This window comes from Oncorhynchus masou, chromosome 25 (assembly GCF_036934945.1).
Source record: "Oncorhynchus masou masou isolate Uvic2021 chromosome 25, UVic_Omas_1.1, whole genome shotgun sequence".
Classification (NCBI taxonomy): Eukaryota; Metazoa; Chordata; class Actinopteri; order Salmoniformes; family Salmonidae; genus Oncorhynchus; species Oncorhynchus masou.
In genome coordinates, this window is record NC_088236.1 from 35462269 (window position 1) to 35524753 (window position 62485).

Sequence of the window (62485 nt, forward strand, 5' to 3'; positions counted from 1 at the left end):
CTGACCCATAGTACTCACATCTGTAGTCATCAAGTGATTTGAAAGGCTGGTCATGGCTCACATCAACACTATCATCCCAGAAACCCTAGACCCAGTCCATTTCACATACTGCCCCAACAGATCCACAGATGGCGCAATCTCTATTGCACTCCACACTGCCCTTTCCCATCTAGACAAAAGGAACACCTACATGAGAATGCTGTTCATTGACTACAGCTCAACGACATATTGCCCTCAAAGCTCATTACTAAGCTAAGGATCCGTGGACTAAAAACCTACCTCTGCAACTGGATCCTGGACTTCCAGACGGACCGTCCCCAGTTGGTAAGGGTAAGCAACAACACATCTACCACGGGGGCCCCTCGGGTGCATGCTTAGTCCCCTCCTGTACTCCCTGTTCACCCACGACTGCGTGGCCATCATTAAGTTTGCCGACTACAAAACTGTGGTAGGCCTGATCACCGACAGCCTACAGGGAGGAGGTCAGAGACCTGGCAGTGTGGTTCCAAGACAACAACCTCTCCCTCAACGTGAGCAAGACAAAGGAGCTGATTGTGGACTACAGGAAAAGGAGGGCCAAGCATGCCCCCATTTACATCGATGGAGCTATAGTGGAGCGGGTTGAGCGCTTCAAGTTCCTTGGTGTCCACATCACCAACAACCTATCATAGTCCAAACACACCAAGACAGTCGTGAAGAGGGCACGACAATGCCTATAGGGCATTCGTAAAGTATTCAGACCCCTTGACTTTTTCCACGTTTTCCCTCATGAATCTACACACAATACCCCATAATGACAATGTAAAACCTGAAATATCACATTAACATAAGTATTCAGACTAGAGGTCGACCGATTAATCGGAATGGCCGATTAATTAGGGCCGTTTTCAAGTTATCATAATAATCGGAAATCGGTGTTTTTGGGCGCCGATTTGTCTATTTTTATTTATTTTTTTACACCTTTATTTAATCTTTATTTAACTAGGCAAGTCAGTTAAGAACACATTCTTATTTTCAATGACGGCCTAGGAACGGTGGGTTAACTGCCTCGCTCAGGGGCAGAAAGACAGATTTTCACCTTGTCCGCTCAGGGTATCCAATCTTGCAACCTTACAGTTAACTAGTCCAATGCAATAACGACCTGCCTCTCTCTCGTTGCACTCCACAAGGAGACTGTTACGCAAATGCAGTAAGCCAAGGTAAGTTGCTAGCTAGCATTAAACTTATCTTATAAAAACAATCAATCACTAGTTAACTACACATGGTTGATGATATTACTAGATATTATCTAGCGTGTCCTGTGTTGCATATAATCTGACTGAGCATACAAGTATCTAAGTATCTGACTGAGCGGTGGTAGGCAGAAGCAGGTGTGTAAACATTCATTCAAACAGCACTTTTGTGCGTTTTGCCAGCAGCTCTTCCTTGTGCGTCAAGCATTGCGCTGTTTATGACTTCAAACCTATCAACTCCCGAGACGAGGCTGGTGTAACCGATGTGAAATGGCTGGCTAGTTAGCGCTCGCTAATAGCGTTTCAAACTTCACTCGTTCTGAGTGAAGTTCTGGGGTGGTTGTTCCCCTTGCTCTGCATGGGTAACGCTGCTGGTGGAGCGAGGAGAGGGACGGAAGCTATACTGTTACACTGGCAATACTAAAGTGCCTATAAGAACATCCAATAGTCAAAGGTTAATGAAATACAAATGGTATAGAGGGAAATAGTCCTATAATAACTACAATCTAAAACTTCTTACCTGGGAATATTGAAGACTCATGTTAAAAGGAACCACCAGCTTTCATATGTTCTCATGTTCTGAGCAAGGAACTGAAACGTTAGCTTTCTTACATAGCACATATTGCACTTTTACGTTATTCTCCAACACTTTGTTTTTGCATTACTTAAACCAAATTGAACATGCTTCATTATCTACTTGAGGCTAAATTGATTTTATTGATGTATTATATTAGGTTAAAATATGTGTTAATTTAGTATTGTTGTAATTGTCATTATTACAAATCAAATAAAAAAAATTAAAATCGGCCAATTAATCGGTATCTGCTTTTTTGGTCCTCCAATAATCGGTATCTGCTTTTTTGGTCCTCCAATAATCGGTATCGGCGTTGAAAAATCATAATCGGTCGACCTCTAACTCAGCCACTTTACTCAGTGCTTTGTTGAAGCCCATTTGGCAGCGATTACAGCCTCACGTCTTCTTGGGTATGACGCTAAAAGCTTGGCACACCTGTATTTGGGAAGTTTCTCCCATTCTTCTCTGCAAATCCTCTCAAACTCTGTCAGGTTGGTATGGGGAGTGTCGCTGCACAGCTATTTTCAGGTCTCCAGAGTTGTTAGATCGGGTTCAGGTCCGGGCTCTGGCTGGGACACTAAAGGACATTCAGAAACACGTCCCAAAGCCACTCCTGCATTGTCTTGGCTGTGTGCTAAGGGTTGTTGTTCTGTTGGAAGGTGAACTTTCGCCCCAGTCTAAGGTCCTGAGCTCTCTGGAGCAGGTTTGCACCATTCATCTTTCCTTTGATCCTGACTAGTCTCCCAGTCACTGCCGCTGAAAAACATCTCCACAGCATGATGCTGCCACCACCATGCTTCACTATAGGGTGATGAGCGGTGCCTAGTTTCCTCCAGACATGACGCATGGCATTCATGCCAAAGAGTTCAATCTTGTTTTCATCAGACCAGAGAATCTTGTTTCTCATGGTCTGAGAGGCCTTTAGGTGCCTTTTGGCGGACTGTCATGTGCCTTACTGAGGAGTGGCTTCCGTCTGGCCACTCTACCATAACGGCCTGATTGGAAGGTTCTCCCATGTCCACGGAGGAGCTCTGTTAGCGTGACCATTGGGTTCTTGGTCACCTCCCCTGTCTAAGGCCCTTCTCCCCCGCTTGCTCAGTTTGGCCGGGAAGCCAGCTCTAGGATGAGTCTTAGTGGTTCCAAACTTCTTCCATTTAAGAATGATGGGTGCCACTGTGTTCTTGGGGACCTCCAATGCTGCAGAAATGTTTTGGTAACCTTCCCCAGATCTGTGCTTTGCCACAATCCTGTCTTGACCTTCTGGCTTGGTTTCTGCTCTGACATGCACTTACAACTGTTCGACCTTATATAGACAGGTGGGTGTGCCTTTCCAATGTCCAATTAATCTATTTTACCACAGGTGGACTACAAGTTGTAGAAACATCGCAAGGAGGATCAATGGAAACAGGATGTACCTACCTAAGCTCAATTTCGAGTCTCATAGCAAAGGGTCTGAATTCTTAAGGTATTTCTGTTTTCGCTTTGTCATGTGTAGATTAGTGAGAGGAAAAAATAACGTCACACATTTTACAATAAAGCTGTAACTGTGGAAAAGGGGAAGGGGTCGGAATTCTTTCCGAATGCACTGTATTCCCTCCCCGGAGACTGAAAGGATTTGTCAATGTTCCTCAGATCCTCAAAAAGTTCTAAGGCTGCACCATCGAGAGCATCGTGACTGGTTGCATCACCGCCTGGTATGGCAACTGCTTGGCATCCAACTGCAAGGCACTACAGAGGATAGTGTGTACGGCCCAGTACATCACTGGGGCCAAGCTTACTGCAATCCGGACCTCCACACCAAGCGGCTTCAAAGGCCCTAAAAATTGTCAAAGACTCTAGCCACCCAAGTCATAGGCTATTTTCTCTGCTACCGCACGGCAAGCAGTACCGGAGCGCCACGGCTATGTCCAAAAGGCTCCTTCACAGTGTAATGGTTGTCTGTGGTGGAAGAAGGTGAGGACCAATGCGCAGCGTGGTGGGTGTTCATATTATTTAATATAACTCAGAACACTAAAATACAAAACCAACAAGAGAATGAAATGAAACAGAAACATTTCTGTCTGGTACAGATACAAAACAGAAAATAATCACCCACAACTCAAGGGTGAAAAACAGGCTGCCTAAGTATGGTTCTCAATCAGGGACAACGATTGACAGCTGCCTCTGATTGAGAACCATACCAGGCCAAACCCAGAAATACCAAATCATAGAAAAAAGAACAGACTGCCCACCCAACTCATGCCCTGACCATACTAAAACAAAGACATAACAAAAGAACTAAGGTCAGAACGTGACACACTACTTCTACCCCCAAGCCATACGACTGCTGAACAGTTAATCAAATGGCTACGCGGACTATTTGCACTGTTTTACGCTGCTGCTACTCGCTGTTTATTACCTATGCGTAGTCACTCTACACCTACCCACATGTACATATGACCTCAATTACCTCGACTGACCCGTACCCTGGCACATTGACTCGGTACTGGTACCCCCTGTATATAGCCCCTTTAATTGTGCTACTTTTTTTTACTTTAATATGTAGCATTTTCTTACTCTGCATTGTTTGTTAAGGGCTTGTAAGTAAGCATTTCATGGTAAGGTTGTATTTGGTGCATATGACAAATCAAATTTGATTTGATGTGTGGTGTGTGTGTGTGTGTACAAATATGCTGATGAGACAATAAACATGGCCTTACCTGGGTCTACATACGCCATGTTCAACACACTTTGTTTTACATTTTGTTTGTTGTGAATGATGTCAAAGGAAACACCTGCGGTCTGTGTGATTTAGGTTATTGGCGAAGACTTAGTTGTGGCTCCTGATGGCTGCTTGATGTTTAGCCAACAGTATCTCTTCGGGCCTCTCTGTTTTCTGTGTGAGTGGTTCCGGTCAGACAGTTCTTTGGGCCTGACGTCAGAGTTGATGCTGTGTTTACACTTCTCTTTGCTTCTGCAGGTTAGCCCCTAAGGGTTCTGGGATATGTCTCTCTCCCTCTCTGTCCTCTGTATCCTTTAAAGGTTGCTTTCATTGCAAGCCAGACCTGACAAAAGAACACAGCTACATTCTTTTGCAGAATGAAAGACAGGCGTTTCCCGGCTGTGCTGTGTGTCTGATGACGCAGGGAGCAGTCTGAACGGGTGTCATTAGATGTTTGAAAACATTCCAGTGACTTCATTCTTTACTATATTGCTATTGACTTGAGTTGCACCAGAATAAATTATCATGGAGCAGACCGCTGATTAACCTTTCAAAGTCACTTTGTTCCTGGCATAATAGTGTAAGAATATAATAGGAACGACTTTTGTTATTGTCACTAAATTACTTATTCATGATGTTGATTTTTATTAATATTTAATTTTATTTCCAATTCTGATTACACTGAGACTGTCTTTTTTGCCCTAATAGGACAGAAAGTTGAGGCCAGAGGAGATTGATGGTAAGTGTTTTTTCATGTACATTCCTGTGCTTGTCTCTCTGTAGTTTCCGCTGGTAGTGACAGTAGTACAGTCGTTTTCAGATCACTCCAGAGTAATCTTCCTCTGTATTCTCTCTGCAGAGATGCGGGATGCTTTTAAGGAGTTTGATAAGAACAAAGACGGTTTCATCAGCTGTAAAGATCTGGGAAACTGCATGAGATCCATGGGATACATGCCTACCGAAATGGAGTTGATAGAACTGAGCCAACAGATCAACATCAATTGTAAGAGTGTGAAAGTACGTGGACACTTGCTCGTCAAACATCTCATTCCAACATCATGGGCATTAATATGGAGTTGGTACCCCCTTTGCTGCTATAACAGCCTCCACTCTTCTGGGAAGGCTTTCCACTAAATGTTGAAACATTGCTGCAGGGACTTGCTTCCATTCAGCCACGAGCATTAGTGGGGACGGGCCTTCCAATTCATCCCAAAGGTATTTGATGGTGTTGAGGTCAGGGCTCTGTGCAGGCCAGTTAAGTTCTTCCACACCGATCTTGACAAACCATTTATGTATGGACCTCGCTTTGCTGAATGCTGAAACAGGAAAGGGCCTTCCCCAAACTGTTGCCACAAAGTTGGAAGCACAGAATCATCTAAAATGTCATTGTATGCTGTAGTGTTAAGATTTCCCTTCACTGGAACTAAGGGGCCAAGCTCGAACAATGAAAAACAGACCGAGACCCTTATTCCTTCTCCACCAAACTTTACAGTTGACACTATGCATTGGGGCATGTAGTGTTCTCCTGGCGTCCGCCAAACACAGATTCGTCCGTACTGCCAGATGGTGAAGCGTGATTCATCACTCCAGAGAACGCATTTCCACTGCTCAAGTGTCCAATGGCGACAAACTTTACACCACTCCAACCGACGCTTGGTGATCTTGATGGTAAGGCTTATGTGTGGCTGCTCGGCCATGGAAACCCATTTCATGAAGCTCCAGATGAACAGTTCTTGTGCTGACGTTGCTTCCAGAGGCAGTTTGGAACATGGTAGTGAGTGTTGCAACCGAGGACAGGTGATTTCTACGTGCTTCAGCACTCAGCGGCTGAGCCGTTGTTGCTCCTAGACGTTTTCACTTCATAATAACAGCACATACAGTTGACCGGGGCAGCTCTAGCAGGGTAGAAATTTGACAAACTGACTTATTGGAAAGGTGGCATCCTATGACGGTGCCACGTTGAAAGTCACTGAGCTCTTCAGTAAGGCCATTCTACTGCCAATGTTTAGCTATGGAGATTGCATGGCTGTGTGCTTGATTTTATACACCTGTCAGCAACCGGTGTGGCTGAAATAGCCAAATCCACTAATTTGAAGGGGTGTCCACATACTCTTGTATATATAGTGTATTTGCCGTACAGGTACATTACACCATGGTTTGCTAATTCCCTCCACTAACTTCTTCTTTCTCGCTCGTTTCTTCTCTTTTTGTAAAGTGGGAGGTCATGTAGATTTTGAGGATTTTGTGGAGTTGATGGGCCCCAAACTTCTCGCTGAAACTGCAGATATGATTGGTGTGAAAGAGCTAAGAGATGCCTTCAAAGAGGTGAGATCCGGATTGGCAGAGAGAGAGAGGGAGGGGAGGATGATACGGAGAAAAGGAGTTATGTTGTGTCTCTCTCTAATATTTCAGGCTCTGGATTATGAACGTGATCATTTGTTTTTTCCTCTTGAAGTTTGACACCAATGGGGATGGAGCGATAAGCACATCTGAGCTGAGAGAAGCCATGAGGAAGTTGCTGGGACAACAGGTGAGGTTACAGAATCAAGTCTGTCAGAGTAGCTTAATCAATGTATGCATCACTACTAAAAACGGTTTGTTTTTGCACAGACTTATTCCTCCTATGTTACTGGACTGTAGGTTGGCCACAGGGACATCGAGGATATCCTGAGGGACATTGACTTGAATGGTGATGGGCATGTTGACTTTGAAGGTAAGCTGATGCAGATCTTGTTTATCTATACCAGCATAATAATACAATTACAGATAATATTGTAATAGCTAGACACTTTGCTACTGATGCTGTATTTAAGGTAGTCTCTATCTGCTGGGACAGGAGTGCTTCATGAATGCTTGATGTCGACTGGTCTTCCCCTTACTCTTCGCTCTCATTATATTTCCTTCCTTTTATCCACTTTCTGGCAAAGCTTCAAATAGCTTTGATATTTGCAAACTGTGTTTCAACCATGTAAGGAAAGTGTGGTCTCCTCCATCATAAAAAACTATGGGTCAAATCACTGTGAGTCAAATATAGACATATGATACTGTCAACTCCCACACAGAGCAAAAATATGCATATTGTACCACACACACACTGTCTGAACTTCTAATCTTTGACAGTTCTTATCCTCTCTTTTCACAGAGTTTGTACGAATGATGTTCCGCTGAGAGGAGGAGTGGTCAACATGGCTTCAAGTTATTTATGCTGAATGTGAACCTCTGCCACTTTTTCATCATCGAATGAGAAAAGCAGAGGAAATATTAGGACCTCTGAGCATTTTTTTCCTGAGGGAAACTGGAATTAAAGCCCTTTACATCTAAGGGGAAACGGATGAACACTGTTCTCCCCAAAATAGTGTTCTTCTCTAAAAAGCCCCACAGTCCAACAGAGGCAAATTCTACTGTAGTTTACAGACTGACTTGCTTATGTTTCCTGCACTTTTAACCTTCCACAAACTATATACACTTGTGTGTAGCCTGCTATTTAGGCAAGTTTTGTTCCTCAACCGTTAAAGGGCAATCCGCCATTGAAACAATAACGCTTGTGTTTTGGTAAAAGGCTAAGGAATAAGCCTGGAAACCTGGAACCACTATGAAACTCATGGACAGCTCAAGGACCATCCATGATATCAACATTCTAGTTTTAACCATGTCTGAAGCAATACCGTGTTTGTTTATGTTGAACTTGTTTAGAAACATTTGCGTAAAACATGCTGATATTTTGGGTTCTGATGAGGTACGACAGTTGAACCATGCTCATGAGGCGTCTGTTATATTCTTCAAGAATCAATGGGTATACAGTATATCATTAATATATGAGTCCAAAAACTGATGTAGCAACTGTAGATTTCCCCTTCAAAATGTCAATATTACTTGTGACTACCGGTAAATTCTCCAAGTTTTGGTAATAGAGTGAGACAAGCAGAGAGTGTCATTTGTGTGACAGATCACAAATGGGTTTGTATGTATGTACGTGTTATATCTAATGACCAAGAGCTCCACCACCAAGTTACCTGTGAGAACAGAAGAGTGCATAGTTGAGTGTTTATGTCCCACAGATGTGTGTGTTTGTGCACCTATTTTTACTGTCCTTGTACCCACCATCTCGTGGCTTATAAATGATTTGTTTTATACTGCTTAATTTGGATATCCTATCTGTGTGACCCTGGGTCTGAACGAAAGATCTCAGAAAGCAGCAGCAATTGTTCACTTTCATTCATTTGATTAACTGGTCCCTGATACTGTGTGATCTTTTAAGTTGTGATCACTGTGTTTACCCAGTACCATAAAAGCACCGGATCCTGTCGGTAATGTAATGTGATGGGACGGACAAGCGAGTGCTAAGAGGACCTCCGTGAACAAGCCAATCCCAGATCTGGAAAAATAGTAGCTCTTCTTCACATTTATGGGCAGTGCACTCAAAACATGATGGTTTATGTGTACAGTAGCTTGTCTGTCTGTCTGTTTCCTGTATGTTAGTCATAGTTTGTCCTTTTGCTGTTGTTATGCATGCCAAAAAGACAAACATACTTGTAATCAAAGTATATTGAATACATTGTCTAATGTATATAGTAGGCTACAGAGTACTAAAAATACATGTATTTTTTCAGTTATACAATATGTCCCAGGACTATGCTGTAAACCCAGGAAATAAAAGATATTACAAGACTAACGTAATAAGCCTAGCCTATACTAGGAAACTTTGAAGGAAAGAAGTGTCTCACAAGGACATTTGGACTGACACATCAAACCTTTCTTTTTAAATTGCATAATGTACAAACTATACAGAGCAATAAACCTAAGTCTCGGCACAATAAATATACACTGAACAAAATATAAATGCAACATGTAAAAAGTGTTGGTCCTATGTTTCATGAGCTGAAATAAAAGATCACAGAAATGTTCCAGAAGCACAAAAAGCTTATTTCTCGCAAACGTTGTGCACAAATTTGTTTACATCCATGTTAGTGAGCATTTCACCTTTGTCAAGATAATCCATCCATATGACAAGTGTGGCATATCAAGAAGCTGATTAAACAGCATGAACTTTAAACAGGTCCACCTTGTGCTGGGGACAATAAAAGGACACTCTAAAATGTGTGGTTTTGTCACAACACAATGCCACAGAAGTTGAGGGAGTGTGCAATTGGCATGCTGACTGAAAGAATGTCTACCAGAGCTGTTGCCAGAGAATTTAATGTTAATTTCTCTACCATAAGCACCTTTGTTTTAAAGAATTTGGCAGTAAGTCCAACTGGCCTCCCAACAGCAGACCATGTGTAACTACGCCAGCCCAGGACCGCCACATCTGGCTTCTTCATCTGTGGGATCGTCTGAGACCAGCCACCCAGATAGCTGAGGAAACTGTGGGCTTTCACAATCAAATCATTTCTGCACAAACCTTCGATGTCCACTGGCACACTGGAAAAGTGTGCTCTTCACGGCTTAATCCCAGTTTCAACTGTACTGGGCAGATGTCAATGCTGTGTCATGCCATTCATCCGCGTCATCACCTCATGTTTCAGGATGATAATACACTCCTCCCGAGTGGCACAGTGGTCTAAAGCACTGCATCGCAGTGCTATCTGTGCCACCAGAGATTCTGGGTTTGAGCCCAGGCTCTGTCGCAGCAGGCCACGACCGGGAGGCCCATGGGGCGCACAATTGGTCCAGCGTCGTCCGGGTTGGGGAAGATTCCTGACGGTTTGGCCTGGAGGGAAATCCTTGTCTCATCGCGCACTAGCGACTCCTGTGGCGGGCCGGGTGCAGTGCACACTGACCAGGTCGCCAGGTGTACAGTGTTTCCTCTGACACATTGGTGCGGCTGGCTTCCGGGTAGGATGTGCATTGTGTCAAGAAGCAGTGCGGCTTGGTTGGGTTGTGTTTCGGAGGACGCATGGCTCTCAACCGTTGCCTCTCCTGAGTCCGTACAGGAGTTGCAGCAATGAGACAAGACTGTAACTACTACCAATTGGATACCATGAAATTGTGGAGAAAAAAAGGGGTAAAATATTTTTTTAAATACAAAAAAAGATAGTACACTTCTCAATGTCGCAAAGATCTGTACACAATTCCTGGAAGCTGAAAATGTCCCTGTTCTTCCATGGCCTGCATAATCACCAGACATGTAACCCATTGAGCATGTTTGGGATGCTCTGGATCGAAGTGTAAGGCAGCATGTTCCAGTTCGCGCCAATATCCAGCAACTTTGCACAGCCATAGATGAGTAGGACAACATTCCACAAGCCACAATCAACATCCTGATCAACTCTCTGCGAAGGACATGTCACGCTGCATGAAGCAAATGGTGGTCACACAAGATACAAACTGGTTTCCTGATCCACGCCCCAACCTTTTTTTAAAGGTATCTGTGACCAACAGATGCATATCTGTATTCCCAGTCATGTGAAATCCAAAGATTAGGGCCTAATGAATTTATTTAAATTGACTTGTGTTACGAATCCCTTTTGGCCCGACAGTCTAGGGGGGGGATGGTAATGAGACCCGTAACATAACTCATACAAATTCTAATAGTGACAAAGTAAAAGTGAGAACGAAATAACTACGACAACTGAAATCTACTGTCAAACTCAGGGGTTTATTAATAAACACACGGTAATGGGGGGAGCAGGAAAAGGGGCAGAGCTGGACCCAAGGAAAGAAATAATAAGTATTCAAAAACACCCCTAAACTAGACTAGCCTAATTTAACAACAGCTAACTAACTAACCAAAAATACAGTGGGTTGTCCGCCCAGTTCTAACTAGTGTATTTAACAAAGTTTACCTACGGGTAGTGTATGCCCATGGGTGACTTGTCTTGGTTCCCCCTTTTCCCACCAGCAAACAAACACCATAACCAAAAACAATACTCACAGGTGATGACAAAGTGCTATGGAGGTGCTCAAACAAAAGAGAGGTTAATACACAACGAGAGAGTGAAACACAGAGACCTACAGACATGGCATTTACAGAGAGATTGAGCTCTAGAGCAAACAACTGACAAGGTTTTTAAACCGAGGGAAAGGAACTGTGATTGGGTAGGAAACAGGAGGAGGAGTGTCTTCTGATTGATGATTGATTGTTGACTGATTGGGGAGTGATGATTTTCACCTGTGAGGGGAGAAGGAGAGCAAACACAGGATACACACACACACACACACACACACACACACACAGGATACCTGTATCCGTAACAACTTGAAAGAGCGCAACCCAGCTCTACGTATTTTACTGGATTGTGACACTGCCCCTGGTAAGAGGGGAATAAAGCAGCCCAAAGACAGGAACCCACACAGGAACTTTATTCATACACAGGAGAAGATGAACATAGAGATGCACATGGAGATGAAAAGTGGGAGAGGGAGTGGAATGGTAGTGTTTTTGACACTACAAGCTTGGCACACCTGTATTTGGGGCATTTCTCTTATTCTTCTCTGCAGATCCTCTCAAGCTCTGTCAGGTTTGATGGAGAGCGTTTCTGAACAGCTTTTTTCAGGTCTCTTCAGAAATGTTCGATCAGGTTCAGATCCGAGCTCTGGCTGGGTCACTCAATGACATTCAAACACTTGTCCTGAAGCCACACTGCATTGTCTTGGCTGTATGCTTAGGGTCGTTTTCCTGTTGGAAGGTGAACCTTCACCACAGTCTGAGGTCCTGAACGTCCTGGAACAGGTTTTCATCAAGGATCTCTCAGTACTTTGCTCTGTTCATCTTTGCCTCGATCCTGACTAGTCTCCCAGTCCCTTGCTGAAAAATATCTCCACAGCATGATGATGACACCGTGCTTCACAGTAGGGATAGTGCCAGGTTTCCTCCAGATGTGACACTTGGCATTGAGGCCAAAGAGTTCAATCTTGGTTTCATCAGACCAGAGAATCTTGTTTCTCATGGTCTGAGAGTCTTTAGATGCCTTTTGGCAAACTCCAAGCGGGCTGTCATGTGTCTTTTACTGAGGAGTGGCTTCTGTCTGGCCACTCTACCATAAAGGCCTGATTGGCAGAGTGCTGCAGAGATGATTGTCCTTCTGGAAGGTTCTCCCATCTCCATAGAGGAACTCTAGAGCTCTATCAGAGTGACCATCGGGTTCTTGGTCACCTCCCTGACCAAGGCCCTTCTCCCCCAATTGCTCAGTTTGGCCGGGCGGCCAGCTCTAGGAAGAGTCTTGGTGGTTCCAAACTTCTTCCATTTCAGAATGATGGAGGTCACTGTGTTCTTGGGGACCTTCAATGCTGCAGAAATGTTTTGGTACCCTTCCTCAGATATGTGCCTCGACACAATACTGTCTCTGAGCTCTACGGACAGCTCTATGATTTTTGGTCTGACTTGCACTGTCAACTTATATAGACAGATGTGTGCCTTTCCAAATCATTTCTAATGTGGACTCCAATTAAGTTCTAGAAATCTCAAGGATGTACTGTACTCGATACCATCTACTGCATCTTGCCTATGCCGTTCTGTACCATCACTCATTCATATATCTTTATGTATATATTCTTTATCCCTTTACACTTGGGTGTATAAGGTAGTAGTTTTGGAATTGTTAGGTTAGATAACTCGTTGGTTATTACTGCATTGTCGGAACTAGAAGCACAAGCATTTCGCTACACCCGCATTAACATCTGCTAACCATGTGTATGTGACAAATACATTTGATTTGATTTGGTAACAGGATGCACCTGAGCTCATTTTCTAATCTCATAGCTTATGTAAATAACATAACATTCTCATAACATAACATTCTGTTGGTGGTATTTACACATTTGCTACATTTTCTAAAAACCTGTTTTTTCTTTGTAATTATGAGATATTGTGTGTAGATTAATGAGGATTTTTACATATTTAATCAATTTTAGAATAAGGCTGTAACGTAACAAAATGGGTCGGAATACTTTCCGAAGGCACTGTAGCAGTAAAGACTGTATAGATTGCATATGCCACCTCCAGAGTTTTACACAGCACAGTAAACTCAGACGGGCAACATGAAATAGGCAATAGTAGTAACAAACTATGAAGAAGAATATATAAATGTCACACAACTCATAGACTCTCAGGCTCCGGTCATTGGGGATGGGAAGTAGAGTTTGCAGCTCAGGGTTGAGAGATGCTGATAACAGTCATCAACAATTTGTAACGTGACTGATTTCCTTATATGAGCTGTAACTCAGTAAAATCTTTGAAAATGTTGCATGTTGCGTTTATATTTTTGTTCAGTGCATATAATTACTCCTGTCTTTACAGAAATTAATGAAATAATTGTAAATAGTACAGCAGAGAGAATAATTTAGCCACAGAGGCTCAACAGCTTGTTTAAAAAAAATTGCTGTAGATTGCGTTTTGTCACATTATTCGAGGCCTAAAGTCGTGAATCCCATAATTGTGCAGCCCCTGCAACAAATATCAAACAGCTGGTTGTTGAGTTGTGGCTGTCAAGGAACAGCAGGCAGCTGCTGAAGGTCTTTCGCAATATCTCAAAATACAATTGTGGGAGAAAACTGTTTGGATAAGTGAGTGCCACCAGAAAGTTGGTGGACTTTATTTCCCTCCTCATATTGTAGGCCTGTGTATCCCTTTTTTCATTGGCCTATTGGTTGCGTTTAAGACATGCGTCAGTCGTTTTATTGATCTCAGTATGTCAATGTCAGAGTAGCTTGTCATTTTGGTCATTTGTGTGATATAAAAAAATATTATTGTTGTAATGTCTCCAGTCATGTAAAATGATGTAGAATTGCAGGAAATTATTTTAGAAAATGAATTTGTTATGACGGACTGGCAAACCCCTCAGCCACTGGTCTTCAGGACTGTTGAGCGTTATGAAACTCTGGTGAGTGCCCTGCTGCTAGACGAGTGCCAGTTTCTGCAGCTCTTCACCAGCTTCATCTTACAGACACCCCCTGCATTGTGGGATCAATCATTAGGGTGTTTTTGTTTGACCCACGTAAATGTAACCAAAGACATGACTGAAACAGGAAAGAACTTTACAGCGATTCAAACAGTGGATATATACAGAGTGGGACAAAAAAGCATTTAGTCAGCCACCAATTGTGCAAGTTCTCCCACTTAAAAAGATGAGAGAGGCCTGTCATTTTCATCATTGGTACACTTCAACTATGACAGACATAATGGGGAAAAAAAGTCCAGAAATTCACATTGTAGGATTTTTTATGAATTTATTTGCAAATTATGGTGGAAAATAAGTATTTGGTCACCTACAAACAAGTAAGATTCTGGCTCTCACAGACCTGTAACTTCTTCTTTAAGAGGCTCCTCTGTCCTCCACTCATTACCTGTATTAATGGCACCTGTTTGAACTTGTTATCAGTATAAAAGACACCTGTCCACAACCTCAAACAGTCACATTCCAAACTCCACTATGGCCAAGACCAAAGAGCTGTCAAAGGACACCAGAAACAAAATTGTAGACTTGCACTAGACTGGGAAGACTGAATCTGCAATAGGTAAGCAGCTTGGTTTGAAGAAATCAACTGTGGGAGCAATTATTAGGAAATAGAAGACATACAAGACCACTGATAATCTCCCTCGATCTGGGGCTCCACGCAAGATCTCACCCCGTGGGGTCAAAATGATCACAAGAACAGTAAGCAAAAATCCCAGAACCACACAGGGGGAACTAGTGAATGACCTGTAGGGAGCTGGGACCAAAGTAACAAAGCTTACCATCAGTAACACACTATGCCGCCAGGGACTCAAATCCTGCAGTGCCAGACGTGTCCCCCTGCTTAAGCCAGTACATGTCCAGGCCCATCTGAAGTTTGCTAGAGAGCATTTGGATGATCCAGAAGAAGATGGGGAGAATGTCATATGGTCAGATGAAACCAAAATATAACTTTTTGGTAAAAACTCAACTCGCTGTGTTTGGAGGACAAAGAATACTGAGTTGCATCCAAAGAACACCATACCTACTGTGAAGCATGGGGGTGGAAACATCATGCTTTGGGGCTGTTTTTCTGCAAAGGGACCAGGACGACTGATCCGTGTAAAGGAAAGAATGAATGGGGCAATGTATTGTGAGATTTTGAGTGAAACCCTCCTTCCATCAGTAAGGGCATTGAAGATTAAACATGGCTGGGTCTTTCAGCATGACAATGATCTCAAACACACCGTCCGGGCAACGAAGGAGTGGCTTCGTAAGAAGCATTTCAAGCTCCCGGAGTGGCCTAGCCAGTCTCCAGATCTCAACCCCATAGAAAATCTTTGGAGGGAGTTGAAAGTCCGTGTTGCTCAGCAACAGCCCCAAAACATCACTGCTCTAGAGGAGATCTGCATGGAGGAATGGGCCAAAATAACAGCAACAGTGTGTGAAAACCTTGTGAAGACTTACAGAAAACGTTTGACCTCTGTCATTGCCAACAAAGGGTATATAACAAAGTATTGAGATAAACTTTTGTTATTGACCAAATACTTATTTTCCACCATAATTTGCAAATAAATTCATTAAAAATCCTACAATGTGATTTTCTGCATTTTTTTTCTCATTTTGTCTGTCATAGTTGAAGTGTACCTATGATGAAAATTACAGGCCTCTCATCTTTTTAAGTGGGAGGACTTGCACAATTGGTGGCTGACCAAATACTTTTTTGCCCCATTGTATGTTATGTTTGGTATGGCAAAAGGTAAGACAGGTGGTTACTTACTTTGCAGAAATGAAACAAACAGACAATCATAATATAAAAAGATATATACAATTCCCAGTTTATGTTACAAAAGCAACTTCATAACAGTTATTTAAAACAACTTTTACCCCTTTTTCTCCCCAATATCCAACTGGTAGTAAATTCTCGCCTAAAATGACATACCAAATCTAACTGCCTGTAGCTCAGGCCCTGAAGCAAGGATATGCATGTTCTTGATACCATTTGAAAGGGAACACTTTGAAGTTTATGGAAATGTGAATTGAATGTAGGAGAATATAACACAAAAGATCGGGTAGAAGACAATAATAAGAATAACAACAACCGCTTTTTCAACCACCATCTTTGAAATACAAGAGAAAGGTCCCAGTTCTAGCCATCACTCTGGTTGTATTCTGATGGTGTCCACAAGATGGCAGCAGTGTATGTGCAAAGTTTCCGACGGATAACTTGAAGTATGAGCGTTCTCTATGACATTTAGTGTGAAGTCACCCAGGTGACTGGGTAAATCGTGAAGGAGGCAGTTGCATTCCTATTACATTTCTCTTCAAGAATATCGTCAAATCTATATACTTGGACTTTGATTTAGCTTTTCCAGTATTAGTAGCCATATTATAAGTTCAACATTTGCAAAACAACCAGTTTTCATAACTCTGAATATTCTTATTTTTGTCCAAAAGGAAAAGGCATGCGGTCGCAAAAGGTTACCACCTACATTTTTCAACAGACCCACGGTTTCCGTAAAGCCCAGCTCATTGGCTATCTAGCTAGCTTTGTTTGACCCTGATTGGTGCTCATTTGACAAAGTTAGAGTCGTTCCAGTAAAGACCGCCCGCGTCATTGGTGTGCCATGAAGGCGTCGCTCTCTGACAAAATATGGTGTCCTATAGGATATACTACACCCCTAATGATATAGTAAAGTATTGTTATGTTCTATAATCTCTGAGGAATACATATGAACATGATTTGACTCGTTGAAACAACATTTAGGGTGAGATTTTCACAGATTCCTTTCTTTGCAAATTGAACAAGTGGAAATACAAAATCGATCATGTATGCTATATGGACCTTTTAGGGATATGAAAAAGGATTTTATCTTATTAAACAACACTTCATGTTATCGGTGGGACCCTTTGGATGATAAATCAGAGCAAGATTTCAGAATGTAAGTACACATTTCACATTCAGAGGTGAATTTATCAAACCTATCGTGGTAAAAAAAAGTGTTTTGTTGTTAGGAGCTCTCCTCAAACATTAGAATGGCATTTTTTCGCAATAATAGCTACTGTACATTGGACAGTGCAGTTATTAAGAATTTAAGCTTTCAGCCAAAATAAGACAGACACTTATATGTACCAATATTTGTTGTTTCTCTAAAATCTGCAATCTTGACACAAGGCACTGCATGATTTACAACTGTCCCGACGGGACGCCGATCCCTAACTTAGTTTACTTACTGACTTTATTGTCCCCATGGGGAAATTTTGTTGCAGTGTCATGTACACGTTTAAAGTGGCGTTTAAATACAAAACAAAATTGACAATGCAACTTTCAAAACAGTTACATACCAATAAATAAAAAATAAAAATGTAAAGACTAGCTTGCTGGCCTTACTGAGTCGATAGGAACATTAGCCCGAGTTATTTAGGAGGGATATCACACCTGGCACAAATGATTGTCTAGTTCAAAGTCTGAGTACAGGGGGTGGCTTGGGTCTAAAATCATATAGTGAGCCTTGCGGAGGGCCCTGACCTTAAAGATCTCATTCAGGCCTGTCTGTTTGACTCCAAGTACCTTGCTTGCTGTGGTGATAATCCTTCTCAGCATATTTCTCTGGCTGACAATGGCATTGCCAAACCAACAAACAATACTAAAAGTTAAAATACTCTCAATGAAAGATATGTAAAACAGAGTCAATATAGTACAGTCTACATTAAAAGATCACAGCTTTTTGAGAAAGTACAGTCTCTGTTGGCTCTTTTTGTAGATCAGGTCTGTACATTTACTCCACTGAAGTTTATTGTCCAAGAGGACACCCAGGTATTTGTATTCCTCTACAATCTCTATATTATGACCTCTGATAGATGTTGCAGAGGTAGGTGTTGTACACTTCACTTCCTTATTTGGTCTTGTTGGTATTGAGGACCAAGTGTAATTCCTCACACCACTCTACAAAGTAATCTAGGACCGGGCCATGATGTTCCTCATCATCATGCAACAGGCTGATCAAGGCAGTGTCATCAGCAAACTTAATGAGGTGTCTGTCAGGATGGGAACTAGTACAACTATTGGTGAACAAGATGTACAGGAGTGGGGACAAAACACATCCTTGAGGAGCGCCTGTGTTGGTATTGCATATGTCCGACACGTGGAGACCTCAGGAAGTCCAACAGCCACAAAACCAGCCCCTCATCTAAGGAGAAGTCCCGAATGAGTCTCTGTGCCAGAATATAAGACTGGATTGTGTTGAAGGCAGAAGAAAAGTCAACAAACAGAACCCTAACATGGGATTTGGCACCTTCTAGATGTCTATAGACCATGTTAAGGAGGGTCAGAATGGCATCATCAACTACTCTGCTAGGCTGACAGGCAAACTGAAATGGGTCGAGAAGTTTCTGGGTGACGCTGAGAATATGATTTTTCACAAGTTTCTCAAGGCATTTCATTACTAAGGCGACAGGGCGGTAGTCATTCAGCACAGAGTGGAATAGATGCTTTAGGAATTGGTATTATTATTGAGTTTTTCCACAATACTGACATGTGTTGCTGGTCGAGTGAGGATTGGAAAATGTCTGTAAAAACACCAGCCAGTTGTTCAGCACAGTGCTTTAACACATGTCCACTTATTTTGTCTGGGCCTGGGCATTTGTATGCGTTACATCCCCTGAACAACTTTAAAACATCAGACTGTTTAACAACAACTCTCTCAAACATTTGTAATGATGCTTCCATTTGTGTTACCTCCGACACAAAGTTGTCTGATTCAAATCTAATTACAGTCTTGTCTCATCGCTGCAATTCCCATACGGACTTGGGAGAGGCGAAGGTCGAGAGTTGTGCGTCCTCCGAAACACAAGCCACACTGCTTCTTGACACAATGCCTGCTTAACCCAGAAGCCAGCCACACCAATGTGTCGGAGGAAACACTGTAAACCTGTGCCCGGCCCACCACAGGAGTCGCAAGATGGGACAAGAACATCCCTGCTGGCCATACCCTCCCCGAACAATGCTGGGACAATTGTGCGCCGCCCCATGGGTCTCCCGGTCATGGCCGACTGCGACAGAGCCTGGACTTGAACCCAGAATCTCTAGTGGCACAGCTAGGACTGTGATGCAGTGCCTTAGACCAATGCTCCACTCAGGCTTTATAAGAAGTTTAAAAAATATATGTTGTATTTGACTCAAAATTCCATGATGCAGAGTTAGCAGAATAGATGGGTGCAGTTCAATGCATGATCAATATAGCTAATTCACCAATACTTTTCTTGGTAGTCCAACAAACATTGCCATTAGGTTGTAAAACACAGCTGGCATATGCCCAGTTTCCTGATAGTGATGGAATTTAGGCTTATGAGTGTTAAAACTATGCATCTTTCCTACAACGGCCATAGATGTAACATGCGTTTCCCAAAACACCACTCAGAGAGAATGTTCGCTAAGTGCGTTGTTGAGGCATGTGTCACTACTGATAGGATCAAAAGAAAGGAAGCACTGCTCTCGGATCAGCATTCTCCCTTTCCAATCTTACCTTAACATTAGAATTATTCCACAATACTGTCAACGGATCAGCTCCTAGAGAGATATTATCACCTATGGCTACAAATATTGAGGCCACTTATTCTAATGCTCACCCTATAACAATGCACTAAATCAAGATTTGGCACATCATTGCGCACATGTTACACATCATGAAATAAATTGAAGCAAGAATGACAGACAGGAGCGTACAAATAGCTAAATAAAACCCAATTGAATTAACATTAAATAGATTAATATCATTCAAATATATAGGTCTATGTAGCTTACACTGTATTTATCTGTTAATACAGTCATTTCGGTTTTCATTTGAAGTGTCTTTATATCCTTCTCATAACGTGGCTAATAGGCTAGCTTATCTATTTATGTAGCTATTTATTTAGCAAGCTAAAACATGGAGCATAACATAACGTTAGCGAGTGACCTGCTGGGAGGATATCATAGGACAAGTGGGTGAGTGCCCAACTTTTTCTCCCAATATTGTTTTCGGATGGCTACAACTAGAGATGCCGGTATCACTTGGTTAGCTAGCAAGAAATGCTAATCACTTTCCTAGCTAGCTATGCTGAACTTGAACGACTGTTATTCACAGTTAGCCTATCTCTAAATTGTCAATTAATTGTAGTTGTCAAAATGTGGGCAGAATGGGTTCGCAGGCTACTATTCCTCATCATTTATCAGTGCAATTTTGACTGCACTGATAAACGATTTGAGAGGGTTTATCTACTGTTCCCTCGTTAGCTCATCTTGCTCTGGCTATCATTTGTTGTGGATCTTGTTATTGTTGATGTGCACAGGCAACTAAGGGAGAGAGCCTACCTGTCCATGGTTCTTTGATCAATAAAGTTCCCAAATGTAAGATGACGACTATGGTATTTACATATTTTCAGAAATCCAGTCAGCTGGATTTTGTGGATTTTGGCAAATGCATTCTAATGTTCTAAAGTCATGCTTTAGCTACTGTCTGTCAACACAAAGTCCAGTTCAAAGTGAATGATGGCAGGTCCGTGTGGCAAATGGCTTATTTATATATAGGCCTACTGTAGTTCTGATTGGCTATGGCGCACCAGTCTGTGTAGAGTCCAGTTCTGGACAAGATTGACACATTTTTATTACGTTTTATTTACTGCATTGTATATCAATTGTCCAAACGCATGGCCGCTTTCAAACACTATATTGCTATTGAATTTTCACAAATGCGTTACTCTATGTAATCCCCAAACATTCTATGAAAGTATGCAAATGTAAAAATGACCATATCGAAGTGCTCGCTTTAAAAAAAAAAAGCAGTCATATACTTCCTGTGGTTGTATACATTTCATGTTGCTAAAATGCTGTCAGTTCCACTTTAAGGCAAAAACTCAAAGGTTGCGTGTTCGAATCTAATCAAGGACAACTTTAGCATTTTAGCTCAATAATAACTGTGCAACTACTTACAACTTTTGAACTACTTTGCATGTTACCTAACCCTAAACTTAACACTTTAACATAACTCCTAACTCAGCTAATGTTAGCCACCTAGCTAACATTAGCCACAACAAATTGCAATTAAAACATACCATAAGAAACGTAACATATCATACTAATTGGAGTGTCTTGGATTTATATTTACTATGTTACGTCTACCCCTGAGTCCAGGTTGCATCACTGAAATTATAAAATGGCAAGAGTCAGACAAACGTCAACTCTCAACAGCTCGTATAGGCACGGTTTACCTGAGACTCAGCTCTTGACAGGTAGGCTGGTAGTCTTTTTCTGAAATAATTATTTTCACCTGACTTAACTGAAATGTTGCTCACATACTGAACTTTCATTAGCTGGCTAAAGTTAGCATGCTACCTAGTTGCACTGACAGCTGTCAGTCAGTCAGTGCCCTATTTGTTGTCATTTAGCTGCTACACGTGGAAATCACCACAACGATCCCACCCCCAATTCCTGAATATGTATTAGAAGCCTTCCTCGGTCTTCGAGGGGAAATTCTCGTTTAGGTTCCACCTCGAAGACAGGAATTACTCAAAATACAGTAGGTTTGGCAACTTCCTTTAAATAACATAATTTTCCCCTTTCATCTGTGCCAGACCGTTCTTATCGCAACACAATCAGAACGATTGGGAACTATTTCACTCTGGGAAGATTTTTACATGACACCAGAGCCCTCCATGAAATATAAGCGTCAAGTGTTTCTATGGCAACGTTATTTGTTCGTCATCTTTTTATTTGTATTTTATTTCACTAGGCAAGTCAGTTAAGAACACATTCTTATTTACAATGAAGGCCAAACCTGGACGACCCTGGGCCAATTGTGCACCGCCCTATGGGACTCCCAATCACAGCTGGTTGTGATACAGCCTGGAATTAAGCCAGTGATGCCTCTAGCACTTAGACTGCTGCGCCACTCAGGAGCCCAACTTTTTGACAAGGTCAGTGCTATCCGAATCTTTGGAACGTCCTTACTCTAAACCCTAACTGGTGGTGACCCTTCATTCAGGGCAGAGCCCCACCTGTTTTGAGCCCCACATGTTTAGCCCAAAAAAATAATACAAAGTTTTGCATGTTATTTTGGCATTAATGTGTCATGTCAGTTTGCAAACAAATAAAAAAAGTATATCTCATTGAGTTAATAACGCTGCATACAAACATGGTCACTTTTTTGTTTTCTTGAGTAAGGCACCTCCAAAATGCAGGTGTTTCAGCCTAGCTCAATGCTTTCTGTGGTGGTGGGGCAAGCCAGCAGGAAACACGGAGCAGTGGGTCATGATTGGCTCCGTGTTCTGTTACTCATGGGGACACTACGTCACCGCCAAGTCTAAGGATACAGTTGTGGCCAAAAGTTTTGAGAATGACACATTAATTTCCACAAAGTTTGCTGCTTCAGTGTCTTTAGATATTTTTGTCAGATGTTACTATGGAAAACTGAAGTATAATTAAAAGCATCATAAGTGTCAAAGGCTTTTATTGACAATTACATGAAGTTGATGCAAAGAGTCAATATTTAACAGTGTTGACCCTTCTTTTTCAAGACCTCTGCAATCCGCCCTGGCATGCTGTCAATTAACTTCTGGGCCTCATCCTGACTGACGGCAGGTCTTGCATAATCAATGCTTGGAGTTTGTCAGACTTTGTGGGGTTTTGTTTGTCCACCTGCCTCTTGAGGATTGACCACAAGTTCTCAATGGGATTAAGGTCTGGAGAGTTTACTGGCCATGGACCCAAAATATCAATGTTTTGTTCCCCGAGCCACTTAGTTATTATGCTGGAAAAGGCATTGTTTGTCACCAAACTGTTCCTGGATGGTTGGGAGAAGTTGCTCTTGGAGGATGTGTTGGTACCATTCTTTATTCGTGGCTGTGTTCTTAGGCAAAATTGTGAGTGAGCCCACTCCCTTGGCTGAGCAGCAACCCCACACATGAATGGTCTCAGGATGCTTTACTGTTGGCATGACACAGGACTGATGGTAGCGCTCACCTTGTCTTCTCTGGACAAGCTTTTTTCTGGATGCCCCAAACAATCAGAAAGGGGATTCAAATGACTTTACCCCAGTCCTCAGCAGTCCAATCCCTGTATCTTTTGCAGAATATCAGTCTGTCCCTGATGTTTTTCCTGGAGAGAAGTGACTTGTTTGCTGCCCTTCTTGACACCAGGCCATCCTCCAAAAGTCTTTGCCTCACTGTGCGTGCAGATGCACCCACACCTGCCTGCTGCCATTCCTGAGCAAGCTCTGTACTGATGGTGCCACGATACCGCAGCTGAATCAACTTTGGGAGACGGTCCTGGCGCTTGCTGGACTTTCTTGGGCACCCTGAAGCCTTCTTCAGAACAATTGAACTGCTCTCCTTGAAGTTCTTGATGATCTGATAAATGGTTTATTTAGGTGCAATCTTACTGGCAGCAATATCCTTGCCTGTGAAACCCTTTTTGTGCAAAGCAGTGATGACGGCACGTGTTTCCTTGCAGGTAACCATGATTGAGAGGAAGAACAATGATTCCAAGGACCTACCCTCCTTTTGAAGCTTCCAGTCTGTTTTTCGAACTCAATCAGCATGACAGAGTATTCTCCAGCCTTGTCCTCGTCAACACTCACACCTGTGTTGAGAGAATCACTGACATGATGTCAGCTGGTCCTTTTGTGGCAGGGCTGAAATGCAGTGGAAATGTGTTTTTTTTGGGATTCAGTTAATTTTCATGGCAAAGAGGGACTTTGCAATTAATTGCAATTCATCTGATCACTCTTCATAACATTCTGGAGTATATGCAAATTGCCATCATAACAAACTGAGGTAGCAGACTTTGTGAAAATTAATATTTGTGTCATTCTCAAAAGTTTTGGCCACGACTGTAGAGCTTGAAAATTCAAGCCCCTTGGGTGCTGCCATAGTTACATTAGAAGTGCCTATCCATGAAGGCTCAAGGTCATTGGCCACAGATACAATTACATCAAATCACGTTATATCTACAGTAGCTTTGGGTTGGACTGATCATGTCAACATCATACTTTCAAAATCGTGCAGTCATCATCATGAATCAAGTCAACAATCTAGTGGCAAATCCTTTTTAATCCTTGTCATATGAAGAGAAATTATAGATAAAATATATCGGTGCTCAACAGCTATTGGAAATAAACATTACACAAGAAGTTGGAAATCGCAAATTCAACAATGAGTGGTTTGTAAGGTATCAGTGGTTAACTGCAAGCATTGCAAAGCAATCATTAACCTGCTATTCAGTTGAGTGACTGTGTGGTCCCAAGTCTAAGATTAATGGTCTCTTTTCCTAGTTTAAAATTATAAACATTCAACATTGGCCATGCTGTCAATGAAGCATGATTTGTGCCACGCCCAAAACAACTTAACCCGGAAAGGCAAAATCTGACTTTAGTGAGTTCAAGACAACTGGGAACTCGGTGAAAAACAAGCTACGACTGGGAAAATACATTTTGAACTTTCATTGAACTCTGAATTGTAAATCGGGACCTCGGGCTTCTTTCTAGAGCTACGACCTGAAGATCACTGACGTCATCATGATTCAACCCCCCCAGAGTTCCAAGTTGTCTTGAAAGCACCATAAATTCAGAGAATACCAGACTTTGATGACAAAATTTGGCCACCAAGACCCGCCGCATCACCTTACTGTTCAAGTGAGCACAGCACAACAAGGTGAGTCCAAACATGTCTTGTATGCTGCTGCATAAATGGTGTGATATGTATACTGTAGCTAAGTAATGCTAAGTGTATGTTGTGTAGTAAGCTGTTAGTAGCCCATGTGCCTCACACTAATAATTTGGTCTATTTTCACCTTAATTTCACCTACTGTTCTGACTTGGTGGTGCACATGTAGCCTATAACCTGTTATTGAGAAATGTAATCATCTGATATCCAGGTGTCTCAGTGGTATAGTGCAATTAATGTATTGTTTAGTGTTGTGTAGTGGCTTTGCTAGCATGCATCCCAGTTGTATTTATTTTTTGCCCCACCAAGATTAACATGCTAAAAATTACCACTGACCATAACCCAGGGCTCTCCAACCCTGCTCCTGGAGAACTATTCTGTAGAACAATGCTGTAGATGTAAGTAACCTGATTGTTTATCAACCACTTCATAATTAGAATCAGGTGTGCTAGATTAGGGTTGGAGTGATCTAGACCAGAGCTCTATAGGACCAGGATTGGAGGGCCCTGCCTAAATCCCTTTCCTACCTAACCAATTGAAATGTAAACTTCAATGGTGGGTAGGTACGTCCCAAAGATCCCGGATAGCAAGGGCCTTTTTTGACAAACCCATAGTGCAGTGCAAGCATGCTGCGTTGGACTCTTCTGATTGGACAATATTTCAAACATCGGTTGCGTTCCAGGCTATTTTTCATTGTAGTAACGCTGCGCCTACAATCAGATCCCAAAATACCTGAGAAAGTGTTTTACATATGTTTTACATATTTCGGTTGCTTTTATACAGCAACCTTCTTGTCTTGTTAATGGGTTTCTCGAGAAGTTAAACACTTCGCATAGCAATGTGAGATCGGATCATTTACGCAGCACACCTACAATAAATACGACATAAAACACGGCCATTTCCTTCTACCGATTTTGTGATTAGGGAAATCTGGGGAAATTAATATTACTTGAATTTATTTTTTTGCCATGTAGCAGACGCTCTTGTCCATGGCGATTTACAGGAGCACTTTCGTAAATCAAATTTGCACAAAATACATATGCAGATTTTAACTGCAAACGTTTTTTTTATTGAAATTCTTATCTATATATTATATCTATGTATTCTAAAGGTTATTTTCGAACACACAATTAATAAAATCACATAACTCCCATTAGATGTAATTGTGTGTACCTTCCGCATTTTGCCAACTGAACAACGTTGCACGTCAAGCAAACCTCAGCTCGGTCTCTTTTGCATCAACTTTGACCCTCTCATTGGTAAATAAAGTGAAAGTTTATATACAGCGGTTGTATGGAACTGTATGTGATTCGGGAATCCAAAGCATTCTATGAATATGCTAAACTTTTAATACATATGTAGAAATACTTCAATAATGACATGTGATTGGGTGTCTCTTCAGTCATCCACTTCCTGTACAGTGAACCAGCAGTTCGTTCACACCCTCATGCAATGTGTGTGCCTCTATGGAAATCAACGTCAGTCATACCAATTTGGCAAAGAAGACCAAACGGCCATTACTGTCAATGAGAGCCGCAGTGTAGATTGTGGACTATTCGGTTTAACATTTAGCAGGAAACAGGCATAGAAGCAAGTTCCACCAAGGATTTTTCAACGTAAGAACTTCGTATTCAGCTAGCCACAGCTGCTGAGAGCTAGAGGAGGTCCTGAGATAGCTAACAAGCTAGACAGGTACTGTAGCTAGCTAAATGTAGTAAAGCCCAACGAGGCAATTCGATCTAAGAGTATTTTACATTTTATATAGAGTAAACTGTGTTGACCGTACATTCTAGTTAGCGAACGTTTGCCAGCTTCAACATATTCACAATCAATGTTAATCTTAGCCAGAGAGCGAACATGCTAGCTAGCTGAATATATGTGACTATCTGGGGAGGGTTTTGTGCTGTCATTTATGCTAGCTAACTACCTACTATTGATGCCTTCTCTCACACAGCTTCCTTGGGCCAACTGGTGTGTGTCTGCTTGTACCAAGCTGTGTATGGCAATGCGGTGGGTAAAAGTCCCACTGGTCCCCGGGCTGGTCGTGGCGGTGTTGTCGCTGCTGGCTGAACACTGTTGGGCGGATGGTGGGGGCCCAAACCTTGCTGAACGAGTTATTTGGGCAGTGAACGCTGGCGGGGAAGCTCACACAGACATGCATGGCATTCATTTTAAGAAGGATCCTTTGGAAGGGAAGCTTGGGAAAGGTGAGTGTCTAGGCATTGCTGAATCGCCATTTCCTTATTAGCTTCCTAGCTAACCTCTAACTTTGTATGATACTGATAGAGTTCCCTATTGCAAATGTGACTGCTAAATTTCAATTAAAAGCTAACTAGCCAGCTACACGTTAAATCTGTGTGAAATTAGCCACACGTTTAACTATTTGGCTAAAAGCAAGTGAAATATTTTCATCTGGCAGAGGGTAATCGTCTGATTGCAGATGTGTATTTTTCATAAATAATATATTTCAAACTAATCGAGTCATGCATTGTTTTGACTTCCGCAATTTAACCAGGTTAACCCAATGAAGAGTCAGCATTACTTTCTAGTGCCTCGCTCGAAAATGATGCACCTCATGGAAGAATAATTAATCCAACTGTGATAACTAATGATATTCAGACATGTATTTCTTTAAAAGCAATAATTGGAAACTAATAACATGAGTAATTAATTAAAAGTAAAGTATGAGCTAAATGATACAGTGAAGAAACGTCCTATTTGATGTTGTATGATCGCCACTTTGCTTAGTTCCACGGCATGTTCATCTATTCATTTGATGAAAAACACTTCACTCAGAAGCGACATTCCAGATTGTTTCTTACATCCACTCTACAAAAACTAAAGACCAAATGGGTCTGTCAGGACATATACTGAACAAAGTATAAATGCAACATGTAAAGTGTTTGTCTCATGTTTCTAAAATCGCTAGGCTACTCTTAACCGCTAGGCTATCTGCGTTAACTTGCCAGAACAGATAAGTCATTAATATTTGAACATGCCAAACCATGGTTAGGCAGAAAGTTTGCATCTCACATTTTTTACATTACTTTATCAGGCATAAAAATGCATGCACTATTTGCCTTGTTTGCAGCATTTGTGTGCAAATACAGTACAAGAAATTAAATGTATGCCGGCATCACTACTGTTCCAGTAGATGGGTAAGCAAATGGGTTTGTATTTTGTAAGCTTATGTGAGTAGTGTTGGGTGCAAATGCGACTCAATTGCTTATAAATCGACAACGTAGTAAACAATTTACTCTTTGTATTTCCCTCTAGCATCAGATTATGGAGTCCGTCTGCCCATATTGCGTTCTAGTCCTGAAGACCAGGTTCTCTACCAGACAGAACGCTACAATGAGGATACTTTTGGCTATGAAGTGCCAATTCGTGAGGAAGGAGACTACATACTAGTCATGAAGTATGCAGAAGTCTACTTTGCACAGTCTCAGCAGAAGGTATGACAGCCATCCAATCAAATCATCATAATATGTTTTCTGTTTAGATCTCAAAGTTCTGTCCAGTAAACTGTTATTCCAGTAAAATGTTATTCTAATTTGGCAGCAAAGATTGTTCAACGTAGATGATGATGTTGATAGTCTCAAAATTAACAAATAATTCCAACAGATGTTTTATTGCAAAGTAATGATTTATTAGTAATCTATAAATACTACTTACTACTACTCACTTAGGACTGAGGATTTCCCATGTATTTTTTTCTTTCGTATTTTCACCCCTTTTTTTTTCTCCCCAATTTCATGGTATCCAATTGGTAGTAGTTAGTCTTGTCTCATCACTGCAACTCCCGTACGGACTTGGGAGAGGTGAAGGTCTAGAGCCATGTGTCCTCTGAAACCCAACCAAGCTGCACTGCTTCTTGACAGTGCCCATCCAACCTGGAAGCCAGCTGCATCAATGTGTCAGAGGAAACACCGTACACCTGGCAACCGTGTCAGCGTGCACAGCGCCCGGCCCGCCACAGGAGTCGCTAGTGCGCAATGAGACAAGGATATCCCTGCCGGCCAAACCCGGACGACGCTGGGCCAATTGTGCGCCGCCCCATGGGTCTCCCGTTGCGGCAGAGCCTGGACTCAAACCCAGAATAGTGGCACAGCTAGCACTGCGATGCAGTGCCTTAGACCACTGCACCACAGGGAGGCCTCCCATGCTATTTTCATGTTGCGAATCTGGCTGACTGAAATTATCCTTTCTACAGGTATTTGATGTGCGTCTTAATGACCATGTGGTGGTGAAAGACCTGGATATCTTTGAGCGGGTCGGTCACAGTACAGCTCATGACGAAATAGTGCCCTTCTCCATACGCCGCGGTAAGCTGAGTGTCCAGGGAGAGGTGTCCACCTTCAACGGCAAGCTCACTGTGGAGTTTGTCAAGGTGAGTTGAAGTGTGTCAGTGAATATTGTTTTTTCCTCTCCTCCCTGACTCATTAAAAACAAAAAAAATCAGAAGTGTCCTCAAGTTAGACGATCAAGCACAAAATGTACTATTACCTACATTCAACTCTGAATGTGTGTTTGTTTAGGCTTTTTCTATGCCATTAATTTTTTTACAAATAATGGTAGGATAGAGTTTTTCAAAATGTTCATTTGACACGTGGCTTTATCTGCTGGGAACTGATAACCTGCCCTGTGTTTTCTCAGGGTTATTATGACAACCCCAAGGTCTGTGCTCTGTACGTGATGAAAGGGACATTAGATGGTGAGCCTCATCAATCTTAACAGGAGAATATTCAACAGTGCCAGTAAAAAACAGCATTTTCTAAGATGTTGTCTTTATAATTCTTTAATGAATTGTAATGGCATGTTGTATATATGTTGGAATATTTGCTCTTTTTTTATCCCATTTTCAATAACATTTTTCATTTGCTCATGAATCAATTAATTGTATGCACAATCCAGTCTAAAGTCATCACAATCTCTCATTGTCCTCAAGTTCTGTATGACAAAATATTTTATTACCTTTCTATTTTCACTTACACTATCTTTAAACCCATAATCTCAGCCCCCTCTATATTTTCTGCATCTCAGATGTACCAAAACTCCAGCCTCACCCTGGACTGGAGAAACGTGACGAACTTGAGGAGGAGGAGGAAGAGGAGACTGAGGTAGGCGAGGAGGGTGGTAAGAAGAGTACCTCGACAGCTCCCAAGTACAAGGTCCAGTCAGGCCCCAGAACGCCAAACCCGTATGCGGCCGACAATAGCAGCCTCATGTTCCCTATCCTGGTGGCGTTCGGTGTGTTCATCCCTACACTCTTCTGCCTCTGTCGGCTGTGAGAACATAAGTTCGAGGGGGAAACGGGGACATGAAGGACAAGAGACTGTGAAGAAGGGGGGGGGGGGGGGGTCAAAGTGACATCAAAGACACAAGGCAAGCATACAGATGGGAGAGCGCACAAGATCCAAGGGGAGAATGTTGATAAGAGGACAAAAAAGAGACTACAAATTTGGAGTGCTGGGCAGGAGGCAGAATAAAATGCCTTCCTCACTAAGGTCACACAGAGTAAAGGGAATGGAGAGTTTGTGTGTGTGTTGTACATCTGACACCTTTTCACCACGTGGCACATTACCACATCGCAAAGAAATAAGACAGGATTTCCCACTTACAAACAAGGTTTCTCTTGTCTGGCAGGACGTGCCTGGGATTATACTGAGGGGTTCTGAAGTGTTAGTGGCTGTCCCTCTTTATAGATACACGTATTGTTATTGCTTTGGATGAGGTGTGGCTTGGAGTGAAGGGAATGCAGATAGGCTGCTATGCTGATCAACAAAAAATCAGGCCCAGTATTTAGTCAGATGAAACAGGAGGTGAAATCATGAAAATTGACAGATCATTACTAAATAAAAAATGAAAGATATTTTGTTTTAGAGATTGCGTTGTTGGTGGAGGTTAGGGGGAGATGGTTACCAATTTGATCAGTTTGGCTTTAGAATGTTTTTGCTTACTCTTTTTGACTTTATTTCTGTGTTTGATTATCTCCCAACGTGCTGGTGTTTTAGAGCAAAAATGTACTTTAGCTTTTGATATAAGATGTGCCATAGTCTGATGACAACATGCCAGTAATTTCAACAAGTTCATACTGTTACAGCCTGTTCTTTGCAGCACATTGACATTTCATGTGCTGTTTTATAAGACTGCTGATGAAGTGTTATCACATTCAAGGTGGGTTTCACAATTCTGTTGCATAATATGTTTAAAAAATGCATGTGTACCTCAATGGGCCTATCCCGTGCTGTGCTGTTTCATATAGCTGATGCAAGTTTCCTCAAATGTGATCACAAGTAAGAAGTCCACTTGTTGTGCTGGCACGCATAAATATCTTTCCTAGGAGGTAACTTTTGAGGCAACTAGACTATAACGTTATCAGAAATTGAATCCTTTTGAGGGTTTACCTGGTTTTTAATCACATTGATAAAACCCTCTAACGTCTGTGTTTTCCACTTAACGGTACATGACTTGGTTTGCAGCTGATGAAAGGCCACCTTTGAAAGGTTATGTGATATAGTTCTGAGCAATTTGAGTTACATTGCCAACAGTGAGGGACCTGATAATTTAACAAATACTCTAGTGGGACAGGTCCTGAATCAGGAACATGTCGAAATTGACTCAAAGATGCATGTCCTTTGTCATGGTCGCTGCCTTTTCTGCTCATTTTATGATTGTGCATGCCTTTTTGTTTCACCAAAGAGTGTTTTGTGTTGTAAAATTTTGTTTTATAAAACTCTTAGTAATCCTCCATTCATAACACTCTGTGATTAATATGATTTCGTTTTTTTACTCACATTGTTGGTGCTGTAGTGATGATTAAGTACTAGGTCAAGATAGAACGTGAACATCACAAGTTATCCCGATACAATTTTGTGTCATTAGGAGTTATAATAACTGGAAGAGCCTAAGCGTTTTATTTTATTTAGTATTTATGTAATGTACTCCTTTGAGGTACTGCTGGATTCTTTAAAATTATTGGAACATGAATGTAGGACTTACAATGTGAAGAACAATTGTGTGTATGCATAAATAATTAGTTATCCATGGCTACCTAGAGGGTTAGAAAGTGAAATGAGTTAGAAAGAACTAGTTATGTTGAACATTTGTTGCTAAGCAAGATTTTCAGTGGTATGCTAAATTGAAACTGGCTGACCAGAAAGCTTGAGAGTGGCCTTAAGAATTATTTTATTGCAATTTTGAAATGATGATCCCAGGGAAAAGTGTTTATTTTTTTTAAGCCTGCACACTTTTTAGAACTAATTTGAGTCGCTATTAGTCAAATCAACATGATGTAAAAACAGTGTGTTTGCACCAGTCTTAATCATGATCTATAGCCTATTCACTATGCACCTGTGCGTAGATATGGGTGTGTGCATGTTTCACTGTTGAGTATTTCTCCTCTTCCCCGTCTCTCCATTAAATAGTTCAGTTTAGGCCAGTATTTTTGTCTCATCAATCCCTAGCAGACCTTGTCTTAAAGTAGACCGCAGCATTTTGTTATTAGTCTCTAAGGTGTCCCAGTGACATCCTATATTCTTCCATACAGTTAGCCTGGAAGTCAGTAGCTGCATGTTTGCATTGTTTTTGTGTGTCCAATTGCCTCTGTATCAAGAACGTAGCTCTTTCCAAGATTGACACGTCTTTTACCAAGCCTTGTGTTATGTTCCCCCAAGCCTCTCCACACTTGTCATTGATTTCACACTTGCTGAATACTTGACAAATAGTTGATCCAGGTGTTGTAAATCCCCTCACTCCTGAGGTTTCCCTCCATGTTCCATGCTGCTGGAAAATCAGCCAGGGGAGGTTACAATACTTGATAGTCAGCTGATAGTAGTTTGGTTTATTTGTGTTTTTTTATATAAAAATGAAACAATCCATAAATAATCAGAAGCACCTTTTGTTCCTTAGTTGAAAAACTGCAAAATGTAATTCTTTTGTTTGTTGGCTAATCGAAATCTACACAGTTGCGTGTGTATATACTGTATGGTACAATATCACACTTATTGTAGTGTGACAGCGGTTGTTTTTTTTCATCAAAATATTGTTATTATTGAGGTGTTAGGTATTTTTTTTAATGGTTAATTGTAAAGAAGACTGTGGCCTTTCTGCTGAGGATGACAGTCAGGCAAACACTGACTGTCAGGAAGAGAAATGTGATTAGCATAGTATGGAATTCTTTACATTTTATATTGTATAATTTAAGTAAGAAAGTGGGGTTTAATCTTGAGATATTTGCTAAATGATTAATAAAGATTTGTAGCTTTAACATTTCTCAGGATTGGTTTTATTTTATTTTTTTAAATTACCATGATTTAGCTAGTTTTGTCAAAGCATTTGTCTTATTTGTGTGTAATTTTGTTTTGATTGAGTCATTATTGCCTTGGTTTGAATACATTTGTTTTACCATTATCTGCTTTGAGGTTCCTTTTTTTGGTGTGCTTTTCATTACTTAATTGCATGGTTTTTATTTATTTTTGCCCACGAAAGTCCTAGTGTGCAAAAATCCTTACCCTACATAAGCTCACCTTGGATAAGAACCAAAGGCTTGCCGTCATATAGATATGTAGGCCTAAGTCTTCAATAATTACATTTAGCTGCATCACTCTCCCATTATCCCCACTGAGGTACAGACAGACAACAATCATACACTCTTGTGCTCCACACACAGTCACAATCACAGAGTATGTATGAATGTGTGTGAGAGTGATCAATGCCAATAAGGAATCCTACTCTCCTTATTGATTTTTCCCAGCCCTGAGAGCTTCAGGTGGACTGATGGAGTAACTTGAGATGCCCCCCACCTTCCTCAGTTTTAGCTCTGCAAATAACATCTACAAAGTAGGAACTGCTGATAAATGCTGTCTCTTCTTAATAACTGTGCTATTTTATCTAACTGGTGTTTTAGCAAATTGTTTCTTTATAATTTATCCCATGTTCTACTATCCTTAGGGTTATTGCAGTACCCCGCCCTCAACTGAATGGTTCAACATGCTGTATCACTGAGATACTGCAGTCGTCACAAATAATGAGAACTCCTATTATATTTCTATGGGGGGGGGGGGAATTGGGAAATGTATGGTCGGTAAGGATGAAATGGCAGTAATGCGTTTGAGAGATGATGAATAAAAAGCATGGGCAAACTTAACTACATTGTTATAGTGAAATCATTTTCATTAAATCAAATTTTATTTGTCACATACACATGCTTAGCAGATGTTAATGCTAGTGTAGCGAAATGCTTGTGCTTCTAGTTCTGACAATGCAGTAATAACCAACAAGTAATCTAACTAACAATTCCAAAACTACTGTCTTATACACACAAGTGTAAGGGGATAAAGAATATGTACATAAAGATATATGAATGAGTGATGGTACAGAGCAGCATAGGCAAGATACAGTAGATGGTATCGAGTACAGTATATACATATGAGATGAGTATGTAAACAAAGTGGCATAGTTAAAGTGGCTAGTTATACATGTATTACATAAAGATGCAGTAGATGAGAGTACAGTATATACATATACATATGAGATGAATAATGTAGGGTATGTAAACATTATATTAGGTAGCATTGTTTAAAGTGGCTAGTGATATATTTTACATAATTTCCCATCAATTCCCATTATTAAAGTGGCTGGAGTTGAGTCAGTGTGTTGGCAGCAGCCACTCAATGTTAGTGGTGGCTGTTTAACAGTCTGATGGCCTTGAGATAGAAGCTGTTTTTCAGTCTCTCGGTCCCAGCTTTGATGCACCTGTACTGACCTCGCCTTCTGGATGATAGAGGGGTGAACAGGCAGTGGCTCGGGTGGTTGTTGTCCTTGATGATCTTTATGGCCTTCCTGTAACATCGGGTGGTGTAGGTGTCCTGGAGGGCAGGTAGTTTGCCCCCGGTGATGCGTTGTGCAGACCTCACTACCCTCTGGAGAGCCTTACGGTTGTGGGCGGAGCAGTTGCCGTACAAGGCGGTGATACAGCCCGCCAGGATGCTCTCGATTGTGCATCTGTAGAAGTTTGTGAGTGCTTTTGGTGACAAGCTGAATTTCTTCAGCCTCCTGAGTTTGAAGAGGCGCTGCTGCGCCTTCTTCACGATGCTGTCTGTGTGGGTGGACCAATTCAGTTTGTCTGTGATGTGTATGCCGAGGAACTTAAAACTTACTACCCTCTCCACTACTGTTCCATCGATGTGGATAGGGGGGGTGTTCCCTCTGCTGTTTCCTGAAGTCCACAATCATCTCCTTAGTTTTGTTGACATTGAGTGTGAGGTTATTTTCCTGACACCACACTCCGAGGGCCCTCACCTCCTCCCTGTAGGCCGTCTCGTCGTTGTTGGTAATCAAGCCTACCACTGTTGTGTAGTCCGCAAACTTGATGATTGAGTTGGAGGCGTGCGTGGCCAAGCAGCCGTGGGTGAACAGGGAGTACAGGAGAGGGCTCAGAACGCATCCTTTTGGGGCCCCAGTGTTGAGGATCAGCGGGGTGGAGATGTTGTTGCCTACCCTCACACCACCTGGGTGCGGCCCGTCAGGAAGTCCAGTACCCAGTTGCACAGGGCGGGGTCGAGACCCAGGGTCTCGAGCTTGATGACGAGCTTAGAGGGTACTATGGTGTTAAATGCCGAGCTGTAGTCGATGAACAGCATTCTCACATAGGTATTCCTCTTGTCCAGATGGGTTAGGGCAGTGTGCAGTGTGGTTGAGATTGCATCGTCTGTGGACCTATTTGGGCGGTAAGCAAATTGGAGTGGGTCTAGGGTGTCAGGTAGGGTGGAGGTGATATGGTCCTTGACTAGTCTCTCAAAGCACTTCATGATGACGGAAGTGAGTGCTACGGTGCGGTAGTCGTTTAGCTCAGTTACCTTAGCTTTCTTGGGAACAGGAACAATGGTGGCCCTCTTGAAGCACGTGGGAACAACAGACTGGGATAGGGATTGATTGAATATGTCCGTGAACACACCAGCCAGCTGGTCTGCGCATGCTCTGAGGGCGCGGCTGGGGATGCCGTCTGGGCCTGCAGCCTTGCTAGGGTTAACACGTTTAAATGTTTTACTCACCTCGGCTGCAGTGAAGGAGAGTCCGCATGTTTTCGTTGCAGGCCATGTCAGTGGCACTGTATTGTCCTCAAAGCAGGCAAAAAAGTTATTTAGTCTGCCTGGGAGCAAGACATCCTGGTCCGTGACGGGGCCGGTTTTCTTTTTGTAATCCGTGATTGACTGTAGACCCTGCCACATACCTCTTGTGTCTGAGCCGTTGAATTGAGATTCTACTTTGTCTCTATGCTGACGCTTAGCTTGTTTGATTGCCTTGCGGAGGGAATAGCTACACTGTTTGTATTCGGTCATGTTTCCAGTCACCTTGCCCTGATTAAAAGCAGTGGTTCGCGCTTTCAGTTTCACTCGAATGCTGCCATCAATCCACGGTTTCTGGTTTGGGAATGTTTTAATCGTTGCTATGGGAACGACATCTTCAACGCAAGTTCTAATGAACACGCACACCGAATCAGCGTATTCGTCAATGTTGTTGTCTGACGCAATACGAAACATATCCCAGTCCACGTGATGGAAGCAGTCTTGGAGTGTGGAATCAGATTGGTCGGACCAGCGTTGGACAGACCTCAGCGTGGGAGCTTCTTGTTTTAGTTTCTGTCTGTAGGCAGGGATCAACAAAATGGAGTCGTGGTCAGCTTTTCCGAAAGGAGGGTGGGGCAGGGCCTTATATGCGTCGCGGAAGTTAGAATAGCAATGATCCAAGGTTTTGCCAGCCCTGGTTGCGCAATCGATATGCTGATACAATTTAGGGAGTCTTGTTTTCAGATTAGCCTTGTTAAAATCCCCAGCTACAATGAATGCAGCCTCAGGATGTATGGATTCCAGTTTGCAAAGAGTCAAATAAAGTTTGTTCAGAGCCATCGATGTGTCTGCTTGGGGGGAAAATATACGGCTGTGATTATAATCGAAGAGAATTCCCTTGGTAGATAATGCGGTCGACATTTGATTGTGAGGAATTCTAAATCAGGTGAACAGAAGGATTTGAGTTCCTGTATGTTTTTGTGATCACACCACGTCTCGTTAGCCATAAGGCATAAGGTTCCCTGGTTGGGATTCCATTTATCTGCAACCTAGGTTAAAGATCAAAAACATTTTTTTTTACCTTGTAACGTTTTTGAACATCCCGCCCTACTGGTAACTATGGTAACCACCTACCGTTTTCAGCCAATTACAATCGACTGTTCTCAGCATAGGTTCTCCATAGAGACGCTTCGCCATCTTGAATTTAGGGAAAGTTGCAGTTGACTAAATAAACACAGAACAACCAAGACATGAGCGACTCAAACTCTCGGAACGAGACGGCAGCCACAGTTAAAGGACCGGACACCGATATGGGGCTGGCGGTAAATTCCAGGGATCGAAAGTCCGGTGGAGATGTGATGAAGAGACTCAAGTCGCAACGAAATCAAACGGATAAACAGCGGCCTTTTATTACAGAGGATGAGCTCAGGGCGCTAGGAAGAGACATCACACCAGATGAAATCCTTGGTCTTTGTGCTGTTACACGGGGTATGTATGGAGTTAGCTACAGATTGTTAAAGCAGATAATGTGATGTAACAATATTTCTGGTTTCCATTACCGGGAGTTACTGTTTGATGTAGAACAGTTGTAGGTGGTGTATTTGAATTTGAGGTGGACCCACCTGTCTAACGTTAAATCAATCAGTGAAGATTTTAAATAGCCAAGATGGCGGCATACACATTGTTGGATTACTTTAATGTTAAAAAAACGATTTATTTTAATAAAATAGCTTTTTTTAATTCAAACGCTCCACCTGCAACTGGTGTTGGTCCCATGTTTCATGAGCTGAAATAAGATCCCAGAAATGTTCCATACACACAAGTGTATTTCTCTAAAATTATGTGCACAAATTTGTTTATATCCCCTTTAGTGAGCATATTTCCTTTGCCAAGATAAACCATAGACCTGACAGGTGTGGCATATCAAGAAGCTGATTAAACAGCATGATTGTTACACAGGTGCACTTTGTGCGGGGGACAATAAAAGGCCTCTCTAAAATGTGCATTTTTGGCACAAGTCAATGCCACTGATGTCTCAAGTTTTGAAGGAGTGTGCAATTGGCATGCTGACTGTAGGAATGTCAAATAATTTAATGTTCATTTAACATTTTTGAGAATTTGGCAGTACGTGCAACTGGCCTCACAACCGCAGACCTTGTGTAACCACGCCAGCCCAGGACCTCAACATCTGACTTCTTTACCTGTGGGATCGTCTGGGACCAGCCACTCGGACGCCTGATGAAACTTAGCTTGCACAACTGAAGAACTTTTGCAACAACCTTTCAGAAACTGCCTCGGGGAAGCTAATCTGCATGCTTGTTGTCCTCACCAGGGTCTTGACCTGACTGCATTTTGGCGTCGTAAACAACTTCAGTGGGCATATGCTGACCTTTGATGGCTACTGGCATGCTGGAGATGTGCTTTTCATGACTGGATCCCGGTTTCAACTGTATCGGGCAGATGGCAGAGTGCCCCATTGTGGGGTTATAGTATGGGCAGGCATAAGCTACGTACAATTAAGACAATTACATTTTATTGATGGCAATTTGAATGCACAGAGATACCGTGACATTCATCCGCCTCATCACCTCATGTTTCAGCATGATAATACACGGCCCCATGTTACAAGGATCTGTACACAATTCCTGGAAGCTGAAAATGTCCCAGTTCTTCCATGGCCTGCATACTCACCAGACATGTCACCCATTGAGCATGTTTGGCATGCGCTGGATCGACGTGTACGACAGCGTGTTCCAGTTCCCGCCAATATCCTGTTGTCCTGTGTGGCTCATTTGGTAGTGTATGGCACTTGCAACGCCAGGGTTGTGGGTTCGACTCCCACGGGGAACCAGTACCAATGAAAATGTATGCATTCACTACTGTAAGTCACTCTGGATAAGAGCATCTGATAAATTACTAAAATGTAAATATCCAGCAACTTCGCACAGGCCACAATCAACAGCCTGATCAACTCTATGCAAAGGAAATGTGTCGTTCTACATGAAGCAAATGGTGGTCACTCCAGACACTAACTGGTTTTCTGATCCATGCCCCTGTCTTTATTTTTAAGGTATCTGTGACCAACAGATGCATATCTGTATTCTCAGTCATATGAAATCCATAGATTAGGGCCTAATTTATTTCAATTGACTGATTCCCTTATACTGATACCCAAGCTTTGAAGTTGTTGCGTTTTATTTTTGTTCAGTGTACATGTTTGGCCGAATCAAGAACGAAGATAGTATCGTAAAGGTTGGTTGAAAATTCTGTGTACTACACAGTACTTAACCTGTAACTCCCGGTAATGGATACCAAAAATCTTTGTGTAAATCTGGTGTAACAATCTGTAGCTAGTATGGAGTGGATTGATTGGAGATGATGATAGATGTGATTTGGATAAGATTCAAGTTAATCAATGTAGCTATCTATTATTTTTCTAGCTCATCTAGCTAGTTAATGTGTTAACTAGTTGGCTAACTTGATTTGGCTGCAAACACTGCATAACTCGCTTTGTAGTGAGTCAGTTGACTTTAACTAGCTAGCTAAGTTTGCACCACTGTTTTGAGGAAGCCAAACAAAGAATCTGTGGACATACCAGATTCCCTGTCTGTATGTGCTGCTTACTATGAATTTCCTTCCAGATTATCTATGTAAACCTGAGGACAATGTCTACAATATTGACTTCACACGTTTCAAGATCAGAGATCTGGAGACTGGGTCAGTGCTCTTCGAGATTGCTAAACCTCACAGCTGTGGTAAGTTTAAACTTTTCCACAACACTTTGCCACAACATAAGTGACAGATCTTGGATAGGCCACATTTTAAAGGTATACTCAGCAATATGCCATCATAATACACACTGGGGTGACTTTCTGCTTATAGAAATCAAGCTGGGGTTGCTATCAGCTTGAACAGGGCACCAGGCTCAATCTGTGAGACACCCCAGTTGCTGAAACCATTGCAATCACTGCTAACCGGTGCACTGGTGGTGTTAGGTTGGGACACAAAACAACTGCTGAAAGCTGCCACACATGACACTTGGCTCTTTACAATGTGGACTTGCCTCATTGGAAGGTATATATTGGGACAGCCCATAGTTTTGGGAGATTTGAGCATTAGTTTAGTAAGCATGAAGTTGCCCCGCTGTGTGTCATATTGCTGAGTCTACTCCGAAGGGCCCCAGACTAAATTAATCTGTATTATTTCAAGTAAAACAAAACAAGCCAAGTTATTCCTTCTATGATAATGAATGTAGTCCTTGTGCAAATGTTGTAGCTATAATTTTAGGTTGAAATCCGAGATGACCTTTTGTCACTTATTTGGATGGCAATTACATTTGAATCCATGTTGTCTTTATCAGACCCTGAAGATGAGGAGAATGGAGATGGAGACGCCAGTGCTGGGCGCTTTGTGCGCTATCAGTTCACGCCAGCCTTCCTCAGACTGCGGAATGTTGGTGCAACGTAAGGCAGTGGATTAAACAGGAAACATCACATGCATTATCATTGTTAGAAGTCACATGACTCATCATTGAAAAATCACATACTTTGGTAAGGCCTAAATGTTCCATAGTATGTGCTTTCTCTTATGCTAACAAATTCTGAACTGTTTCGTTTGCTGGTGTGGCTTACCAGCACAAGAAACTAAGTCCTGCAGTACCGGCAACCACCTAAACTACAACAGAGAGAATTTGGCAGAGCACATAGCTGGGAACAACTATTGAAAGAATCATCCTACTTTTGGACTATAAAAAGGAATATAGATGGTCAATGAATAAATCTACAATTCAAGTAGTTGACGCAAATGAATGCAGATACCACCCACAGTTATGTTCAGCATGTCCCTGCTAGTATCTCAAGTGCCTCTTTCTACTCTGCTTTCAGTGTGGAGTTCACCGTGGGGGACCGGCCTGTTAACAGCTTTCGCATGATAGAGAGGCATTATTTCCAGAATAAAGTTCTCAAGAACTTTGACTTTGACTTCGGATTCTGCATCCCAAACAGCCGGAACACTTGCGAACACATCTATGAGTTTCCCCAGCTCCATGAGGACCTCAGTAAGTCTAATAGTGGTAGTGCATCTTTCTCATTTCGTCTATCAACTTTGTTGTAGCCTGTGTGTGTCCCTACAAGCTAAAGCTCAGACTGGCCAGAGCATAGCTGGCCAAGTCTATAAGTCTATACTATCCACATCCATACAGAGCCAGTCGGACAACTCTCGTAAGGGGAGGAATGTGGATACTAGACAGTCAAATGGTTCCTCTACAGGTTGTTTGTTTTGGTGCGCTGAACAGCAGTAATTTACTTTTTTAGTCAGTGATATGTGTGTTCTGCTGTTCCTTATGAAGTCATTTGCAAACTGAATTTCCCTTATTTTTTTGTCTCTTTTAAGTTGGCCTAATGGTGGAGCACCCGTATGAGACCAGGTCCGACAGCTTCTATTTTGTGGACAACAAACTGATCATGCACAATAAGGCAGACTACGCCTACGATGGGGGCCAGTAGTGTCTGAAGATTAGCTTCTTGTGTGCAATGCAACGCAGGGGTCACATTGCCCCTGAATACAACCATCATGTAGCTCTTTTGGGAACAGGAGTGTACTTTCTCCACTTCAGACATTCCAACAAACTTTACCAGCCCCAGGTTTGGGGAAAAAGGACCATATCTACCTTCCAAACAGGTTGCTTCATTTATTTGATACCTCGTACGCATCTGTTGCTTGGACTCAGGAATCTCTAGTTCAACATTATAAAAGAGTGATTGACATGTTTTCCTTTGTCTTTTCTAATGTTTCCACATTTAAATGGTTACTGCTTATTTCAATCTGCTTTGAGTTCAGTATTTGCTGTAATATCCTTGTTTTTGAGTTGTATTATGTTTAGTCAACTGTTACCAGACAGCTCTACAGAGGGATAAGGGAACATTACATGATCCCAATCTGAATGTTAAATACCGGTCATTTGCAGCCCGTAAGATGAACAATGATTGAAGTTGACCAGGACTTGTTCTTTTATACACAAGGGTTGACAGATGGCACAATTGGATTGCAAGCTAATTACAACTGTGATACTACCTAATTTCATTGAACAATAGTTTGGTTCTGGTTGTCAATTTTTAACTACTCATTCTGCTCAAGTAGCAATCGTGATCCTTTGGTATGTCTTCGTTCCTCAGATAGTGGGCTAAACTGTATATTCAGCTTTGAGACTAACAGATGCTCCGTTAATTTGACATCTTGCCTTGGTGTAGAAGCTGTATTATTAGTTTGGTTGTCCCATGTCACCCCTCTAGCTATATACACAGAGCACAAAACATTATGAACACCTGGTCTTTCCATGACTGGCTAACCAGGTAAAAGCTATGATCCCTGGGGCGGCAGTGTAGCCTAGTGGTTAGAGCGTTGGACTAGTAACCGGAAGGTTGAGAGTTCAAACCCCCGTTCTGCCCCTGAACAAGCAGTTAACCCACTGTTCCCAGGCCGTCATTGAAAATAAGAATTTGTTCTTAACTGACTTGCCTGGTTAAATAAAGGTAAAATAAAAAAAATCACTTAAATCCATTTCAATCAGTGTAGATGATGGTTAAAGAAGGACTTTTAAGTGGACACAACAAAATATTTAAGTGCCTTTGAACGGGGTATGGTAGTAGACGTCAGGTTTGTGTCACGAACACTGCTGGGTTTTTCCACGCTCAACATTTTCCTGTGTATATCAAGAATGGTCCACCACCTAAAGGACATCCAGCCAAATTGACACAAATGTGGGAAGCATTGGAGTCAACATGGGCCAGGATTCCTGTGGAATGCTTTATACACCTTGTAGAGTTCATGCCCTGACAAATTTAGGCTGTTCTGAGGGCAATGGTGGGCAGGGGGGTAGTAAGTGACAGACAACACCCCTGGTCTGTTACGTGTTTAGCATTTGTAAATGTGCTTGTCGTATGTTCGTGTCTGCTGGAGTTACACTGAGTTTTCCAAAACTAAATATAACCTACATGTGCCTTGTATTCAGACTTCTCAGCTCAAGAGGCTTTGTTGTGTGTGAGAGAATGTGAAGTCCAGCTCTGCTCTGCTACACATCTGTCCAACAACATGTCGAAAACTGTCTGGAAGAGATTTTTGTGAATTCATTCTAAGCATCCCAGTCAGCTATAAAATAAAATTGGTTAGCCAGAAGAAAAATTAGCGTGAAATGTATTGTTTTACTTCTGGGGGAATGCCATTAACAATTGATTACCTTGGTGCGAAGTCTCCTCCCTTGGAAACGGAAACGGCCAAATCTTCTTCCTTCTGCTAATTTCACCCGTGTTTATCATGGTCACAAAGCACATTTTTTGTTTTCATTAATATTTATGATAGACAATTTTGAGTTTGTATTGTGGAATTTAGTGGAAACCGCTTATCATCCACACACAGGCTTTAAAATCGCAGCACCAATTTAAGAACCACCTAAACCCAATCCTGCTGCTCGTAATCACATAATTGTACGTGAGTTTCGACATATTCTCACCGTTTCCTTTGTCCACGAGAGGTTAGTTATGAAATTATAACTATACAGTTCATAATGACAAGTGAAAGGTATGTATCAGTGGAGGCTGCTGAGGGGAGGACGGTTCAAAATAATGGCTGGAACAGCACGAATGGAAACCATGTGTTTGATACTGTTCCACTCATTCTGCTCCAGCCTATCACGAGCCCGTCCTCCCCCAATTAAGGTATCACCAAACTCCTGTGGTATGTATGATGATGTGGCTGTTATGTTAACCACTTTAGAGTCTTGTGCTGTCTGTTCTTTACCTTTACTGATGGAAGGTCTGTGATAAGCAGCCACCATTTTTTTTCTAATAGCACCACCAAATTAACACCAATTATGACTTTTACAACACGGTTGCTACTGATATAATTTTTCACTCTTGAAGTTGGACCCGCATACTGTGTAAACTGGAACCCCTTTGAATTTATTGAGCATATTGTACTTTTATTTATTGATGAATGTGTTTTAGGACAGACAAATTTCACAGATTTTTATTCAACATTACTACAAAGAGTACTGTCTTTTGAATGAAACATTTCAGGGACCATAGACTTGGTGAAGTAGAACTGGAAGCCCTCCTAACATTGCCTTTTATGTTCCGTTAAATGTTTCTGCAAGATGATATACTGCCAGGAGAGAGAGGAATAAAAAATTAAACAGATGTTCTGTATACATTTTGGCTTAAGTTCACTCAAACTCTCACTACACTAACTGTGGCGTACATTTCTCCCCGAAAGACTTCATTACCCATATTGCATTGCTATGTAGCCGCAAATGTACTTGATCCAACATGTCAGCCCCCGTTGGAACGATGGTTGAAGACTCAAGCAGCGAAGATGAAAATCTGGAAAAGTTTAAGGAAGCAGCTTGGAGTTTTGGCACATATGGAATTAATGGTACACACAATACCAACACGGCAGGTAAATTCAGCCTAAATAACATTTTGCTTTAGCCACAGGATGTAACTTAGCTAGCTAATGCTAGTCAACAACAAACGTGGGGTGGGAGATAGATTTGCTCGCTGGCTAAAGATTTCACACACTAAACTATCTTACCCCAAAACAGCAGCAAAGTCTTAACAGTAATGTAACGACTGTTGTTTTAGATGGGGAAAGCAATGGGAAGTTATCCCGTCGGTAAGTTGTTATTTTTCTCTGAATGGCATGCTATCCCCTCAGTATTATGATTCACCATCATGCATAGAGGTTCTGCCTCACGTTTGGCTTCGCCAGAACAATAGTGTTTTATGTAATGCTATGGTCAACAGTGTGGCTGTATCTAAACATGAACATGATGGGAACGAGCTTCAGACGACTCCGGAGTTCCGTGCGCACGTTGCAAAGAAATTAGGTGCTATACTTGACAGGTACAGTATTTCGTCTTTGTCATGGGAAAATGTTAATGAAAGATCAGTTTTACTATTATAGCTACCTTTAACCTTTGCCTCGTGTTACCTCCACCGATCAACTTTTCAGTCGCCAACTTTAATCTAACTATGCAATTTGATATTCAGTTGCATTTCAGTGATATCTGCAGAAACAACAAAACCCTGCACACAGTCAACCAAATATGAAGATGAAGGTGAGGGTTTATCCAGAAATTATTTTACATTGAAACTAATGCAGTAGTTACGAACTGTATGATGTCAAATATGATGCGATATATAAATGCTGTGTGTGGTCTTGATCTTTTTTCTTGATTTTTTTGAAAGGTTTCCGGCTGTTCACCACATCTGTCCCAGGAGAGTTTACCATTGATCCCCCTCCTCCCCCTGTAAGGCGTAGGCCTGTCCCCAGCTCAAGGTGATGCTTGTTCTATGTAGGCCTGACCTTTTAACCTTTGGGATGTGTGAGGTGGTTTGATGTCACCTTCATAACTACTTTGGGAAGGAATCCTTACAGTAGCATTGCATGATTGAAGTATTCCTGTATCTCATATTGTAATACTACTGTAATAAACCGTAAGTTTGTTTCTGCAATTTTCTCCTAGTGACAGTGACAGTGAGCTGGAGATGAGACTGAGAGAGGCGGCAGTGTCAGTTACAGACCTCCTATCATCTGCTCTCCCCAGCGCAGTTACACCTTCTCTGCCGGAGTCCCTCAGCTCAGATAAATTGAAGAAGAAGAAGAAGAAGAAGAAATACAAGGTTCAGGAAGGAGAGGACAGTAATAACAGCCCTGTCCCAGAGAAAAATAAGAAAATGACAGTTCCTCGCGAGGTTGAGAACTGTGGAGAAGCCTCACCTTATACTAAAATGGAGGAGGACCAAAAGAGCCCCAAGGAAGATAGTCTACCGCTGAAGGTCAAGAAGAAGAAAAAGAAACAAAAAGGCACAGATGAAAGGGTGGAAGAGGAAGTAGAAAAGCACTGAGAGACTTCTGGACTCACTTGTTGTGATTTGGGATATTGGCAGTTCCATGCTTGTAAGAACTGTTAACCTGTTGTAGCTTGGGGTTCTTAGCATTCATTATTACATGGTCAGGTCATACACTGTTATTTTCTTTAAATAATCACTGCAATGTTGTACTACTTTATAGTTTGTTATTTTCTGGAATGGAATACATTCTTTCAGAAATGTGGAATACTGTAAGTCTCACCAGATATTTTATGACATTTTTTCTCTGCCCAAAACACAATCAGTGCTATGCCTTGTTTTGTAAAGAAAGCAGTTTACACTGATGTCAAGAATTCTGAGAGCATTTTTATTAAAACACTTTTCTATTGATAATATACATGTTTATTGTAAAACGGGGATCAATCGCTCAGCGTTCTCTGTTTGCATGGATTTAGATGTGGTTGTTTCTAATGGTTTATCTCTGACCTCAGATCAGCAGACTGACACTGAGTACAACATTCTTTAATAGTAAGGCTGCTAATTCAAGTGACGAGACTGATAACTGGCAGTGAGTCTGTCCTGGATTTATGTATCTAGCAGAATGAGTTCTAGTTTCTCTGGAAAATTTTACTGCAGAAGTAGCTTTGGAGAATTTGCATTACATCTCTATTACAGTTCTCTACTTACTGTAAAAACTATTTTGTTTCACCCACCCTCTACTCCCACTCGTTCACATTACACAGTGGTTATATTCTGTTGCTACTGTGCGGTAGAGACCATCTGTGCAGGAATGTAGGAGTTGATGTCTGCTGGCGAAGAGGAGAGGCGGTGAGGTGGATGAGTTTCACTAGACTGAGATGGAGGATACAGCTGTAAATTCCCAGAGGAAACTAAGAAAGACAGAAGGTAAGTTATTAATTTCCAGTTTCTCTACTGTCATTACAATTACATCCCTGCATTTATAGTGCCCTATTTTGACTGGAAACTAGAGAATACCATGGGTTATATTTACTAATATCTAGCTGTATTAAGATGACTTTGCAGTACAGTACCAGTTATAAGGTTGGACACACTTATTCATTCAAGATGTTTTCTTTATTTTTTTTATTTTTTTCTACATTGTAGAATGATATTGAAGACATCAAAACTATGAAATAACACATGGAATCATGTAGTAACCAAGAAGTGTTAAACAAATCAAAATAGATTTTAGATTCTTCAAAGTATCCACCCTTTGCCTTGACAGCTTTGCATTCTCTCAACCAGCTTCACGAGGTAGTCACCTGGAATGCTTTTCCAAAAGTCTTGAAGGAGTTCCCACATATGCTGATCACTTGTTGGCTGCTTTTCCTTCACTCTGCGGTTCAAATCATCTCAATGGCGTTGAGGTCGGGTGATTGTGGAGGCCAGGTCATTTGATGCAGCACTCCTCCTTCTTGGTAAAATAGCCCTTACACAGCCTGGAGGTGTGTTTTGGGTCATTGTCCTGTTGAAAAACAAATGATAGTCCCCCTAAGCGCAAACCAGATGGGATGGCGTATCACTGCAGAATGCTGTGGTAGCCATGCTGGTTAAGTGTGCTTTGAATTCTAAATACTAAATCACTGACATTGTCACCAGAAAAGCAACCCCACGCCATCACACCACCACCTCCATGCTTCACGGTGGGAACCACACATGCGGAGATCGTCCTTTCACCTACTCTGTGTCTCACAAAGACGGCAGTTGGAACCAAAAAATCTCAAATTTGGCCTCAGACCAACAGACAGATTTCCACCGGTCTAATGGCCCAAGCAAGTCTCTTCTTATTATTGGTGTCCTTTAGTAGTGGTTTCTTTGCAGGAATTCGACCATGAAGGCCTGATTCACAGTCAACTCTGAACAGTTGATGTTGAGATGTGTCTTTTACTTGAACTCTGAAGAATTTATTTGGGCTGCAATTTCTGAGGCTGGTAACTTTTTAATGAACTTATCCTCTGCAGCAGAGGTAACTCTGGATCTTCCTTTCCAGTGGTGGTCCTCATGAGAGCCAGTTTCATCATAGTGTTTGATGGTTTTTGCGACTGCACTTGAAGAAACTTTCAAAGTTCTTGACATTTTCTGGGTTGACTGACTTTCAAGTCTTAAAATAATGATGGTCTGTTGTTTCTCTTTGTTTATTTGAGCTGTTCTTGCCATAATATGGACTTGGTATTTTACCAAATAGGGCTTTCTTATATATACCACCCCTACCTTGTCACAACACAACTGATTGACTCAAACGCATTGAGAAGGTAAGAAATTCCACAAATTAACTTTTAACAAGGCACACCTGTTTAATTGAAATGCATTCCTGGTGACTACCTCATGAAGCTGGTTGAGAGAATGCCAAGCGTGTCGAAAGCTGTCATCAAGGCAAAGGGTGGCTACTTTGAAGAATCTCAAATAGAAAATAAATGTTTTGTTGAACACTTTTTTTTGGTTACTACATGATTGCATATATACTATTTAACGTTTTGATGACTTCACTATTATTCTACAATGTAGAAAATAGTAAAAATAAAGAAAAACCCTGGAATTGTGTCAACTTTTGACTGGTACTGTATGTGTTACACACTTAGTAGCTTTTTTAGATGTCTTCAGTCTCCCCTTTAGTGTAGTGTAAGAAACTGCATCTTTTGGGAAATAGTCTACACTTGGAGTAACATGATTCATCTTACTTGGCACAGGTGAAGGGGACTGCAGGTGTAGGGAGTCCTCTTGGATGGGTTGGTCTGTCTGCTCCTCAGGGTCTGTGGTCAGAATCTAACCAATGCAAAAGTCATTAGTAGATTCAACCCACATTAATACTACTACTGATCATTAGCTAGTGAGTCTAGACTTTTCTGTACCTGTATACTCAGACTTATGCAACTGATTATTAATGGCATCACTTTAATTTTAGGTGAATGTTTGGAATCACAGTACCTGTCTGACTGTGGTTAGACTGGTCAGTGTTCCAAGGCTGCTGCTGTCAGTGATGACCATTGCTTGGGACAGTAGGCTGGACGGAGGGTAGTGGGACATATCAGACTTGCTGTACACTGCAATGGAGAAATTGAGAGCAGGTGCATGGATACTTTATGAAACCCTCCTTAGTTTTAGCAGTTCTAGTTATATTAGGTTGCTCTCACTCATTCCTTGTTTCACATATTATATTTCTGTCAAAGGGCAAATGAAGGAGTAACATTCTGCCACTGTGGCCTTACTGTGACATGGAAGCTGTGTCATGGTTGCCATGAAAGGACTGTGGTGGCCCATGTGACTCTGGAACTGCTGTGTGAGTTGCTGCTGGGAAGTGGAATGAAGCTGCTGCTGGAAAGAGATTGGCTGAAGGGTGGTGAACCCGCCTCCCACGTTGTTGATGACAGGTACGGTTTGACCTGTTGAGCAACAGGCCAGGAAAACATGGACTAGGCTAGACTACTTTGTTAATGTCAGTTGGTTTTTATATCTGACAACTTTCTGATCATCACTGGAAAAAGGATAAGATATAATACAGTGGATATGTTTTGAAATTACCGTTTTAAAAATAACTATGCTCTGACTTAGAGCTGTTTGAGTGAAGGGGACTGTGTGTAGAATCAGTTACCTATGAGGAGAGAGGACTCTCCCAGACTCATGACGCTGGGCAGGGAGGTCATGATGAGTCCATGGTGGGGAGCAGGCGAGGAAGACAGACTGTGCAGTGATGTCAGGGTGCTGACTGGGGGCAAGGGGCCACCACCTGATACCTGAGATGGGGAAAGTTGGTGGCAGAACCACAGCCATGGATTCTTGTGAGGATTGAGATGCTTTGTATACCCAAAGGTTTATGATGACGTGAAGTAATCTATGATCTCACTAGTTTAATGTGATATGGCTTGGGATTTCACTGCATTACATGATGATATATGGTTAGCGACCTCATGGTCTTATATAACGATGTAATATGGTTTGTGATGTAATTTGCTTATTATGATGTAATATGGTTTGTGAAATAATTTGCTTATTATGGTTTGTGATCACACTGATGTGTTTTGCAGTTACTAATTAAATTTATTTTTTATTTTTAATTTTACCTTTATTTAACCAGGCAAGTCAGTTAAGAACAAATTCTTATTTTCAATGACGGCCTGGGAACAGTGGGTTAACTGCCTGTTCAGGGGCAGAACGACAGATTTGTACCTTGTCAGCTCGGGGGTTTGAACTCGCAACCTTCCGGTTACTAGTCCAACGCTCTAACCACTAGGCTACCCTGCCGCCCCAATAATCAATGTAATGTGATGATTGGGATTATGTGATCATAGTTGCTGATCTCTGGTTGACAATGAGTGACAATGAGAGGTTGTTTGCTCCTATCTCACTGGTTATAACAATGTGTGTCGAGGTGAGATATGGTGAATGATAATATGGTAGGTGATCTCACTGGTTTGTGATGGTGTGTTTCCAGGAGTGTGTGGCTGGGCTCCAGTTGAATGGGGCTGGCCAGGCGGCCCCCCAAGCCTCTGTCTCCATTGTGACCCCTCGATGACCCCAGATTGTCACATGTGATTTGCTGGCTATACTTCATGCCTGGAAGAGAGGAAGCCTGTTAGAATGAGTTAGGATCAGGTGTTTCCTGGGAGGAGGGAATGCTGCACCCTTTCAGTCTTGGCTCTGTTCCTCTGTATAAGGGCACTGAAAATAGTACATAAGCAACATCTGATGACAACACTAATGATGAATTATGCTCTTTGTGGATTAAATGAAATTATATTTTGATTCACTTTGGTGAGGGTGAGTGTTACCTTGCTCAGGGCTGTGTGAGAGTGTGTGGTTGGTGGAGCTTGCTGATTGGCTGTTGTAAGGCATATCAAGAGCCAGTTTATGGCGGAAGGCCTCCTCCTTGCGGCGGTTAGCGAACCAGTTGTACACTCGTACCTCTGTCACCAGGTTAGAGCCCAGGCCAGCCAGCTGGGACGGAGACACACCCCTCTGAAGACACTCAGCCCTGAGAGAGAGACAGAGAGGGCCCAGAGCAAGAGAAACCTATTTAAAGGGGGACACTCTAAAATGACAGGGGCAGTTCCTCCATTGCACTGGAACTGGGAACATTTCCTGTTTTAGCTGACCTCTCCCCTCTCTCTCACCTGTTACACTCCTCCACTAATCCCTCTCTCTCCTCTTTGCTTGGGTTCCTCTGTCGTTCATAGGCGTGGAAGAGGATTTGCTGGGAGGCGGGTCCCCATTTGAACCTGTTCCTACGTCCCTTCCTCACATCCTCTCCCTGCTCCTCTCCAGACCCAAGGGCATGCCTGGCATTAGTAAACTCTGCATGGGGTGGTCAGTGAAAGCATATTTGTAGACTTGTGATAAATGTCAATTGTATTGATATAGTATCCATATTGTTATATCAGTATTGTTAATTATTCAGACAGTATTGTTTTATCTTTAAAACAATAGGGCTAATTCACAGGAATCTGTTTTTATATTAGCGTTTGAGATCATTTGCAATGCAACGTGTGTGTGTGAGTGTAGGACATGCAGATTGTGTGTCTCTCTACACATGGAATGTGAAAGTGGACAGTATCATGTTACCTTACATGTCTATATTTGACTCACAGTGACCAGTGGGCCTCCATAGTTGTTTACAGTTGATAGACATATTGAATACTGTATCATGATGGATTTACCAGTCTAAGGATTGGGGTACAAGGGATTGTGATTTCGCTATCATTGGGAAAACACAGCAGGAGACCACACTTTCATTACATGATTGAAATGGAAAGTTTGCAAATGTCAAAACTATTTGAAACCTTTCCAGGAAGTGGATATAAGGAAGGACATAGAATGAGAAAGAAGAGTAAGAAAGATCCGTTGACATAATTGTTCTTCGCATCCTGAGATTCAGTCTTGTGTAAGAGCTCCCAATCCCCAGAACTGTATAGATTTATGGCAATGTATTGTGAATATTAATGAATGAGGTAGTCATGATTTGACCTATTATAAATGTTACACTTCAGAGTCCAGACTGTAATATCATACTGTAGTGCAGTAAAGGCAGGGTCAGCTCATCAGCTGGTCAAATACTCACGCTGGCTAATCTCGCCCTGCTTCCTGACGTACCAGCTGTACAAAGCAGCCCGTTTCTGGTTCTTCATGGGCGTGCCTTTGTTGAGGTGCTGGGAGAGATGGGACTGGTTGAGGCCTGTGGACTCGACCACCTCTCTCTGGGGGAGGTTATGCTGCTGCATGTAGCTCTTCACTAGTTTTGCCACGCGCCATGGATCCTCCCTATCACACACAGACACACACACACACAGACAAAACACATATGCAATAAGAGGGGGAGGGAGAGAGGGATGTTGACAATAAGAGATAAGGGGAAGCACAGCAGGGCAAAGTCCAGCTCTCTCTGGTCACTGGAATTAAAACCCATAAAGATATGGATAGCCTACTTGCTGCAACACAAACCTTGACGGCTAGCAATAGTACATAACATTTGTATTATGTATATTAACATACAAAAGCGTTATCTATGTTCGATGCATTTTATACTAAGGCATGGTTGGTTTCATGCTAGGTGTTGTAAAATGGCCAACTTTTAGCTAAATACAATGACCAGTTAAACCATAATCTTGAGATATATGTTGTAGTTTGAAATGTGGTGAAATGAATTGGGCTTTTCCAAATAGTAGTAAATATTCACTCAAGCTGTTCTAACACACAGACAAACATAGCACATTTCTGTTAATCTTAGCCCTTGCATGTAGTTCATTCATTAAATGGACAGAGAGACCTGATGGGGTGGGTAATTAGTAACCAGAAAAGGAGGAACCCTCCTTTAAATTCACCTCAGAGGCCAAGAGAGATCTCAGAGGGAGCAGGAGAACGAGGGAGGAAGGGGGAGAGGGGGACAATTTGAGAAAGACGAAGAAAGGGAGTAGAAAGGATGCTGCCAGGTAAAACCATCAATTGTTTGTCCTCTCTGGAACCTTTGCTTGGTCAGAAAACGACAGGAAAAGAAAGCAGAGAAGAAAAAGAATGGAGAACAGAATCAAGTAACCACCCTAACACGTATTTGTTTTAAAGATTTTTTTTTTTTACAAATGAGTTGGACATAATTTTTTTAAAGTGAGAATAATAGCGCAGCAAAGGGGTATGGCTATGTTGTTGTTGTTGTATGGGTTTGTGTATTAATATTTGAGGTTTTATAAAAGGAAGAGATTGATGTACTGTATATGTTGTTAAGGGGAGGATAGGGTGGATGGCAGACATTTGGGAGCTACTTACTGAAGCAGTTGGTCGACCAGAGCCCTCTGCCTGGCTGCCTCCTCTGGGGCTAGGGCCTCCAGCTCCTGGAATATGGGGGGTGGAAAATCCATTTCTCCCTCCTCCGAACTCTCGCCATCCCCCCTGTCCCCCTTCTCTGCTCCAGGGGTGACCCTCTCTCGCTCCAGTTCTCCCAGGGCATGGACCAGGACCTCCCGGGACAGTCCAGAGCCCAGCAGAGCCCAGATCAACTGCTCCTGGAGAGCAGACAGACGCCCAGGGCCGGGCCCTGCTTCTCCTTTCCTCTCCTCTCCCTCCATTACGCTTTATGCCTAATCTTTGCCTCACTAACACAGCACACAGACTACGCAGGCCACAGGTCACAAACACACACTCACGCACCAACACAGACACACTGCAGTCATGCGCTTACACAAAAAACAGAGCAATTGGCTTCTGGAATCATTGCATTTCTGTCCTTCAGTTTAGGAATAGAGAAAGTTTGCTTTCATTTTCCCCCCGTTTGATTTTTCTCCTCGTCTCGTTCCGTTCTGAGCTGAGCTGTCTGGTTTTAGCCCTCCACCTGCTGTTATGCTTTAAAAGGTATTTTTTTCCCTCCCCCTCCTCCCCATGCGCTTTCTGTGAACTTTGTCCTCATCTCCGTCCATCCCTAACAGTGAGCAAAGTGCAGTCAAACTATTAATGAAAATAAACTGCACATTCATACAGCCTCCTGTATAACACACAAATGCAATACATATGTGAGAGGTTACAAAAATAAGCAAACTGCATCTCAATACGCACATTAAAACCTAACATTTATTTTTCAATATATTCTAAACCGACACAATTCTCCATGACACTTATAGGCATTCGTTTTAGGATCCAAAAAGGATAACAGCAAAATGCATATTTTAGACTGCCTTGATGTAATTTATGGCTAGTATAACTATACTATTCTATTTAAAATAATTTGTAATGTAAAGGCCAAATGGAATGGATGTTGTAGTTTTACATTTATCATGAAAACATGATAGGTGTGTTTTTGAGAGGTTTGGAATGAATTGGACAGAGAAATTAAAAGTAACTGTTGTCCTGCACAGCACTAGAGGGCACTACTGCATCATTCTAGAAAGACGAGGTATGATAGAGGTAGCTTTTAGATTCCTGAGAACACCTGCTAGTGCACCACTGACTTTGGGTTCTGTTTCTCTCTGCTCGCTTGAATATGTCTGCTGTCCCTTGACAGTCACCTAACCTTTCCTCTGACCCTCTTCCTGGGTCTTTTTCTCCCCCAGGTAACCTAAACTAAGGTTGGGTTTTCACTTTCCCAGAGCAGGAGACAATCTGGCCATAAAACCCAAACAAAAGCATCCTCCCCCCTTTGTCCAACCCTTTCTCATTCATTCCTTACTCTGTCTCATTGAAAGTGCTTTACCTCCTGTGATTACATCAGACGTCGATGTCACATCAAAGCTTTCGCTAAAGATTTCATATATTTCAGACTCGCAGGTCGTTACTATCACATGTCTGTTCTGTATTATCCTCGATGACTTTGTCTAACTTTGAGTGTACATCTGAATCAGTAATACTTAAGAATCCCTACAGGTGGCATTGTAGCTATGCTGTATAGGTATTGCTTTCGCAGTGTGGATTCATCTCCAATAACGCTCTCTCTCTCTCTCTACCTGTGCTTCCTCCAGTTCAGCCTCTTTCCTCACCCCACCCTACACTAGGGAAGATGGCATTGTGCAGTATATGAAAGGGGGGAACAGGGCTCCCTCTATCTCTCTGAAACACTACTGCCCTGTAATTAAGTCCAATTGTGCCTGAATTTGCACTGTTCAGAGGACAGCCCAGTGAGGGAGGCAGGGTAGTGTGGCCTGTACTGCATTTAAATCCCATACAGTTCATTATATCACACATTCTAGCAGGCATTTGGTGAGAAAGTAAATATAAAGTTGTAATTTTATTATCAAAGAAAAAGTGTGTTTGCATGTGTTAGTAAGTAGCCTAGAGTATCTTCTGTTCTAGAAATAAAGAACCACACTTTGTTTACTGGAAAAGTAGCTCACTAACAGAACTGCTATTTTCCCTGCTGTCCTCAGTCTCATTAGTCAGCAAACCTCCGTTTCTACCCCCTCCTCTTTCAGCCTTGTGTCCATGCCACCCAAGACCCCCCCCCCCCCCCTCCAATACTATTCAACCCCATTGATCATGCATGCAGAAATTTAACACACCCCTTAGTTCCTGCCCGAATAAGCACTGTCCACATTTGTGTAGTTTCCTCTGCAGGGAGGAGAGGTCGTGTGCCTCCAACAATGTCCAACAGCTCACCCAGTATAAACTTAATGGACACTTCACACACAAACGGAGTTTACCATAAACAGAACAAAAATAAGTAGTCAATAGACATAGCTTTCACATATTCTTGAGTAGGCAGTGCGAATGCGTGTTTGTTCAGTCTCTCATTCTTATTGTCATCTGGTGTTAGTTTAGCGGCTTACTTTGAGAGTGCACCCCCTATTGGAATGAGCTGAGTGTGTAAAGGGGAGTCGGAAGAACCAGAGGCTTCTAGGACAATACAGTAGTTACGGTTAGTTTATTTGAAGTGTTAATACAGATTTGAAAGACTTTCCAAAGTTCCCTCTCAGGCATTCGGAGGCATGTGAATCAACAACATTGTTCACCTTTATCACCCTAGGCATTGGTGCTAATGCATTGCCATTGCTTGAATTATTTGAGTGGCTGTTTCTTTGAGGTAACATTGTGATCGGCCTCCAATCGGTTAACAAGTCACATGATGTGTTGGAGAGGAGATTAACTGGAGCTGGTTTTTGGCAATAATGAAATACTGAAGACCCAGCAGTGAATGAGCAAGTACACTACCCAAAATCACCTCATTGTCAGCGGGTTAGAGTATGGGGGTGGATTGTGCTAGAGTGAGCGAGTGGATTACTGATGCTAGTGTCAGGACTGTTCAGGTGTAGGCGAACCAATGCCTGGAGACTAGATAGGTTTCCATCCAACTAGTAACACATTTTCATGTGAATATTCTAAACTCTGCATAAAGAAAATCTCCACATTTTCCCAGCAGTGGTGTATTTCCATTAAACAGACTTGTTGCAGATAGAAATCAGAACGTGATGACAGTGCAGACACAATGTATTTTTTTGCTTAAATTTTCATGTACCTAATAAAAATCTAAAGTTCAATGTGTTTCCATTGCATTTTCAACTCTACAGATCTAGCAAATGTGTCTGCTCTGGTCTTGACAGATGTGCTGTAGCCAACAGCTAACAGATACAGTGTGGGTAGACTAGTCTTCCTGATGACATTATTATGGAGAATGTTTTCTTTTTCTTGAACGGCAGTCTTATTACCCTCAATACTTATTGGAAAGCTCATCAAGCTCATCACCGTGCACTTGCATCACTCTGTGAAGTTCATCATAACTTATTTCATCTGTAGCCTAATAAACTGCATGCTTTCCCAAGTCTTAGCAAGAGGACCACACACCATATCATCGTAAATGTACTTCGATATGATGGTTATTATATTAATATTTGTGCATAAAGGCGTTTCCACCGCCGTTTCTTGTATAGCATCATTAATTTTAGACACACAAAGATCCCACTAAGAATTATCTGTCATAATTTATACAATTGTACCGAAACTTCCTGTTTCCATCACAGCTGTCGTGATTTTTCTTTATACGTTATGCCTTCACTCTAATAACTGTGGGTGGAATGTGGCTAATGACACACAGTTTAAGACAATGTGGACACTGATATGACATCTGTCCTTCAAAGAACATCAACTAGCCCAAAAGTTGTATATTCTCAATCCATTTTATTTGTAGACCAAAAACTGCACATTTTCATGAAGGCCTATACTGTAGCTGTACAATGGCCTGTTTTGTGAGATTGATTGAAAGTGGAGAGCAGATATTTCAAGGCTACCTTCATTGTTCAATATTTAGTAATGAAGTTGTCAATAAGGTAACAAATAACTAAATGCTATACATGACCTACTGTCAAACAAAATAGAATTCACAATATGTAATCTGTACAGAGTTGGATACAATTTGGATTTGTCTGAGCGTAATTTGGTGTCATATGTTCACCAAGCCTAGTCATTTATTTTCTTGTCTATGTCTTGTAAAGTGTTGCAGCAGCTTACAGTGCATTCAAAGTATTCAGACCCCTTTTTGTTACATTTACTTATTCTAAAATTGATAAATAGTTTTTTCCTCTCATCAATCTACACACAATACTCCATAATGACAAAGCAAAATGGGTTGACATTTTTGCGAATTTATTGAAAATAAAAAACTATCACATTTACAGAAGTATTCAGATTCTTTACTCAGTACTTTTGAAGCAGCTTTGGCAGCAATTACAGCCTCAAGTTTTCATGGGTATGACACTACAAGCTTGGCACACCTGTATTTTGATAGTTTCTCCCATTGTTCTTTGCAGATCCTCTCAATTTCTGTCATTTTGGATGGGGAGCGTTGCTGCACAGCTATTTTCAGTTCTCTCCAGAGATGTTAGTTCGGGTTCAAGTCTGGGCTCTGGCTTGGCCAATCAAGGACATTCAGAGACTTGTCCCGAAGCGTCTTGGCAGTGTGCTTAGGGTCGTTGTCCTTTTAGAAGGTGAACCTTCGCCCCAGTCTGAGTTCCTGAACACTCTTGAGCAGGTTTTCATCAAGGATCTCTCTCTACCCTGCTCCATTAACCTATCCCTCGATCCTGACTAGACGCTGTCCTTGCCGCTGAAAAACATCCCCACAGCATGATGCTGCCACCACCATGCTTTACCGTAGGAATGGTGCCTGGTTTCCTCCAGACGTGACACTTGGCATTCAGGCCAAAGAGTTCCATCTTGGTTTCATCAGACCAGAGAATCTTGTTTCTCATGGTCTGAGAGTCCTTTAGGTGCCTTTTGACAAACTCCAAGCGGGCTTTCATGTGCCTTTTACTGAGGAGTGGCTTCCATCTGGCCACTCTACCATAAAGGCCTGATTGGTGGAGTGCTGCAGAGATGGTTTCCCTTCTGGAAGGTTCTCCCATCTCCACAGAAGAACTCTGGAGCTCTGTCAGAGTGATCATCGGGTTCTTGGTCACCTCCCTGACCAAGGCCCTTCTCCCCTGATTGCTCAGTTTGGCCAGGCGGCCAACTCTAGGAAGAGTCTTGGTGGTTCCAAACTTCTTCCATGTTAGAATTATAAGAAGCCACTGTGTTCTTGGGGACCTTCAATGCTGCAGAAATGTTTTGGTACCCTCCCCAGATCTGTGCTTTGACACAATCCTGTCTCAGAGCTCTATGGACAATACCTTTGTACTCATGGTTTGGTTTTTGCTCTGACATGTACTGTCAACTGTGGGACCTTATATAGACCGGTGTGTTCCTTAATTCATCTCAAGGATGATCAATGTTAACAGGATGCACCTGAGCTCCATTTTGAGTCTCATAGCAAAGGGTCTGAATACTTATTTTTATTTCTAATACATTTGCAAACATTTCTAAAAACCTATTTTCATTTTGTCATTATGAAACACTGTGTGTAGATTGCTGAGGATTTTTTAAATCAATTTTAGAATAAGGCAGTAAACATAACAAAATGTGGAAAAAGTGAAGAGGTTTGAATATTTTCCAAATGCACTGTATGTCACATGAGGGAGTTGGGTGAACTCAAGCATGTGTATAAGGCCTGTGAATCGAGACCTGTGGATCTATGCCTGTAGGACAGTTCATTCAATCCTATTATCTCAACTAAATGAAGAGCTGGTGGCACGTTCATTTCAGGATTGTTTCATTGAAAACCATTTTGTCAAACTAATCAAAAAGCGTTCTCTTTTTAAAACAGATTTTTACAACACAGGTAACTACCAACATAATGGAAACACTTGAGTAAATGAGGGGTACACACTGTAAATCAGTAAAATCTTTGAACTTGTTGAATGTTGCGTTTATATTTTTGGTCTCTGTAAACATGCGAGATGAGATGTTAATTGCTTAACTCCGGAGCCACACAGTTCCTAGAAGGAAATCAGTCAATTGAAATAAATAAATGAGGCCCTATTCTATGGATTTCACATGACTGGGCAGTGGTGCAGCCATGGGTGGGTTTTGGAGGGCATAGGCCCACCAACTTAGCAGCCAGGCTACCCCACTACGGAGCCAGGCCTCGCCAATCCGAATGACCTTTCCCCACAAATGGGCTTTATTACAGAGAAAAAAAATATTTTAGCTACCTTGGCTATGTCCCCATAGGATGACAATGTGCCCATCCACAGGGTATGAGTGGTCACTGAATGGTCTGACAAGCATGAAAACCATGGAAACCAAATGCTATGGCTGTCTGTCACTAAATCTCAACCCAATTGAACACCTATGGGAGATTCTGGAGAGGTGCCGGAGACAGTGTTTTCCAGCACCATCAATAAAACCTCAAAATATGGAATTTCTTGTGGAAAACTGTTGTCGCATCCCTCCAATAAGGTTCCAGACACTTGTAGAATCTTTACCAAGGTGCATTAAGCTGTTCTGGCTGGTGGCCCAATGCCTTACTAAGACAATTTATGTTGGTGTTTCTTTTATTTTGACAGTTACAGTGGGGCAAAAAAAGTATTTAGTCAGCCACCAATTGTGCAAGTTCTCCCATTTAAAAAGATGAGAGAGGCCTGACATTTTCATCATAGGTACACTTCAACTATGATAGACAAAATGAGGGGGAAACATCCAGAAAATCACATTGTAGGATTTTTAATGAATTTATTTGCAAATTATGGTGGAAAATAAGTATTTGGTAATCTACAAACAAGCAAGATTTCTGGCTCTCACAGACCTGTAACAACTTCTTTAAGAGGCTCCTCTGTCCTCCACTCGTTACCTGTATTAATGGCACCTGTTTGAACTTGTTATCAGTATAAAAGACACCTGTCCACAACCTCAAAGTCACACTCCAAACTCCACTATGGCCAAGACCAAAGAGCTGTCAAAGGACACCAGAAACAAAATTGTAGACCTGCACCCGGCTGGGAAGACTGAATCTGCAATAGGTAAGCAGCTTGGTTTGAAGAAATCAGCTGTGGGGGCAATTATTAGGAAATGGAAGACGCAAGATCTCACCCCGTGGGGTCACAATGATCACAAGAACGGTGAGAAAAAATCCCAGAACCACACGGGGGGACCTAGTGAATGACCTGCAGAGAGCTGGGACCAAAGTAACAAAGCCTACCATCAGTAACACACTACGCCGCCAGGGACTCAAATCTTGCAGTGCCAGACGTGTCCCCCTGCTTAAGCCAGTACATGTCCAGGCCTGTCTGAAGTTTGCTAGAGAGCATTTGGATGATCCAGAAGAAGATTGGGAGAATGTCATATGGTCAGATGAAACCAAAATAGAACTTGTTGGTAAAAACTCAACTCGTCGTGTTTGGAGGACAAAGAATGCTGAGTTGCATACAAAGAACACCATACCTACTGTGAAGCATGGGGGTGGAAACATCATGCTTTGGGGCTGTTTTTCTGGGACCAGGACAACTGATCCGTGTAAAGGAAAGAATGAATAGGGCCATGTATCGTGAGATTTTGAGTGAAAACCTCCTTCCATCAGCAAGGGCATTGAAGATGAAACGTGGCTGGGTCTTTCAGCATGACAATGATCCCAAATACACCGCCCGGGCAATGAAGGAGTGGCTTAAGAAGCACTTCAAGGTCCTGGAGTGGCCTAGCCAGTCTCCAGATCTCAACCCCATAGAAAATCTTTGGAGGGAGTTGAAAGTCCGTGTTGCCCAGCAACAGCCCCAAAACATCACTGCTCTAGAGGAGATCTGCATGGAGGAATGGGCCAAAATACCAGCAACAGTGTGTGAAAACCTTGTGAAGACTTACAGAAAACGTTTGACCTCTGTCATTGCCAACAAAGGGTATATAACAAAGTATTGAGATAAACTTTTGTTTTTGACCAAATACTTATTTTCCACCATAATTTGCAAATAAATTCATTAAAAATCCTACAATGTGATTTTCTGGATTTTTTTCTCTCACTTTGTCTGTCATAGTTGAAGTGTACCTATGATGAAAATTACTTGCACAATTGGTGGCTGACTAAATACTTTTTTGCCCCACTGTACCTGTAGAATCTCAATTAAACCTATTGAAGGGGAGCACCCACATTGGGGTTTGAAGCAGCAACCCCAAAGGTTATAGGGAAAGTGCACTACCTCCTGTGCACTAGACAATTCTCTTGGAAGAGGCCAGTAAATTTTCATACATTGAGGACTGGGCATCCAAAGTTATACCCAATGGTTACAGATTGAATCCCACTTACAAAAAGACAAGGAACTCTTTAAATATCCCATCACTGCCACCATTGTTGCGATTGACTGGAGACAACCACCACGGTCCAGTGGTTATGCAGTAACTGGGAAAGCTCTATTCCTCATGTGCCAGAAAGGTCCAGGCTTCTTGGCAGAAGGCATAGTAGCACACGTTACATGTCTACTTCTATTTCACTACATGACCAAAAGTATGTGGACACCTGCTCGTTGAACGTCATCCCAAAATCATAGGCATTAAAATAGAGTTGGTCCTCCCCTTTGCTGCTATAGCCTCTACTCTTCTGGGAAGGCTTTCCACTAGATGCTGGAACATTGCTGTGGGGACTTGATTCCATTCGGCCACAAGAGCATTAGTGAGGTCGGTCACTGATGTTCGATGGGGTTGAGGTCAGAGTTCTGTGCAGGCCAGTCAAGTTCTTCCACGCTGATCTCAACAAACCATTTCTGTATGGACCTCACTTTGTGCATGGGGTCATAGTCATGCTGAAACAGGAAAGGGCCTTCCCCAAACTGTTGCCACAAAGTTGGAGGCACTTAATCATCTAGAATGTCATTGTATGTTGTAGCATTAAGATTTCCCTTCATTGGAACTAAGGGGCATAGCCCGCACAATGAAAAACAGACACAGAATATTATTTATCCTCCACCAAACTTTACAGTTGGCACTATACATTTGGGCAGGTAGCGTTCTCCTGGGATCTGCCAAACCCAGAGTCGTCCTGTCGGACTGCCAGATGGTGAAGCGTGATTCATCACTCCAGAGAACACGTTTCCACTGCTCAAGTGTCCAATGGTGATGAGCTTTACACCACTCCAGCCGACGCTAGGCATTGTGTATGGGGATCTTAAAATGTGTGCGGCTTCTCAGCTA

The 62485-nt window shown here is 42.0% G+C and overlaps 5 protein-coding genes across 7 annotated transcripts in view; 4 read left to right on the plus strand and 1 right to left on the minus strand.

The window, feature by feature from the left end:
* Positions 1 to 7773, plus strand: part of LOC135513624 (calcium-binding protein 1-like) — an 18122-nt gene extending 10349 nt beyond the window's left edge. Inside the window, exons 2-7 of the mRNA XM_064936500.1 lie at positions 5216 to 5246; positions 5367 to 5510; positions 6723 to 6832; positions 6963 to 7037; positions 7148 to 7220; positions 7650 to 7773. Coding sequence (XP_064792572.1) covers positions 5216 to 5246; positions 5367 to 5510; positions 6723 to 6832; positions 6963 to 7037; positions 7148 to 7220; positions 7650 to 7675 — 459 coding nt within the window. The 3' untranslated portion in view covers positions 7676 to 7773. The remainder of the gene's footprint in view (positions 1 to 5215; positions 5247 to 5366; positions 5511 to 6722; positions 6833 to 6962; positions 7038 to 7147; positions 7221 to 7649) is intronic.
* An 18717-nt stretch (positions 7774 to 26490) lies between these two features.
* LOC135514192 (malectin-like) lies at positions 26491 to 33489 on the plus strand. Of its 2 annotated transcripts, none has more exons than XM_064937482.1 (6): positions 26491 to 26769; positions 27032 to 27284; positions 28354 to 28532; positions 29291 to 29467; positions 29734 to 29791; positions 30121 to 33489. In XM_064937482.1, the coding sequence occupies exons 2-6, from the start codon at positions 27077 to 27079 to the stop codon at positions 30366 to 30368; spliced, it is 870 nt and encodes a 289-aa protein (XP_064793554.1). In that variant the 5' UTR covers positions 26491 to 26769; positions 27032 to 27076; the 3' UTR covers positions 30369 to 33489. The 2 variants fall into 2 exon arrangements, with proteins under 2 accessions (XP_064793554.1, XP_064793555.1); XM_064937483.1 differs by having other exon boundaries at positions 26491 to 26693.
* A 3841-nt stretch (positions 33490 to 37330) lies between these two features.
* Positions 37331 to 44343, plus strand: LOC135514195 (protein unc-119 homolog B-like). The gene is made up of 5 exons (XM_064937487.1): positions 37331 to 37634; positions 39788 to 39901; positions 40507 to 40609; positions 41030 to 41202; positions 41538 to 44343. The coding sequence occupies exons 1-5, from the start codon at positions 37397 to 37399 to the stop codon at positions 41648 to 41650; spliced, it is 741 nt and encodes a 246-aa protein (XP_064793559.1). The 5' UTR covers positions 37331 to 37396; the 3' UTR covers positions 41651 to 44343.
* A 78-nt stretch (positions 44344 to 44421) lies between these two features.
* Positions 44422 to 46405, plus strand: c25h12orf43 (chromosome 25 C12orf43 homolog). The gene is made up of 6 exons (XM_064937486.1): positions 44422 to 44597; positions 44783 to 44813; positions 44945 to 45043; positions 45191 to 45258; positions 45389 to 45479; positions 45667 to 46405. The coding sequence occupies exons 1-6, from the start codon at positions 44468 to 44470 to the stop codon at positions 46046 to 46048; spliced, it is 801 nt and encodes a 266-aa protein (XP_064793558.1). The 5' UTR covers positions 44422 to 44467; the 3' UTR covers positions 46049 to 46405.
* hnf1a (HNF1 homeobox a) lies at positions 46359 to 53849 on the minus strand. 2 transcript variants are annotated; one of them, XM_064937484.1, is made up of 10 exons: positions 53285 to 53849; positions 52086 to 52285; positions 51142 to 51322; positions 50800 to 51002; positions 50439 to 50584; positions 49623 to 49764; positions 49240 to 49413; positions 48959 to 49074; positions 48712 to 48796; positions 46359 to 46902 (listed from the first exon to the last, which is right to left on the minus strand). In XM_064937484.1, the coding sequence occupies exons 1-10, from the start codon at positions 53581 to 53583 to the stop codon at positions 46772 to 46774; spliced, it is 1677 nt and encodes a 558-aa protein (XP_064793556.1). In that variant the 5' UTR covers positions 53584 to 53849; the 3' UTR covers positions 46359 to 46771. The 2 variants fall into 2 exon arrangements, with proteins under 2 accessions (XP_064793556.1, XP_064793557.1); XM_064937485.1 differs by lacking the exon at positions 46359 to 46902 and adding an exon at positions 47333 to 47498.
* Between the last annotated feature and the right edge of the window lie 8636 nt (positions 53850 to 62485).

Bases quoted from the DNA above. Each gene is read 5' to 3' on its own strand.
- LOC135514192 (XM_064937482.1), top strand. From the start codon at position 27,077: ATGGCAATGCGGTGGGTAAAAGTCCCACTGGTCCCCGGGCTGGTCGTG. The intron at 28,533-29,290 runs GTATGACAGCCA...TCCTTTCTACAG, and splicing joins TTGCACAGTCTCAGCAGAAG to GTATTTGATGTGCGTCTTAA. The intron at 29,792-30,120 runs GTGAGCCTCATC...TCTGCATCTCAG, and splicing joins GATGAAAGGGACATTAGATG to ATGTACCAAAACTCCAGCCT.
- LOC135514195 (XM_064937487.1), top strand. From the start codon at position 37,397: ATGAGCGACTCAAACTCTCGGAACGAGACGGCAGCCACAGTTAAAGGA. The intron at 37,635-39,787 runs GTATGTATGGAG...ATTTCCTTCCAG, and splicing joins TCTTTGTGCTGTTACACGGG to ATTATCTATGTAAACCTGAG. The intron at 41,203-41,537 runs GTAAGTCTAATA...GTCTCTTTTAAG, and splicing joins CCAGCTCCATGAGGACCTCA to TTGGCCTAATGGTGGAGCAC.
- c25h12orf43 (XM_064937486.1), top strand. From the start codon at position 44,468: ATGTCAGCCCCCGTTGGAACGATGGTTGAAGACTCAAGCAGCGAAGAT. The intron at 45,044-45,190 runs GTACAGTATTTC...TTTGATATTCAG, and splicing joins TTAGGTGCTATACTTGACAG to TTGCATTTCAGTGATATCTG. The intron at 45,480-45,666 runs GTGATGCTTGTT...ATTTTCTCCTAG, and splicing joins AGGCCTGTCCCCAGCTCAAG to TGACAGTGACAGTGAGCTGG.
- hnf1a (XM_064937484.1), bottom strand. From the start codon at position 53,583: ATGGAGGGAGAGGAGAGGAAAGGAGAAGCAGGGCCCGGCCCTGGGCGT. The intron at 50,585-50,799 runs GTAACACTCACC...CCTCTCTTCCAG, and splicing joins CTCACACAGCCCTGAGCAAG to GCATGAAGTATAGCCAGCAA. The intron at 46,903-48,711 runs GTAAGATGAATC...TGTCTTTCTTAG, and splicing joins GTCCCCTTCACCTGTGCCAA to TTTCCTCTGGGAATTTACAG.